Source organism: Nothoprocta perdicaria, unplaced genomic scaffold (assembly GCF_003342845.1).
Source record: "Nothoprocta perdicaria isolate Ctin4 unplaced genomic scaffold, notPer1 scaffold_31, whole genome shotgun sequence".
Taxonomy (NCBI): Eukaryota; Metazoa; Chordata; class Aves; order Tinamiformes; family Tinamidae; genus Nothoprocta; species Nothoprocta perdicaria.
In genome coordinates, this window is record NW_020455544.1 from 2,273,457 (window position 1) to 2,339,241 (window position 65,785).

The 65,785-nt window shown below is 42.3% G+C and overlaps 1 long non-coding RNA gene across 2 annotated transcripts; it reads left to right on the forward strand.

Moving 5' to 3' along the window:
- The first annotated feature begins 4,227 nt into the window (after positions 1-4,227).
- Positions 4,228-47,548, forward strand: LOC112950128. 2 transcript variants are annotated; one of them, XR_003249961.1, is made up of 5 exons: positions 4,228-4,415; positions 24,494-24,552; positions 41,338-41,404; positions 44,455-44,609; positions 47,357-47,548. It is a non-coding gene; the product is annotated as an uncharacterized LOC112950128 (long non-coding RNA). The 2 variants fall into 2 exon arrangements; XR_003249962.1 differs by lacking the exon at positions 41,338-41,404.
- The last annotated feature ends 18,237 nt before the right edge of the window (positions 47,549-65,785 follow it).

Here is a 65,785-nt window from a genome sequence, read left to right on the forward strand (position 1 = left end):
GGGAAGTGATTGTGATTTTCAACAGCCATAAGGGGATGTGTTCTTAGCTAAGTAACCGTAACCTGTAAAGTACCACTGATTCCTCCTCCTGCTGGGGCAGAATGGTTGATTACAAGGCATTAGTGTAGCAGTGCATTTATTAGTTGAGGACAACTTTACCTGCTCATTTTGATCATTGTAGGCTGGCAGAAAACTTGGAAATATAGGTTGTAGTAGGGCTTGAAATAAAAGTCAATAAATAATCGTGCTTTTACTTTTTCTTCTTGCATAAGTTTATAGAATAGCCAATCTAAGGCAAGTCACAAACTTAGGATTCTCTGCTGAAGTCAGTAGCTTCTTAGATGAAGGTTGATTGCTCACCCTAGTCTGGATCCATTCATCCAGTGCCATGAGGACCAGGTGATAGCAAGTTCTTAATGGCGATAATTTATTTTCCTTTGTCACTTAGCAGTGAAAGACAAACGTGCAAAGCCTTTCCGGGTAGTAGTGACTTCCATCATGCCAACTGGAAGAGTGATAGCAGATTTGTATTAACATCTGCTACAAGACAGTGGTGCGTTTACGGTATGGGATGACATGCTCCCCAGTMCATGTCACAGTATGCGTACCTTAAATACACGTGTAAAAATATATGTGCATCTGTAGTAAACTATTATCCGCGTGCTCACGTGAGCAGCCTGTGGAGGAGCTGGCGCTCGGCTCCGGCCAAGGACAGGGCAGAGCCAGCACCCGAATCACACWAAAAGGGGCAGACTGTCCCTTTCCAGGCCAGGGGGCTAGGGACCAAAGCTAACTGTCGTATTTTCCAACCACTTTTTAGTGTGGTTGCTTCTTTTAGTTTTAATATGCAAATTAGCAGTCAAATCTAGTAATTGCTTTATCGGCGTCCATGGAAATGAAATTAAATGGGAGAGAATGCAGCTGTCAGTGGGAGCGATGCTCAGTTAATGACTGTACAATTTGGCCCCAAGCTAGGACTCCTTTTATTTTATTTTGTATGAATAAGGGATTTGATGGAAGCATTTTGATATGGTAACATTTCAGAATTTTGACATATATTTAAATAGATACAGACTGCATGCTTGAATCTGTACTTAGCCTTTCACTTAACCTGAAGACTTATGAATGCAAACAAAATAAATGAACAAAGCATTCACTAAAATCATCTTGAGTGATGTCTGCTGTGTAAGAAAAACAGCAAACTGAAGGGCATAGCCCTGGCAGACACTGGCAGACCCGCAGGAGACATCCTCAGCCCTGCCAGATAGGGCGAGGAGCTGTTGCAGTAAAACATGGCCACTGCAAAGTGAGTATTGGCATTAAGTTCTCTTTTAGTATTTTTATATTGCAAGTGCTTTGCTTTGGAGCTGATAAACAGCAGTAAATAGTGCTGTAATGTCCTATAATAATTTCCCCCAGCCTCTGTTTGACGGGTGGCAGCTGTTGGCACAGCTGTATTTTGTGGCAAGTCGGGCCAGCCGCGCTGCAGACAGAGCGAGGTTATTCAGAAACCTGAGACACGCGTTCTCTTCAGGGCTCTTCTTCTGTTAGCTAAATAGATGTCCCAGTGCTGAGCTGCTTCCAACACATGAAATCCAGCGGCGGCACTTGGGAATGCACCAAGGCACAAACGGTTACGTTGCTCTCCTCAGGCTCAGTTGGGATTGCTCTAATTTATGTCCATTCCGAGCTGCTGCCTTCCAGCCTCTGTGCTGCCCAGATTAGCCCGAGCGTAAGGTGCTTTGGGTAAAYTGCTCCTGTGGTGCCCAGATTGGCTTCCAGCCCCGCTCTGCGGCGTAAAGCGGGATGTGGATGAGTGTCTTGCTGAGGAAAGCTCGTGATAGTTTGCGACCAGCCATGGTACCTACAGCTCCTTGTTAGGATAAGCCCTGAAGAGAGGAGATGTTTTCACCTAGACATTGTTTTCCTTCTTCTTCGCTTCAAAATGGTTCCACTGCACGTGAGCTAGATGTAGGCTTGAAATCTGTTGTTGGATTTATTTTTAGTTATTTATTTTTACTATGTTGAGGTGAAATGCAGCAGCCATATAACAGAACTAACAGCATCAAGGGCAGAAGTTGAGAATAACATTCGTCTGAAACTGCCTATGGAATTYTACATATATAGCTCATAGTCAGACTGCATTTTGACCAGGATGCTACAATTAACACAGCTAATAACGAATAAATCTTATCTGCTGAGGCTTTTAATGCAAGCTGTCATGCATGTGTTCATCTCTGTGTCAAAGAGTACCATGCCAGTTGTGAAAGCATTTGTTTTTCTTTTATTTTTCATTTTTTTTGAGCTTTTTTTTTGAGTGGGTAGCCAGAAACCCTAGCTATCTCTCACAGGGATGCTACCACGGAAGCGCCTAGACTGCTGCAATGTGTGTATGCATTTTTGGCACTCTTGCTGGAGAGTACATAATAGTACAGTTAGCTGTGCCCCACAGATTTTGCTTCAGCAATGAAAAATACTGAACTTGCAATTTGGTTTTGAGTTATTTTTTCAAATATAAATGAAGCTGCAGCTCACCTGAGCATGAAGGATGCTATTAAGAATATGAACGTAATTAAGAAATTTCCTCAAAGTGGCAATCCAACTTTTTCTTTAAACAGACTCTTTTAATAATCTAATRGATTCCTTAAAGTGATGTTATGTTTTCTGTCAGTAATACTTAGATGTAAGGGTTCATTTGAAAAAAAATCAGCAAGTTGATCAGTTGTTGCTTTCTGTTCCRTTATCCGTTCACCTCAGCATCATTTGAGTTGGTGGAGGCAGTGGGATGTGAGGAGCAGGAAAAATAAGTTGCTTGGTCCTCTCTTGCCTCCAAACCAGGCATGTTAGCTAGTAGCTAAGTAGCTAGTGGTAGCTACTCTTCCTACCACTCTTCCTACCCTTCCAGGGAGGCAGTCTCGGCACAAAAGGATTGCTCCATCAAAGTGAGAGGATGTACAGTACTTAGAGTATCATTTTCTTGCTAGAAGTGAAAAATTACTTTTTCCTCAGTAAAGGAACAGCATGTGGATGCATCCAATGTCTTTGCAGCTCTTCAAGAAAATGAATGGATGAACCTGCTAAGTCTGTAAGCTCTGCCCAAGAACTCTGTGACTGGATCCCCAACATGGGGATCCAGAGTTTTGTCCCTTCAAAATGAAGTCCTGCGAGGAAGCAGAGGTCACTCTTTCATGAACTGTTAGCTATATCACTGACCTTGTCAATGTATTCTAAGCGTATGCTCTACAGATTTGTTGTGTATTGACTGATCTAATGAAAATACTGAGATAAGATACAGGCTTCTTTTCCTTTTTCCTCTTTTCTTTTTTCCCTTTTAACTCAAATGCATACAGCCGAGAACTATGGTGTAGGAGGAGTAAGAGTGGATGGAAGTCGTACAGCTGTTGGTGAGCCGTTTGCGGGGTAAAGCAGTGCCGGTGCACAAGCCTCCCTCTGTCTGTAATCTCCAGGGCCTGTTTTATTTACCATGGTTTTGAGGAATACAGGACCACCTTGCAAAGGCCTCAGCCGAGGAATATGATTTATTTTATTGCCTTTGAAGCGCAGGAGGGTGACAGCAGCCCATCGTTAGCCACGTCAAGCCTGTAATCGGACTCAGTGGGGTGGATTAGGTGCTCTCACATGACTAGAGAAGACTGGCAGGAGAAAACTACTGAAATTCAGGAGCAGCTGGATTTCCATTATTAGTGCTCTGAGTGAGCAGAGAGATGTTTTTGTTTCTGAAAGCTTTGCTTAAGTTTTAGGCTAAGGAATAACACAGTCTTCTCTAGATGTGGTACAGAGTCCTTTCAGAGTTTAGGAGCYGTCTTATTTGCATGCATTTATCTGCTTGATTAGGAGGCTTTTATTTGTTTAATGGTGGTGATTGGATATGCTATTATGAGAATTAATCCCACCAGGAACAGCCTTTCAAGTACAGAGAACCATAACCTTCAGGGATTATGATTCAGCTGTGTTTAAAAGATGAACCAGTCCAGCATTAATTCCAAGTTTTATTAGTGAGCATCCCAAGATCCTTGCCCTCTGGCTTTGTGCAAGGTAATGTGAAATGGCAGGGGAAAGCAGCCCAGGAGCTGTTCCCTTGTTTGGGGCAGGTGCCCTGTATCGTGCTGATCACCCAGGTGATTTGTGTTGATGCATCAGGTGCCCAGGTGATTTGTGTTGATATAACAGGTGCTGAGGTTAAACATAGGGTTTCTTTGGTGGGGGTGGAAGCGTTTGGAACGGATTAGGAAGAGTAGTGAACAGCAGGCAAACTCTCACCTGGTTCTGCTCAAACGGGCAGAGCCTGCTTTTGAGTGAGGAGCTTTGCAGAAATGTGAAAATTCAGAGGAGAAAGAAGGAAACTGAGGCAGCTCTCATTTCTTCAAGGCAKTCTCTTGAGGTGTGAAGCCCAGGTAAGGCAACTGTGTATTAATCTCTTTTTTGGTTTTTAGAAGTAGCACTTTCCTATTATGCCTTGAGTGGCCCTGCTGTGCTTTCATCCTGGCTCCGGAGGGGAAGCCTTGAGCTGTGCCTGGAAGCCATCTGGGCTTCTGGAGGAGTCAGGGCTGGAAACCAGGTTTGATTTGTGCAGGAGCCTCAAGAGAGCCATRAGGAACGTGCCCTGCGTGGTGCTGTTTGGGCTGCTGATGTGAGCTGGCTGCGGGCAGCTGAGGTCTGCTGTGTCCTTTGTGCCTTTAACTTGCTGGAGTTCTTGTGCTGACTCTCATTATCAGTGGGGTTTCCTACTGAGTGAGAAATCTCTTGCTTTCCTGGAAGCAGGCTCTGAATAGGCTGCTAATGGTGTTATTGTTAATACCTCATCAGGGTGAGTCTCAGCAAAGCAATTTTGGTTAGCAGCAGGTGTCTCCTGCAGCAGCTTGATGCATTTGCTAGGTGTTTGTGGCCATGTGGTGTCTGGCAGCTCTGCGTGTCCCACATGCCTTGCTCTCCCCTCCCTTGGTCTGAAAGGGGAAAACAGAGCTATGAACCCCACAGTATGCAGATCTGGGCCGGGCCCTTCCTGGCCCCTGTGCAGCTGTGGGGAGCAGAGCCCAGTCTGGGGTTGCTGGGCACAGGTGGGTTTTCTGAAATACAGGTTCCTTGCGCCTCTGAACAGGGCCCAGTACCTCCCAGTACCACTACACTTTGAGCTCTGTTTACAGTGCAGGAGACAGCAGCTTGATCAGCTGGGGCTTGTAACCTRCATTGGAGGGAGAGCATTTCAGTTGCGAGCTCTGTGTTATAGCAGAGCTCTATATTAAGTTAGAGTAAGTCAAGCCTCTATTTGTGGCTGCAGCAGGGAAAAGTATGTGCTGGGATGCTCACATATTCGTTTACCCTCTGTATCGTAACCAGGTGGGGATGGTGTGGAGGGAGCCATGCATATGAAGCTGTTTTTCTTGGTTTTGTTTTTATATAGTGCTGGCTTGCTTACTATTTTGTGTTCAGCTTTTACTGCTGTTTGGAGAAAAGAAGATACTTGAAAGGGTAGTAATTCCTTTCCACTCACTGTGAAATGGCCTGGCTATTACAGCAGCTTGAAGACCCCATTAATAGTTTTCAGGTGTCTCCATTTAAGGGCAAAGGTTCATTGCAGAATATCAGAGGGTCACTTGAGCAACTCTGTGTCAGCATCTAAGAACGTGCTGGAAAGAATTGTCAATACTTCTGCCTGCTAGAGATCATTGCCAGCTGGTCTTGATGGGCATGGAGGTGGCCAGCTCTTAAGTCAGATGGAGGGGGGGAGGGAAGACCTTCCTTCCTTTTTTTTTTTTTTTTTTTTAAAATTTCATTTTTTAAGTTCATGTTCATTTTTAACTTTTTCCCTTTTGGTGATTATGACTGAGTACCAAACAAGTTGTGTCTGGTTGTATTTATGCACACTTCTCAGCAGAGATGCTGGTGCGACTCTGGAGCTAGGGTAACTGCAGCAGCAGCAGAAATGCAAAAGTGATTTTAATTAAGACCTTGTTATTTAACAGGTTTTAGGTTGTGGCTTCATGATTAAAAAAAAAAAAAACAATTCTTTCTTGTCCTCCAGTTTTTCTGTAACTTATTTTGTTTTCACCATGGTTGTCTAAAACATGTAAAGTCTCTGTGGTATGCAAAATTTGTGATATTGTATCAAGTCCCTTATGGCAGGGGATTTGAGAGAAATTCATAAAGCAACTTTTCTTCTCGTCCTAATGCTGTGTTCATTTCCTAATACGTCTAACAATTTTGTTCCATAGGAAAGGCAACAATTTGCTAACCTTTTATTAGTATTTATTTACAGTGTGGTATTTGAATAACATGATTCACTTAAAAATGGAAAAAAAAAGTTTCAACAGCTTTATATTTCTAAAGATTCAGTAATCTCACATCTGGTTTGCTACTTCCTGATTATCTTAATTTCATTTTGTATCCTAGGTCTGAATAAGAAAAACTGCTTGGTACTTTGCTAATAGAGCATCACTTGTCATTATACAGTGACACATAGCTGTAAAAATATAAAAAGACCACTCTGCCCACCCCCATGGGCTCCCTGGGCGCAGACTGCAGTGGTGATGTTTCTAACGGGCGGGAGGCGGCTGGTGCAAGGCCGGATGCTGGTGTTGGCATCCAGCCAGCGTGCTGCTCTGCAGGAAGCCTGGCAAGGGCCATGGAAAGGCGGCTGGGCCTCGGAGTGAAGGGGCTGGCGCTCCGAGRCTTGCTGTGAGCGGCTTGGCCATCCTGAGCAGTGTGTTTACCTTGGATATGGAATACTCTCAACACTTAGAAATTGTGAATTTACACAAATAACCTCTGTTATCTCTATGTCCTTAGGTTGCTTAAGAGCTCTTCTGGCTCTGTGTGTGTGTGGGCCACTAAAGCTCTGAACTGGTCTCTTATCTCCTAACTTACTGTTTGATGTGGCTTGTTTCTTTTCTCCTCCTTAGCTTGATGCTTTAGTACTGTCTGTTCTGTTAAGAATTTGTTGTTCTGTGCTCTACAGGCTGCATTATTTGGTGTAATACACACAAATCCCACTAAAGTCCTTAGGAAGTCTTAAAAGTTTGGTAAGTAACCCTTGTTAGCTTCCATTTAAGGATAAGCACCTAGGCTCCAGATTTTCTCCCTTTGGCACATGAATAGCTTGATCAATATTTAAAGAGAGATATATATATATACACAAACATATATGCATGTATATATGTTCATAAGGAGCAAATTTAAGTTGGTGCAAATAACTTCCTATTGTGACTGGGAGGGGTAATGTAGAAATGCAGTCAAGGAACCAGTGTGTTACCCACTGTCTAATCCCAGACTAAATCACAGGAGTGTATTTTTTCCCCCAATGTGATACTATCCAGAGTTCCTGCCTGCGGTTTGAGTTCTCTTAGCAGCTCTTGGCTTCCTTACCCCTACTGCTTTTGCTGAATGCTCACAGGGGCCAAGTTTATCTTCAAAGTAATCTCAGTCTCAACTAGATGATGATTTAAAAAATATTAAATATTTAAATAATAAATATTAAATATTATAAAAAGTAAATATTTCATTAAATATTAATGAAAAGAGATTAATAATAAAAAGTCAGGGCTAATACTTGGTTGGCTTATGTATTATAAGTATAGCCAGTATGTGTCAGGCATGTGTGTTTAAGTGAGTATGCCAAGTCTAACTTCAGCTTAAGACCTATCAGTTGCTCAGAGAAACTTGAATCCAGATGTAAATTCCATGCAGTAGAATTCCTGGTTTGGCCTTCAAGAAAAGGCTAGTGTGCATCAGAGCAGCTCTTTGGGTTTTGCCACATATGTGTCTGACTGCATGTTATAGCCAACTTATTCAGCGTTTGTGTTTGAGTGAAAACGTACATCCCAAATTCTGCCTGAATTTAAGTTGTCGCGCTAGGCTGGGCTGAGGGCTGAGCAGCCGAGAACTGGGGTGGGCTAGTGCTTGCAGTGGGGCCCACTGCCTGTGGAGTGAGCTCATGGCACGGAAAGGCCCTGCAAAGAGTTTGCTGTGCGGAGTCAGCAGCGGGGTAGGAGCTGGTTCCTCTTGCCCTGTTTGTAGCAATAGATGCAGTTCTGTCTTGCTGGCTGCTAGGGCTGTGACCGAGCTTCGTTTCATACATAAAGATGTCCCTCTCTTCCACTCCTGTTCAGCAGGTGAGATTCTGTTCCAAGAAGTGATGGATAGMACCTAAATTGTGTGAAGGAAGCTGGTGGACATTGGCACGTTTAATACTTTGAAAGGTGCAGTTGTAACCTTAGCGTTAAGGTTTTGAGCTTTGGTGGTATGGCTTGAGCCCAAAAACAACAGACTATTTTCAACAACATGMCTTGAAGCTTAGTGGTAAAGGTATCTGCATATGCATGTCTTTACATCCCCAGTGTGGGGGTTGATCTGAAGAAATGAAGTTATTCAGAGTAGGTAAACATTATATATGTGTGTATCTATTTGATGTGGATTGCACATAATGTTTTGGTAGTGCACTGGTTGGATCTTCCCTGGATGTAAAGTCAGTTATTGATAAGTCTATCCTTGCACTTAGCTATGTGCTACCTCTCCTCACTTGCTGCTCCTCTTCTCCTTCCCTGCCCCCCCTTCTCTTATAAAGAGATCATATTGAAGTATAAAGAAAACTGCCAGCAATTGTTCTGTCAGTTCTCCTGCAATGATAAGAAGTGCATGGAAGGAGTGTGCTTTTCACCTTTTCAACTAATGATWGAATTTTTAAACGGAGACTAAATTGAGGGTGAAATATTCATGTAGACTTGAAGTATGTGTGCAAAACATCATATTTTGCTAATAAAAACATAAAAGGAATAGGACATTATTAACCTATACTTTTAGGAGCTATTTCTTCTTTATGGGGAACTTGTTTTATCTCAAAAATAATCCTAATAGAATGAGTATTTCATCCAAACATACTGAATATCATACTGAATTTCATCCAAACTTACAAAAGTAGCCAATCTCCAAGAATTTACAAGTGCCACATGAGCTGGTTAAAATTTCTGAAATGTGTGTCCGCTTCTGTTATCTCCTGTGCAAGCAACCAAGATGTTCTCCACTGCTGCTGCGCGGGTTTGCGCCTACCATGTTCTCTTTTAGTAAGCTGAGTTTCTTTCAGAGCCAAAATCTAGTGACAGAGACAGCACAAGCTATTGTTTCTTGCTCTAAATTGCTTCTGACTTCATTTTACATGTGGGGAGTGCTGGAGTATTGATTTGTGGCTGCTGCTTTCACACTCTGTCATGATTTTCTTTCTTATTGCTTAAGAAAAGTGACAAGCCACCGTTTGGGATTGGGAGCTTTCTTATTACAGTAGTGTTCTTGCAGCGCTGTAGGTTAGGGCTGTGTTGTTTTGCTGTGAATAGAGAATGAAAATCTTTCACACTTCTTGGTGACTATGCTCAGCTTCCAGCTTGAAGTGTTTTCTCACTTCAGTTTCTAATAGGACAGTTGGATTCTCTGTATCTAGCAGTGTTTATGCTAACTTTTCAAAGGAGAATATTTAGAAATTAACTTTTTTCCCCATGGAAACTTTTTCCAGCTATTAATGGTTAGGAAAGCAAATAGAAACTGCAGGCAATGCATGATGCTTAGGCCAGTAACCTATATGAAGCTGCAGAGAAAAGATGGATGAAGGGGGAAATTCCAGGGAGCCTCTTGAAAACTGCTAACCTGTTTTGTGCTCAGAAACCTATGGGGCAGGGATGTGGAGAACTGCCGGAGGAAAACTGCATGGGAAAGCACAGTGGGAGAGGAGTAGAAGGCTTGAAGTTTGTGGGAACTCACCTAATGGGATTCAGAGCTTGGGGCTGCCTCTTCAATCTGCTCTTGCTCTGAGCAGCAGCCTAAAAGGGAGAGCTGTGGAAAAGATCTAACGGGGATGTGTGTGTGCTCTTGAGGTTGTGTGGATGTAAAGCTGAAACACTTGTACATAAATAGCAGGAACCTGGGCTATAGAATTGAGACACATTTACTGCAGAGTGTTAAATAGGACAGCACAGTCAAACAACAGGCCAGCAGTCATGGCAGAAGATGCCTTTTAGAGCATTTGACCTTTTCAGGAGAACTAGGAGTAGAGATTATCAAGTGGAGATTAGTGAATTATAATAGGGGATGAACCCTGCTGTAACTTAGGGACAGCCAAAATGAACCAAAGCTGCTTAGATTGAAATCTACTCGCTGAAAWTGGTAAGAGATTCTCCTGAGATGCTGCTGAATTTTTATAGTAGGTATAAGGCTGGATTTGAGTAGGGTTAATTGGTGTAAAGATTAAAGTTATTGGTAATGTTATTGTGATGCAAGAGCTTTCTACAACTTGGATGGGGATGCAGGTGTTTCCAATTATGGGTAGTATGGCCAAGATAYAGTGGTTGGCATCTATTTAAAAAATAAATTGAGGCAAGTACATGGGAAGCTGACCTTAGATATTGTTATTTCAGCTCAGGTTTGTGTGTTTTTTTTAAATATTCTGTATGTTTTTTCACCTGCATTTTTTTGAGATGAATTTAACTGAAATTGGCTCAATGAAAGATTGGTAAGAATGCAAAGCCTTCCCTGTAGAGGAAGGCTTAAAAAGACTAAAAAAGAAAATACAAAACTTGGCTGACTTTGTACTCTACCATATATCTAAGTCATCTCCTTTTTTGCTTTGCTGGAAAAGGTCAACGTTGGATAACATTGTGGATAATTGGGACATAAAAGATACTTAGGCTGGAAATCATCGGGGGCTGTTGCCATTAAAGCTGTCGGGTGCTGGAACAGCAGCCCTTTGGGGATACAGAGACGCAGAAATCCAGCAGCTTTCAGTTTAGCTCCATAGTRCAAATGGACCAAGGATTTGAGTCCCTTGTTGCTTGTAGTAGGAGGAGCTCAAGGCCTGATAACCCAAGGGTCTCTTGCAGCTTTCAAGTTCTACTGTGATTGGAGTCATCTGGTCCGTGGACTGTTGGTTGCTTGGCAAGAACAAGTAGGTGGCCATGGTCTGCTTGTACCATGAGCTGGGGAGGGCAGCTAATTTGAGGGCTGGGGTTGCTAATTTGAGAATTAAGTTCTTTTAGGTTGAAATAGTGCTCATAAGAGTGGCCTTAAATCTGTCATCTCATATCAAGAGAAAGGTCTTGCAGGGCTTCAGGCCTTTCGAGTGGCTGCTCTTGTAGCTGATTTGCCTCTGACCCCGATCACCTTTCTGTCCTTGAAAGGCCATCAGAGAGTGTTTCCTTCCTGTGCAACCCTTCAAAGCCAGCACAAAGGTGGGAAAGCTGGAATAACATCTCCCTCCCCCCCCCCCTCAGACTTTGCCCCTATGCTGTCCATCTGCTGGATAAGTCTGGTGTGGCTGGGCTGGGTGCTTGTGCAGATGGCAAGGGTGTTGCTTCTCCTGTGCTCTTCCTGGGACTAAACTCTTTGCAAAGTTTTTTAAAACGGTATTTTTGTTACTTTTGCTTTGGGGTGTTGTTTGTTTTTTGGGGTGTGTGTGTGTATGCATGTCTGCTAGAGCAGGAGAAATCAGGTGACAGCCTAACTTACTGAAAAGGTACAAAGGAACTGCCAACTCTGTGGCTTTCTAGACAAAATACYGATGTTCCTTTTTTCCTTTTATAAATATATTTTAAGCCTGCRCGTTGAGAGGCGGGGAGGGTTATGGAGGAGTATGGAGGGAASAAGCAGAACAACCTGACATTGCATATCCTCCAACTAATGCTCCTAATTGCCTGGCTGCTTTGAGGAAATTAGGGGAGAAAGTAGTTTTCAAGATTTTTACACATTTGTTTTTGTCTCTCTTGGAAGGTGCTGAGGCACTATAGTGACTTAAAAAAGCACCCTGGGTAAAGGAGTGAAGATGCCTGTAAGATCCTGCCCCATGAGGGCTGTGACCTGTGTGCCTGAAGYTTCCTCCTTGGGCTGAGGCAGCAGCTGTTGAGCAGCAGAATTTAAAGCCTTGATTTCTTCAGCATCTTTGTTTAAACTTGTGTGCTGGTTCTGAAGAGCACTTCTGCCTTCAGCAAGGTGGTCAAAAGAGTCTCTGTTCCCAAGGTAATTTAGTCTAATGTCAGAAAACTTGATGAGGGGTGGAGGGAAGGAGAAAAGCCCAAGACCTTGGTTATGTAGCCACTAGACTCTATGGCTGTGGTGTTTATATCCTTTTCCAGTACTTGTCACTGGTAAGTGTTCGCAGTAACAGCTCTGAAGCAGGCTGCTGTTGAGCATAGTCACTAGGTCTTCGAAGGCCTCTTTCTGAGAGCCTGTTTCTTGCTTGAAGCCCCTCCATGAAGCCCTGGGAGCAGCGAGGTGCTCTCGCCTTGTTGTCTTACGCTGCAAGCGAAAGTCAAGGGCACCTTCCTTGAGTTGTAAACAGGGCCTGTGGGCCCTCTGCTGAGGTGGTGGGTGCTCTGCTGTGATGGTGCAGCAAGTGGGGCCAGAGAAGAGTAGCCTGTCTGTARCCACAGGGATTTGCCTTTTAAACTCTCACATGACAGTGATTTAAAAGATGAAGCTCTGAGGGATTTCTTTCTGATCTGTGTTTACACTTCTGTGAGTTGGACTCTCTTTTGGTGTTTCAGGTTTGTTGGTCTCCTAAGTGGTGCTCYTCTCCTTCAGGCTGACTTTCCTCATTAGTTCTTGCCAGAGGGTCTTGTAGAAGCTGAGAAGCCTTCAAAGCATGTAGGTCTGATTAAGATGGAAATGATAATYGTTCTATTAGCTGTTGAGCTGCTTTTCTGGCTTGGGTACTCAGGTGTGATTTTACTAGGGATGGAAAAGAGGCAGAAAACCCAATTGTTTTGCGCTCAGGCCTCATCTGTTTCTATGCCAAAAGGTCTGGGCTTGTGCTCCTGGGCACCTCCTTTGCTTGGGCCTGGCCAAGAGCACTTCTTCCACTAAAAAGGTGGTGTTTAATGTCTAATAAACCACTCATTCAGTTCTGTCACACCTGATTTAAAAAAACCCTGCACCATRTCACTGAAGTCTCTACCCAAATATTTCAGTGCTTTACAAGCATGAATTTCTTGAGACCAACTCTTGGCTTTTCTGAACTGTTTTGCCTGATTGCCACAGCCTTGCTTTGCTCTAAGTTGTGGCAGGGTGTTTTGTCTTGACATGAGATTTTTATGTTGAAGAAAAATATTTTTGGTGCTCTGTTTAGCAGAGCTATTTATCACTGTTTCAATATGGTCTAAGGTCATTAGATATTCTTGCAAAGCCTGTGACCCCTGTGAATCTTGGTAGCTAAAGAAGGTAGGATATTGTATGTTACAGAGTGGGTAACTCTAGCTAACCATATGGATCTATTATCCAGCCCACAAGTGAAGAAATACAAGTTCTTTTTTCCTCCGTAGTATTTCTGGCTAGTGAAAACTGACATAYGAGGTAGCGTAACTATCATTCAAGAGGATCGATTTTAAGGCAACTTTGGGGGTGAAGTGTTACGCTTGCTGTACTGTCTGTGTGGGAAGGGCGAAGCAGCTTTGGCCTTTGCACAAATGGTGTTTCCGTGTTGATTACACGTCATAGCGGGGCAGTTCTGAAGCCAGGAAGCCCACTGTCAGGTCCATTGCTSTGGGTATGCTGAGAAAAAAGCACTYCTGTGGGTAGGAATATGGGGCTGAGTAGCACCAGCCCTCTCTGAAATGGGCATYTGGGGAGCACTTGCTGGTGTCCTGCCTTCCTGCTTCGGCTCCTGGCCACTGCTCTGGTCCCYTCCTAGTGCTCCCTGGCTCTGTCTTTTCCCTTTGGATGAGTTTAAGGAGATCTGCTCTCAGTTACTTGGCTTGAAAAAAAAAAAAACACAAAGCATGTCAAGTAGTCTTGAGTATATTCAATTATTCCTTAAAATACCTAACCCTCATTATTTGTATCTTGTGAGTCTTGCTGATCTTGAGGCAAAAGTCAGTAAATTGCTGGTTGTTGTTGAAGTTGTCAAATAGAAACCAGCAACTTCCTCTAGTCACTTGTGTGTTCTGTAATTTTGTTGTTCTTGTTGCAGTTCTCTTTTTCCTGATGGCTCGTACTCTGGCATCTCTRCCTGATTATGCCCTTCCCTAGGTGACACAGTAGCGTCTGCTGAATTGAGACCATGGTTGCCTGTTGAAATTGAGTTGTTATTACTGAGCTACTGTTAAAATAAGGTATCGCTTCTCTTTAATATAACAACACTAAAACCCCATTTTCTAGATTTATTTATTCAGTAAATGCTTTCTCAAATGTGAGATCTCTTTAATTAGATAGGTATCCAGATATTCCTGAAAATTCAGGAGCTGTTCTTTAAGCAGAGAATATACTTAAAGTTTTTTTCTGTTATTTTAGTAGACTTTTAGTTATCTAAACCAAGTAGTACCTTAAAATACTAATTTCCTTTTTTTTGCTTTCCTTCTATCAGTATAGATGTGGTTAAGGAAAATGCAGTTTCGTTAGAAAATGCACAAGTGAGGTCTTAGTTTCTGCCTACCTGTGGGATGGTCAAGCTGAGGCCTCTGCTAACCTCTGACAGACACCAAAAGGATTTATTTAAAGAAAAATGTTCTTCTCCCCCCCCCCCCTTGAGGCCTATCTGAGAACTAAAGTGGAATCAATACCCTTTCTCTAAAAGGTCAGAGTTAACTCCAGAGCTGTTGGAAATTGAATGTATCAAGTTGGAATAATTCTTTGCTCATTATATCTGTATTTTTAAATGTTAAATTCTATTTTACTTCCTCTGGGTAACTTGAGTTGGACTGTGCAGTCTTGCAGTCTTAGAGCTCAGGTGAACTTGGAATCTCATGAATTTAGGGTAAGAGTGGAGAGCAGCTTTCTCAGCAATCTGGTCTCCCATCAGTGTTGGTCCTTTTTGCTATCAGTGTAGATGTCAAGTATGTGGAAGCTGTTTCCTTCTAGGATATGAAGCAAAGTAACAAAGGTTAAGAAATTTGAAATTGTTCAGTGTCTGCAAGTATTTCAAGACTTAAAACAAATCCTSTATGTTATGGAGAATAAGCTGCAGCTTTAGCCCAGTGATTTATGTCTGCCGCAGTAAAAAATGGCCTGTAAAATTGATGTCACAACAATGTTGTATTTTAAGGTCGCCTCTACTTTGTTTATCTGGATAGATATTGGAAGAGACAGGGAGCAAGTCTTCCAGAGGCAAATGCCCCAGCTGCTCTGATTCCCCATGAAGCACTGGAGGTGGCTGAGGAGCCTGCTGCTGTTTTTAAGGTACTGCCCAAACTCCTTGGAGTTGGTCAGTGTCTGCCCCCTTCTCTGGGGGTCACTGGCTGTAGTGCATGGCTGCCTCTGGGCTTGTTTGCTTCCACGTACGTAGCACCTCATACCTCACTGGCTTTATTTCTGTTGCTCAAAATGAGAGGTCACAGGGCTTGTGTGTCTGGAGACAGAGAAAGGCAACTTTCCACCACAAACTTGGTTGTTGTGAATGAAATCCTGATACTTGGCTTGAGTCAGACTGTTCTGAAAGTGCCTTCCTGGAGTTGTGGTTGCATCTGGGTTAACAAGGTGCTTTGAGTGTAGGTGAAGTTTTTGAAACAAGAGACGAAGTCACAGGTGTTTGAGTAGAGGTCTGCAACACTGGCTTTAGTTTGGTTTAATAACTTGGATCGTTTGGCTTTGCTGCTAGCCCCACAGAGACAGGGCAGCTGAGGGGCTCGCTCTGGAGCCCCTGCTGCTGAATGGGCTCATTGAGGCCCCGTGAGGGCTGGGGGAAACGGGAGCTTAGGACAGTGCTGCTTTAAACTGTCTTCAGATATGTGAAGAAGGACCATGTAGGAATTCAGACATATGAGATGACTGTTGAAAGGACTGTGCAGAAGTTGTTTGTGTGTGGATCTTGCCCTGTGGCTGTGCCTGCCTCATTGCATTAAGCTGTCTCGGTGCTTGATTTCTGCAGCAGGGTTGCGTGTGGGTGCATGTTTCTGTCCTTGGTGTTGGACTGAGGCCCTAGTGTATCTTCAGCCAAGTAGCCAGGGTGACTGGGGACAGCTTGGTGGGTTTCATCATGCTCAGTGCCTTGAGCTGCCCTTGTGGCTCCATGGTATTCCCTTTGCACAGGAGCCTGGTCTGCACCCAGGCCAGGTCAGGGGCTCAAGCCCAGAGGAAGTTGTGGTTGTGAGTGCTTTGAGTTGCTCGAATTTGGCAGTGCTCAGTAAATCTTSCTCCTGTGCAACCGTTGGCCTTGCACAGTGTTGTTGACTGTGCTGGGAACGTAGTAGGGCCCCTCATACAGCTGTAAAATGCTGTTTATGTGCYGAGCTCTTTCTCAGTTGGATCAGTATGGGTGCAGTGGGTGTGCCAGGCTGCGGCTGCCCGTAGTGCAACTCCTTCCAGGGGAAGCCAAGTGCAGGATCATCTGTGTCTGTGAACGGCTGCCTCTGAGCTCTGGGCAGCTGCCTGAGCTGGGGGGCTGCTGGCTGCACTGGGGTGGATGTCAGCCRCTCAGAGCTGCGGAGGTGGTGGCTTTTCAGCTAACGGGAATTCCATCTAGCCAAGCCTACATTTTTGTTATTTTTACTCTTCAAATATAATAGCTGATCTCAACTGTGATTTTATTAATATCTTATTTTCAAAGTCTGGTTGGTATTAGACTTTTATTGGAGCTTGCCTGCTACAGTCAGCATCTCTGCTGGCTGGTTTGTGGGGTGCTCCAAAAGGCCATGCCCCAGCCTCSAATCTCTTGGTGTGGGGCTGGCTCTGGCTGGGGAGAGTCGAGAGGGCTGGAGTATAGTTTTTGGGGCAGGCAGATCTGAGAACCAGCGCAGGACAAAGATAAGAGCATCAGAACAACAGTGTGTGYGCCCTCCGCTGTAGAATGCAACTGGAATGACCACTGTGTGATGGAAAAAAGGGGGAACTATTCATTGCTTCTGTTACCCCTTTTCTATGCACAAGACTCTGCTAAAATAACTGTGCTTAATTATCATTGCTCTAGGTTACTGTTGCTTTGTCCAAAGTGGAAAATCTCAGTAAAAGGGTGTCCTGGCACACATGGCATGACTTGCTTGCTTGCTATTGTAGGCTTGTCACCTTGAATTCTTTTTTTCTTTTTTTTTAAGGCCACAATGGTTGGCAAGTGAATAAATGGTAGGAAGTAACAGAGATAACATGTGAAATAGGGATGTCTGTTTAAATTACAATGGCAGTGGCAGCTTACCAAGATATAAGTGAAAAATATGGACAATATATGACCAGACCAGCTTTGGCCTTGCTGGTGGGAAATAAGATAAGCAGGAAACAGAAATGAGATGATGCTTAAGTTAGAAATAAACTGGAACTTTCCATGGCCAAAGACATGCACAGCTGCATGCAACCAATGGAAATTTTTATTATACAGAAAGGAATAACTTAAATGTCTTTTGTAGATAATTAAACAGTTAATAAAACCTGATATGTAGAGTAAGACCCATACTGCTTTGGTGAAGAAAATATTAAAAGGAGACATCTGCTGCAAGAAAATCTTAGTGTTGAGTTGCTTTATATTGAAGTTGCCACCTGGCAATTTCCCTGCAACCTTATTTGCAGGCCCTGAGTATATGTAAGCCGTGGCAGTTTTCTCCTTTATAGACCAGTCAACTGTCAATATTTTTTAAGATAAAATTTAAATACAGGTTAAGATGTACAGACTTTTAGATTTTCCCATGCATCTGCAAATTCAAAGCTTGCCTCACTTTAATTTTTGTTGTCTCTGTATTGACTGTGTTCAGGAATCGGTCCTGGACAGGGAATTTTAATGGGGGAGGGAGTAATGTCTTATCTATATTTTATGGCCCAATTACTTTAAAGGTGAAATATAGAGGCAGTATGTGGAATTAACAACAACTCTCCTTTGCTGGGAGGGATAAATACCATTTTTGCAGACAAAATAATGGGCTAATTTTGAAGCTTTCTTACCAAATGCTACTTCCCGCCCTGTGTGTTTCAAAGATTAAAGAAGTTCTTAATATAAAATGATGTGAACTAAAAATATTGCCTCTTCAAAGSAAGAAAAGGGAGCTTTAAAATATATTTGGCAGGGTCTCTGAGGACTTGCAGAAGTAAGTTACAGTGCTTTTTCSTCTTTGAAATTGCTAAACTAGTAAAATCAGGTAGCCGATTTTATTGACTGTTTTAAAGGCTTAGAAGATTGCATCATTGGAAAGCCTGTGTTTTAACACTTAGCTCACTGCACAAGTTTTTAACCTAAATACCCGGCATTAAATGGGACGCTGATGAAAGCTGTGTAGTCTTATGCTCTAATTTCTTTAGTGCTGAGCTGTGCTGTATGTTATGCTAGAGCATAAGAGAAGTTGGAGCCTGAAAGATGATGCTCCAAGTGTTGTTTCAGGGTGACAGTTTCAGCCATGGAGCACCATGGGCACTGGTGACCTGTAGCCACAGCTTGGCACAGTTATAGCCTGGCACTGTTCCAGTCTAGGAAGTCCTGTCTTAGTAGCTGTTCTGCAGGGTGCAACAGGGAAAGATCAGTTGCAGCTTCCATGTGTAGCTCTTTTCACGTTAGTCAKCTGTGCTAAATTCAAATCTTAACTCAAGACAAATCTTATTTTTTTTTGAACCATGCAAGTCAGTTCTGATTACTTGCACATACTGTTAGTTTTGGTTCCCTTGTAGTTTTTATGAACATGGAAAGAGATGGGTTTATCTGGAATGGTTAAAATGGTTGCCTCTCTTATGGTGAGCAGGATGTGCAACTAGAAGCCTAGCGCTTAGCAGTCATGATGGCTCTCAGCTCCTGTTTTGCCTCATGTGAGTAAGATGGTTCTGGCTCTTCCTTCCCTTAGAAAGTAATCGTGTGAGCTATAACTGCAAATAACCTTTTGGGAGATTTTATTTCTATGTTTTGTCGGCTGTTGAAACTATCCTCTRTACTGAAGTGGTTATTTCTGAAGACTTGGCTTCCTCTGTCTCTTTCATTCCTGGTCACTCGCTCAGTAATTGCCTGCTCTGGTTTGCCTCTGAGTGCAGTAATGGGCTGCTGTGGGCAAAAAATGGTCAGATTTCTGGTTTCAGTGGAGCCGTTGCTCTAACCATGAGCATTAAATAATACTTGTCCTTCAAACCATGGGTATTAAATAACTGAACATAGTATCTTTACTTAGCAGAGGTCAGCACAGGAAGAGATTAGCTGGGAGAGATATTTAAAGGCAATATATGACTAAGTAGTTTCCCTGACTGACGGCTTTATTATGAAATGCAGCCAACAAAAGTGAGGTATTGAGCCAAAAATCCTTCCTGCCTCTCAAAGGAGGGGAGCCAATACTGCAGATGAAAACAGAATGATTTTGAGRTTGTTACCCTTAATTTTTAGTGTTGTTGCTATGTTGGCTGCGGTTGACTTGGAATGGTCATCAGGTTGCAAAGGTCAACACAGCCCTGAATCTCAYGATGCTTTTATGCCTTTCAGGTTTGAATACTGTGCAGATAGTGCTGGCTTAGCTTAGCTTCTCTGGTGAGCTGCTTGGGATRGATGTGGTGGTGGCTGCAGCCTTGTGAAGCCCTTGGCCTGGCTGGCTTGCAGCTACTCTGTGCAGTAAGCAGGTGGTTGCAAAGGTTTTCACTGCCCTATGGGATTCACCTGYTGTAGCTCCTGTGCAGGGCAATAGATGCACAGATAAAATAGTTTTCTGCACTGTTACTGCTTTATTAAAACCTCAGCAAGTGCAAGGGGTATACCAGTTGCTCTGAAAAATAATTACCAAATCAGTATGTGTATCTCTTCCTGGAGCTTCTTAATGTTCCTTCTAATAGCCTTTTCAGGTGCCCAAAAGGTTGTTCTGCTGCTCTGTTTTTCCCTTTGCTGGAAAACCAAAGCTTTCTAAGATGCAGCTGGGAACTTTTTGTGTCTTCCCATGCTCTTCTGTGCCTGGCCTCAGGTCTATGTGGAGCACAGGTGCCYGTGTGTTGCACCAATTACTGCATGTAAGCAGCACCAGACTGGAGTGAATAGAGTTGTCTTAGCATTGAGAGCATAAGTTTTATTCTGTTGATGTCCCAGATGGAAGATTTATTGAACAAGTTTGACAAGGTCTGACTTCCTTCAGGCAGTATGAAAGGGCTGAAGCAACCTAATGTACTGGTCTAGTGGGAGACCCTGTAAGGGTAGATTTCTAAAGGGTTTATAAAGTAAACTGCAATCCATTGGTGCACAAASCAAAACTATGCATGTTCCTTATGTATTCTGTAAAACATGCAGGCTTCCAGAGAGGTCAGTGGCAGGTTTCTAAATTGCTTGAGAGAGGTTGGCATGTTACAAATGTGCGACTGAAATTCATGCAAACCTGCCTTGCTGAACTTCTGTATTTAAAAGCATATAGGTCTATTGCAAACGCTGAGCTCTGCTGTTAATTTTTTTTAATAAAAAGAACTACAGACTCTGGGATTGCTTGTGAGTAACCTATGTGTTGTAGGCTGCTTGTTGCAAGGATAGTTATGACTCTGTCTCGGGTATCGGGTGGCCGGCGTGGCTTCCCCCTTGCTGCTGCTGGACGTTGCTGCAGCAGGGCCTGCCTCTGCAGTATGCGGTTACGGCTCGGGCCAGGTCTCTGGCCGCTGTGCGAGTCGCCTCTCCCTGCTGTTGTGGTCCTTGAGTTTAGGAAACACGGGCCAGCAGCTGCACCTGCGTGGTGGCTTGTTTGGGGCACAGCAGCCTGTTCGTACTCCTGGCCATTCCACCCTGATCAGTGCAAGTGGGTATGAAGTGGGGCAGGGATCAAGGAGCCCACAGGTCATGYAACTTGTCCTTCAGCTCGTGGTGGAACAAGTGAAGTGCACCCAGATGTGGGCCTGCTGACTGCTGTGGGTGTGAAAGCAGGCGTGGTGCTGCCCTCTGAGCACCAGAGGCTTCTGCGTGGGATGGAAAGATGCACGTGGGGGAGACGTGGGGCTCTGAATGCCCCAGGTGCTGAAGACTTTGCCCTGTGGCTTTGGATGTACAGGACAYTGAAAAGCCATCTCGGACACCTTGCTTGCATGAGGGTGGTATTGAGAAGAGAACCCTTTGCAGTAGGGTTGGGCATGAATGAATACCTTTGTTGATTAAAAAGAACTATTTAAAATTATTTTTCTAACTGTATTTTCTYCTCCTTGCAGCAGTGTGAAATTGTAGCATAGTAATTGCAAATTAGAGAAAAATCTGTCCTCCAAATCCCAAACAGCTTCCACTCACTTGCCAAAACTGCAACTACTGAATTTACCTCTAACTGAAGTTTTAAAAGTAAGGCTGTGAATCTGAGAGAATTAGTTGTCAGATCTGATGCTTTCTTCCCCACACTCCCTTTTTTTTTTAAACACTCACTATGAAACCTAATGGAAAAATTGACAAGTGAAAACGGATTTTTTGGGCGGGGGGGACGGGGAGAGAGTTTTCTTTGGAAATARCAGAAGTGTTCCATAAGAATTGTTCTTGTTTTCAAAAGGTCAACACTTAGTGTTCTGATCAGTGACCATATAGCAAAACATGACTCCTGAAGTATGTATATGAAGAAGATGTAATAACTAATGCTTTGTATTTGATTGGAGATATAGTTTTGGTACAGGTATGAGAGGGTAACCTGTTGCTGCCTCCTGTCCCTMCTGGTGAAGACTGCCTGAGCTCCTTAGACATTTGGCTGCCTCGAGCCAAAATATGGTATCAGTATTGGTAAATCATGTGGAGAAACTGCATAAAATTACAACTTGTTTGTAAAGTTAATGTGCTGAAAGCTAGATCACATTTTTCTTCACAATTTAAAACTTACCTATAACTCTTTCCTCTATTACATTGTTTCYGTGCAGTGTTTGATGTGCCCAACAGACTGGCAGTCACATTAAACAGCAGCATTTTTTATTTTCTTTCTGTTTTTAATTTTTCAGTTGACGGTCCTATTGGCTGCATAGACTTTGCTAAGCTTCAGCAGGCTAATTAGCATCGTTATTGCCCTCCTCCATCTCCTACTTGCCCTCATCCTCTTCCCTGGCAATCCAATGCGATTCAATGCTAAAGATCTGGCTTTGCTGGCCAGGCAGCCACCAGGTTGTTTTGACAAGGAAGGAAAACTGAAGATTTGCAGAGTGGTTGGAGCTGAAAAATTAATAGGTAAAAGTGATTTGCAGTGACAACTACCCGTGGCTGATGTGCATGTCTGACTGCTGCTACGTTTTCCTGTTTCACTAAGTGTGTGTTTCTGCCTGCTTTTCCTTTTCCTATTTGCTGAGTCTTGAGTGGTGCTGAGTAGCTTGGAGTAGCTGCTYGCACAGCCCAGCACTGGATGAGGCTGCCCTCACAGGTGGGAAAGGAAGGTGAGTGGTGGCCCTTTGGTCGCCAGCCAGCTGTGTTTGCCTCGGAAGAGCTGGGGCTCATAGGGATTCCCTCAATGCTCAGTGGCCAGGGGAGTGGGGAAGGGTGTTATGTCAAACTCCTGAATCAACTGGTATGAGCTGAGCAGTAACAAAAGACCTTTTGATAAGCAAATGTTCAGTGTTTTTTGAAAAGTGGTRAGTAAACTGAAAGCCTTAACTTCATGAGGTTTTTCAGCTGTAGCTGAGAAACAGCTGCAGATGACCAGAACTAGGCATGTGCTGTGAGGGACTGTTAGTCACCAGTCATTAGTTATAGATATCCAGGTTTTTGTCAGGAGAAAAAAACAAAACAAAACAAAAAACCCTTTGCATTCTGTTTTAGCGTTGCAGGTTTTTTTATGTCCTTTGCCAGCTCTTTTGCAGACCACTTCTGGTTTTTACAATCCTGTATTAAATGTGCCTCTCTGTTTCCAGTATGCCTGAGTAAATGACCTTTTCCCTAGGTAGCTGTTGGTGAACAAATATTGCTTAGATGTAGAAATCATTTCTAATRCATTCTCAAAAATAGCAAATTGTCATTTTTGATAGTCAAAATTTTTCAGTTGCTAGCTAGTTACACAGACATATATATGCTTTTTTAAAAAAGAAAAACAAGCGTGGTTGGACTTGATTATGCTGAAGGATTTAAACCAATTGTGGCACATATGGGGCATAAATGTCTTTTCCAAGGAAGATGTGGGCTGAAGAGCAGGGTTTGCTCTTGTGGCCCCAGCAGGGTTTCTAGTGGGAGGACATTCCTCTGGCTTCCAGTCCCCTGCAGGCCGTGTGCCTTGGGAGGAGGCCTTGGTGGTGGTGAGCTCTGTTCCTGATGGACGTGGCATGGGTGAGCTGGGCCAGCCCCTGGGCTACCCTGTTTTCGATGTTTAGGAGATGCCTGAGCATCCTATGCAGGTGCCTTTGGCTAGCGAGCGTGGTGGATGTGGCAGGATCCCTAGTCCTGCTGCCACAGGCAGGCTGAGCAGTGACCCAYGCTGTCGGCCAGGCCTGGTTAGGCTCGGTGCTGGCGACATCAGGATTAGGTTCTAGCTGGTRAACGTGGCAGTTCTTAAAGTGGTCCTTTCTCTGTTGCTTTATGCTTACATCTGGGAAGATCCAGGAGCATCTCTTCTAATTACAAAGAAGCAAACCAACTCRCATGTAGCAAATTGCTGTCTGTACATGCATGTGCTTGTGAGTGGAAGCCTTCTAGCACTGATGGAAGACWATTTTTCAAACAGTGCCCACCAAAGTAACCAAGAGGAAAAGAGTTTCTTCTTACTTTTAGTGTAATCAGACATCCCTCTGGTCACTCTTGTGTGTCAGGTGGTGGCTGGCTGCAAGGGAGCAACGTGGCCAAAGGGTGCAGCTGCCTGGGGTCTCCCTGTTAGTGGATAGAGGCTGCCACTGCTCTCTGGAGCCTGGGCAGTTTCATGAGTCCTCTCAAAAATAGAAAAGAAGGAAGGTTGTTCCTTTTCTTTTGGAAGTAATGTTAAGCTTTGTGTATGGAAATTGCTTTTGACTTTCTCTATTAATATTTCACAGAGGAATGGATGTAATTTTAAAATACTGGCTAGTTTAGCAAGAAACTTTTCATTTTGGAGTATCTCTTGGTTTGTTTCTTCTGCCCACCGCAGAGCTCTGAAGCATCCTCTTTGCAGCCTGTGGCTGCTTACCTGTGTGTGCGCAAGTGCATGTGCCCTTCCTGGTAGGTAAGGATCTCCATGAAGAGTGAAATAACAATAGCAAAGCTGCTATAGATATCTAAGCCTTATTTGCTCCCTCTTTATTTTCTGGGAATTGTCAATTTGGATCAGTGTCTTCTGATCCGAATAACATAGTACATCTCCCAATAAGATAGTACATGTTTTAGATTTTTTTTGTCCTAACAAGGATTATATTTTATCTCCTGAAATGACGGGAGCAAAAGCAGTTCCGTGCTGAAGGGGCTGTTATGCTGCTACGCGAGGAGAGGGAGAAGCGGGCGGAAGGCAGCCGGGGAGATGCTGCAGCCGCCAGTTCCCTCGGCTGCCGGGTGACAAGCTCTTCTGGGGCAGTTAGCTGGCGCGGAGCAGCGTGTTGCACACGCAGYGCCTGAGCGGGGCTGCCTCACTGCTGCTCTTAATGGTTTTCTCTTCTGACCTTTATTACTAATGCATCTGCTTGAAGAAGCATTTAATGGGCAAAGGCAAAATTTTATTATTCTCTTACTTTTTGCATACAGAACCGAGGGAGAGATGGTGCCGACTGAAAGGAAATCTGCTTTTTCTAATGAAAAATAAGGTAACTCGTTTTTCTACTGCTTTACTTGATGTGTTATTCTAATCTCTATGAACTTGAGTAATCCTTTTTCATGATGGCTATTGGCATAGTGCTTTGAGGGACATAATCACTAGTATTAGAAGAGTGGAGAGGAGAAATCTGTTGTTTGCCTTTTCATAGCRTTAGACATTCTTCATGATATCAGCCGTGTTCTGTAGCTGAATCATAAGTAGTTTAGGTCTGAATTCTGATCAAAATATCCTGATGCAAATCCAGAATTGCTGCATGGGATATACTGGAACAATGAATGCAGAACTTGAGCTGAGTAAAATATTTAATGTTTAAGATGCACTTTCAGACTAATGCTGCAGTTTTGTGTCACTTTGTAATTAGATCTATTGTGAAGAGTGGGGTTATTTTTGCTTCCTTTATGCACAAACAGTTTGTTTCAAAATAAACTGCCCAGAGTCAAGGCCTGTTAAAAGGGTGTCTGATGATGCCCTGTAGTAAAATCTTACTAGAGGTGCCAAGTGTCCTTGCTCCCAACTGACTTGACTAGGAGTTGGGGCCCATCCTTCATTGGAAGGAGTGAACGTGAGGTTTGGGATTGCCCCTTTTCCCACCCCCTTTGGGCTGGTGTGATGAAAACAGCTTCTGTAGTGGGCTGAAAATAAGAATTCTTGCACTGGTTTGAGGAAGGCAGTGAATATGAGGCTTGAGAAGATAATCTGATATTGAATGTTTTATAGCTTGCTCCTAGAACACTTTCATATTATATGGGCCAGTGCTTTAGCAGAAATGTTAGTAGTGCTTTACAGTTTGTATGTTCTATTGGAAAGTTTCAGCATCATGTAGTGGCTTATTTAAATGTGGTGATAAATGTGCGTATATGATGKACTTCTAATGGTGTTTACTCTCAAAGCAGTGCTCAGGAGGATGTGTATAACAGACAAGCACCAGTGCATGTGAACACAGTGATACAGCATGACAAGGTCGCCTGGGTGCCTTGGGGTGATAAAATGAGGAATAAATCTTTAGTGCATGAAAGCAAGGTCAGGACAAAGACACCATTTTGTCACACCACTGTATACTGTGGTCTTGCCATGTGACTTGTAGAAACCCGTTTTTGCAGAGGGGCTTAAGGGAGTCCCAAACAGCTCTTCCTGCCTGCTCATTCCTCCAAGCATCTCTGCTTTTTTTGGCTTCTTGAGCTCCTAATGCTAAAGCTGTTCCTCATGCTGTCTGGAGAGCTCACAGGGACTCGAGGAAGGGTACCCTTGTTTTTCCTCCAGCCATGTCCCGCTCTTGCTGGCTGAGCATGGATCAGAGATGACATCTCATGTGAGCAGGCAGCCAGTCTCTATGGTGTGGTCCCCATCTATGATCCTATGGTTTCCCCCTATGGTTGTCATGGTAATGCTGGCACTGAGCCAGGTCTGCAGATTAGTTTGCAAACTAGAGATGAACCAAAAGTTAGTTAAGTTTCCTGGTTCTCAGTAATGGCTCTGGGGCCTGCATGTCCTGTTGAATAAGCAAGTATTTTGGCATTTCTACTTGGGTTTGGATGTGTAATTAGGAATTTATTTAAAATGGGATTTTTGAACAGTAGACTCTGGTAGACTTCTAAGGAGAGTCTTCTGAGTCTATGTAAATCCTTCTTACTTTGCAGTTTAATGATCCAGAGAAGGAACCATTCCAGTCTGTTAGGTCCATTTGTGCACATGCTTGCACAATAAGCTTGGGCTTCTTTTCTGATGTCTCAAGTGTCTGGTGTGTGGAAGCTTTTAATTATTGTATTGAGCTGTTTAAAAACTTCTATGATGTATTGACTTTTTAAAATTACTRTGTGGGAAGGGACTTGATTATATGGATGGCAGTATTTGAAATGAAAGCTCTTTTGAGTGCTCAGAGTGCTTAGAATTGGCAGTCTTGTAATTGCATAGGTGATTGTAAAATTGTTATCCTTTTTCCCCACTCACCCAGTCTTAGGGAAAAGAAGTAGTAACAAACTTGCGACAGAGTTGTGCTATTTTGAATTTGTATGCAACTTTTCCTGTCCCCATCAGCTCCCTTTGTAAACAAGGGGCATCAATTCTTTACATTGATTACATGGACAGATGGATTAATGAAGTTTAGAGCAGCCTAGTTCTAYGCAAAATGTCTAAAGGTTTTAAGTAAAACATGGTGAACATTGAGACTGCTTTTTTAGTGGATTACTGTTTTTAACTGTTTTGAGCATAGGCTTGCAGACAAGATTAATGAGCAAATCTAAATGTTTGTGCTGTCAATCTCAAGCTTCTTGCAATGTTTGTGAAAGATTAGCATAAATTATATTGTTACAGCATTTGTCACAAGTCTAATGTGTTATTAACAGTTGACAGAAGCTTCAAAGTGAGATTATGGATTGACTTGTTAATAACCACGGAATCATGCGCAAGGTAGAAATAATAGAATAATGGCACTTCTGAGGGTCTGATGTGAACTGCATTGCAATGCAGCTGTGCAAGTGTTGGGTTTTCATGGCACAGGATATGTCAGCTCTGTCAGAAGTGTGCAGATACATCAGTGAGGCTTCTCTGCATTCAAGTAGATCAGCACTGTGTGGTCTCTGGTGTTTCAGCAAGGATTGCAAGGATTTTTCATAAGTGAATTGGTATTTTTAAATATCCTTAGAGTAAGATTGCTCTGCTGCAATTGTGGAGCATTTTCTGTTCAGTTTGAGTTTTCTTTGCATATATTTGTGTGTGGTTTAACATTCTGCAAGTCACTGATCTCTTTGGGGCACCTTGTAAATAAAAGCATCTCCTCTGGCTAAGGATGTACTTAGAAATCATTTTTCAGCAATATTTTCACTTTTTCTAGAGCATGCTCTCTACCAGTTCAGGGCCTGAGCAGCCAGAGTCAGTGTTGGTACAAGTACAGTTTTGCTTTGAGTTTGAGCATCTTTGCCAGACGTGATGATGTTTTCACAAAAAATATCCTGTGTGCATGTAAACACAATGTATTAGTGTGAACAATGTTTTGTAATGTCTGTAAACTGAAAAGCTAGGAAAATGAGCTGGCATCTGAAATATAATAATCCCTCAGTTGGAGTGAAACATGTTGCTGTGTTGATAAGGCTTTGATTTCCTGTAGGAAGTAGGCTAAATTAGAAAGCAAGAGCCTTGGCACAGGAGGAAGTGAAAGTTGCACACAACTTGCCTTCCCGTATGCTTTGTGTGTATCTATAAAGTGAAGCACTGCAGGAGCAACCGATACAATGTTGGCCAGGGTCTGGTCAAGAAGTGAAATGAATTTTTCTGCTGAGAGGAATGTTTCTACATAGGTTGGTCCTAGCCTAGTGCATCAGTGAATATAACTCTGGTTTCTYGTGCAGTTTGGCAAGAGGGTGTTTCAGCAACTCTGCTGAAACTCTGCTCTGTTGACTCCAAGTCCAGGGAGCCCCAAACTTTGCATGTTTTTGGCAGGACAAGCTCAGGCCAGACTTTTGCTACCAAGAGCCTTTGTACAACCAAGATGCCCATGCTGACTGTCATTGCAGTCTTGCTTTCCAGAAGTACTTGAAAACACAATTTATAACCACTAAGCTATGAGAATAGCTGTTTGCTTGCTCCACTTTTTACTATGAATTGAAAGATTGTATCTCTTTCCAATTAATTGGATCCTGGCAAGCCTGCTGCCTTTTTTTTGCCATCTCTGATTTCTGCATTTATCTTCTTTCTTGCCTCTGGGTGTTCCTGACTTGCTCTCCAGATAGTGAAAACTTCCCTTCTGCTTCTATCATGATGCAGACTGCTGTGGTTACCCCTGCTTGCTTTGATAACTCTTTACTATCTCCTGTTCATCTTCTGCATCTACTTTAATCTGCTAACTTTATTCTTTAATCTGTTGCTTTTCTCTGGCTCTTTCATGGAACAAGTGTGATTTAATCTTGCCTTTTTGCACCTCTGTTCATGGCTCTCCTGCTTCCCTAGCTGTGTCCATTGCTCTCTTTGATATCTGTGTTCTTAGGGCTCTCTTTACAGCTGCACCTACTACAAATCTATCCCAGTGTCCTTTCCATTTCTGGTCCCACTTCTGTCCCTTGTGTGCTACAGACCCTGCTTGTCTCCTGAATGACCCCTCTGAGCAAAAGCTGAGGAGCAGGTCTGTGTGTCTCTGTCTTCTGGTCCCGCTGCTAGCTCATCTCTGGCTTCCTGCGGTCCATTCCCTCCCAGTCATTCTTGGCTTATTTCTTCTACCATATCTTTCTGGTGGCCATCCATGGGGTGCTGCATCCAGAGCTGAAGCATACATGGAGAAAATACAACTTAAATGTGCATTCCTCAGTGCAAATGAATACATGTGCCTCTGTACCTGTTTACRCAATTTCATTGCTTTTTCAGTGATCCCTTTGTGTACTTCTAGCCATGAATTCAGTTTCAGCATGAATCAGAGCTCTGTAATCTTTCTTGTCAAGCTCTTCCACTTACCACCTTTGACAGTTAAGGTAGTTCATTGCTTCTGTTCATACTGCTTATATTGTTGACTTTAATACCATGTTCAATAGGGATGTGTTTCTAAGCACTTACATTTCAGTTGTATGCCTATCTTGCAAGTTGCTTTTAAGACAGTCTTCTCTTGGTGTCTCTGCTACCACACAACTCRGGGCTGGGATCAACTTAAGTCACATGGTCAAGTACAAAACATCTTGCTCTTGGTCATGGTAAAATATTTGATGCTACCCATTAGAGCGCGCTTACGAAAATAACTTTTCTGGGGGCATTTTGGCTCTGTTACTGTCCTTTGCATCTGTCTGACCTTTCCTTTGGTAAGCCTTGCTTTCACTTCTGAGACCTTTACCAGTCTCCACTGCCCTGTCTACCCTACTGAAAGGATGATTCAAATCTGTGACCAGGACACGATATAATAAGTCTATAACCTATGAGGAGGCCCTAAAGAATAGCTCTTGCTAAAAAATGGACAAGTAATCTCTATCTTCTCCTATATTCTAGGAGAATCCCTTGCTATGATGCTTACAGAAAGTTGATGGTAATGCTCTGTATTCCTGTTCATTGCCTCTTGTGCAGGCTGATATTGCTTGGATTAGTTTGTAGCCTGTGTTTGTTTTTTTGTTTGTCTTTTTTGACCTAGACCTTGTTTTTTGTCCCTAGATCCCTCGCCTTCTTGTGCATTAATGTCTCTGTTCAGTATTTGTACAGGGGATAATATCACAGGCTCTTCTGGTCCTTGACCTGCATTTGTAAATGCTCTGCTTGGGTAATATACATAATCACTTAATCTCAGCAAATCGGAATCACTGCAAATTTGAAAGTATTATCTAATAAAATTAGGTAGACTTCTACTTTGCATGGTTAATGTACTGAAATATTTGCATCCTCACAGTTCATGGYTTCCAGTATTCCTGTGGTACTTGATGTAACTGTGTAATGGTGGGAAGACAGCACCTGTCTTGGAAGTAGATGGCTCTGTGGATGAGTGCGCTTGGCCAGAGCTCGTTGCTGTTCGTGTGGGGTCTGACAGTGTGTCGGCTCTTGCTGTGGTGACGCTGCTGCAGCCCCGATGGTGACAGTCCTGGCGGTGCCGTGTTCTTAGGGGTGTGCGCGGCTGCGGACAGGCTCCTGCATGTCTGCAGGCTTGGGCTTTGGAGCAAGTCCACGAGATCAGGATGTTGGTAGGTGCTTCAGTAGCAGCTGTAGGCTTTTTGGTGGAACTCAAGTGACAATTTTGAGAAGCCAGCTACAGGTTTTGTTTTTTTAAACAAGACTCAGGCAGCTGCTTGGTTTTGGTGGAAAGACTTGCCGGGTGTGCTGCTGAAAGCAAGAGAGGCTCTGAAGCTTTGTATATGAGAGCTGGATAGATAATATATAGCCCTCTGAGTAGATGGGAATTAAATTACTTTGCAATTATCTCATTGTGTGCTATCTTTCAGTGTACGGAAGAAACCTTGCGCTGGCGAGACAAACACCAGCACGTTAAGCTTAACATGCTGCAGTTCCTCTTAGAGCCCATGAATCTGCTCAGAAGAGAATCATGGTGGTACTTTGTGTTATGATTTGGAGCACAAATTATCATATTGCTGGTCACAACTGTAGCTCGAGGAGCTGCGTGGTGTGCAATGCTCTTTCCCTTGGTGATGCATTCCCAACTCAGCCCCTTGGGAAGACAGCGCTGCAGCAAGCAGAGCAGAGAGTTGGCATTCTTGATGAAGTTACTCAAAACTGGGGTATTACTTCTAAGAGGGAATGTTATGTAACATAACATTAATAAAGTTTAAAATGAAATCCCTACATTTCTTTAGTATTGAGTGTCTAAGTGTTAAAAAGGAAGGAGCAACCCCCTCAAAATACCAGAATATTTTATTTTGGTAAATAAGTTAGGCTAACTTGTCTGTGCAAGGCAGTAAACCAGGCCCTGGTTTGTCACAGTGCAGTTGTGCCTTATATGAAAAGAGTAAGTCCCTGTGGCCCCCCATCCAGAGGGACACACTGTGTAGCCTGGCTGCCTGTTGCTGTGGGCTGGGTTCTGCTGCTTAATTTTCTTGTCAGAGTGTGAACCCTGCTTAAGTGACTGTTTTATGTCGTGTACTTTGTTCATAGTGGAAGTTGTCAGTAGATGGCAGCAGCCATCTCCTCAGCTAATAGCTTTTGGGTACCAATCGAAATGTGAGTAAACATCTTAAGCTAATGTTAACTAATCCTGAGAGAACCCGTTCTACTGAAATAATACACTGAGGGCAAAAGTTGCTTTTATTTATAGCCTAACCCAGGTTTTTGAGGCCAGGGACTGCTGATTAGCCCCGGGTAGGCTTTTATGAGCAGGATGATGCGAGAAGGACGCTGGGGAGTGTGCGGTGGTGACGCTGCTGCTGCCCTCGAGTCATCCTGTGGCTGCCAAGTCATCGATAGCAGCCAGGCAAGGCACTCGCGAGGGGCTGCTCCTTGTTTGCACCAGCAATACAGGAGATCTGCTGCCTAGTGCCTGCTTGCTCCATTACTTATTAGTGAAGTGTCTATGTAGCAGAAAGGAGATATCTCCTTTCTCTGTATGTTTAGATATTTATGTATCTAAATTTAGATATCTAAATAAATATATATTTAGATATTTATGTATCTCTATATAAATATCTATTTAGATATAGATATATATTTAGATATCTATCTCTATGTATATCTAGAGAGCTCTTAAATGTGCATATAACATACATGTGTATGCATTTCATATAAATATACACATACCCTATATGCTCTTTTGAATCACATTACAGGTGGTCCTAACTTCTGTGTTGTTTTTTTTCCCTTTCTTCCTAGTGCTCACTCCTGCTGTGGCTCTCCAGTTTGAGAGAGAACTTGCTCTGCAATATCTATTAAGTATTCAGCCTCCCATCAAATTGTTTTTCAACTTCTTTCTCTTATTCTATTTTATAATTTTATATCTGTTTCTCTGGAAGAAGAGTTTTGTGCTAGTACCAGATCTCAAGACTTTCTATGTGCCTGCTTGTAGAACTCCAGCAATGCTTATAGCTGAATGGATTTTGAGCAAATTGAAGACATAACCTGGAAAGGTTATGCAGACTATTCAAAACCTGCTAAAGCTTCAAACCTGTTCAGGAAGGGGACATCATGCCTGGTCTGCCTCCTTGGAAAGGAGGAAACAGTTGCAGATCTTGCTTATCAAAAAGAATTGGTAGGTTGGGGAGAGTTGTTTAATTTTCTCATGAACTTGCAATAAAAATTCCAGGTGGCACCTTGGGTGTGTAGCATATGTCAGTTGAGTGTTCATGGTTTTGTTTCATTTTTATCATCGTGCATCTCTGGGCTTTTGTCTGTTCCTGGCTGCTCAGGTGCTCTGGCTTGAGCTGCTCATGGTTTATAGCCGAGTCGCCTTGATAAATGTCCGTAGATTCTTCCACTGACCTTTTCTCTAAGGCAATATTTATAAAGAGCAGAAGAGATGTGGAGCACAGAGTCATGTGAAACAAATGTCTATGCTGCTTGAAAAGGATGTAAAAGTTTCCTAATACAAAAATGGTCTCAAGTGTTCCCATGGGAGAAGATAAGTTTCAGCATTGCCAACTGTGTCTCMTTTATATCACAGCACTAGTAGCTGATGCAAAGAGATCAGCTCTGTAGAGAGTGGAGGTTCCTTGTGTGCCTGCTAAGTGCTTAGGAGACGGTGCCAGTGCGGTGCCTGAGAGGAGCCCCGTGTCCCGGCATCTCCAGCTGGTCTGTCCTGGCCTGTGAGGGGGTTATGGGATGCAGTGCGCCGGCCTTGTGGAGCAGGTTGCCCTGTGCCTGTGGAGACTTGGCAGCTGTTGGTGAGGTCTKTCTTCTGTGCTTCATATTGGTGATTGCCGCTTGCTTGCTGCTTCTGGGTGGGAGGAGGGAAAGAGGAGGGAGGGAGCCTGACTGTTGATAGGAAGGGTCAGGAACACACAGTTGCCTTACAGCCATAAGGTGAAACTGCTTTGGACTGTCACAGCCTTAAATTCTTGTGAGTAACTCTAGTGAGCAGGAGGCTCAATAGCCCCAAATTTTAATGGGATGTTTGGGAGATCAGTCTGCAGGTAGTGCAGGGGTCCAGGGGCCTTGGGAGTTTCAGTAAGAGGCCAGCAGGCTGGCATTTTACAAGGGGCTTTTGGAGAATTACGGATAGAATCTGTGCTCAGTTTTGCTGTGTATGTTTGGTGGTTGTTTTTTCTTCCCTTTAGCTTTCTTTCCAAGGTGTTATGAGGCAGGCCTTGGCCATTACTGTATTGTTCTTAGGGAAAGTGTTTCATGTTTTGAGTGGGGGGGGGGGGGGGGGGAGAACTTTTATGTGGAAAATGTTTGAAGAGAGGGCATGGAAAGGGGAGGAGGGAATGTTTGGAGTTTGTGTGTGTTTATTTTCTTTTCCTGGATGTGTCCTTCCCACTTTCCCATGCCTCCACCCTGACTCTTTCCCCTCTTAGAAAGTCTTATATAAACTTCAAGGCATATGGAGACATTTCTGGTAGCTGCTGCCGGCTGTCCAGCATTCCAGACGTCGAGTTATTGTTGGGAATATTTCAGACTTCCTGTGTGTTTCTATGTAATGACTAGCAACCTTTGTCAAGTTCATGGAAGCACTTATGTACCTGAAGCTTTTCCACCAGTCACTTTTTCCTCCTTTGGAGCTGACCACAGTGATGTAGACATACATCAAGGCTTCCTGCTGTACCATTACAATAGTGCTTCTTTCTGCATGTCTTGGTGAAACCTTTTAAGATCTGACTTGTTTTTTCATAATGGTTTTTAGAAACTGCTGCTTGTTATGTTTTGTTTTGGAATTTGTTTGCAATCAGTAGCAATCACAGTATGGTGGTATTAAAATGTCAGGATCTGGAACTCTTTTTGGTGCTGGATGAATGTTCATCATGATATTGGTTAACGTGCATATGGTGAAAAATCTGTCTAGAACTTGCCATTGCTATAATTATTTTGAAATAATGTTGAGAATAGTGCTGTTGTTGARAATAGTGTGAGAATAGTGCTAACTAGGACACAGACAGAATTTGTATGGTGCGAAAGTAACTAAGACCTGAACAGGGGTGGTTAAAATATAGGTATTTATCTACTTTTCTGGGTGATGTGAGTTGAGGAGGAAAAAGAAAAAGAAAACAGGAAAACAATGTAAAAGAGGTCTTGTCAGCTGTTACAATGTGTTTTGTTATCCTTGAAATTAGATGGTAGAGGAAAATTTTCATGCATGGCTCATCCCTGACTTGCTGGCAGTTCAACGTGARCAGATCCACTGCTCTGGACAACACGATTCATGTCCCTGCTCCCTGATCCAACAGACTCTTTGGGGTTTCACAGTGAAGCTTGCTTGCCTTAGTGTACTCATAGATCCGTTCATGTAGCTCAGATCACTTTAAGTCTATGCTGAACAGCTGCTTTTTGATTTTTTTCTGAAGAGAATTTTATTCATTTCAGGGAGGGGTCAGATCTATAAATAGCAATATTAAAAATAACAGAATAGTAGTTTTATTATAACATAAGAGAATGAAAGTTTTTGGTCCTTGGAGACAACAGTCTAAAAAAAGTACCTGTTCGTGCATACATGTCATAAAAACAAGTGTGTGAGGATCTCCAGAAAACTAATGAGGCCTCTTGGTGAGCAAACATTGCCAGAACTGGTGCCAAAAAAATCTCAAATCCATATCTGAATTTATATTAAAACATGTATTTGTCCAAGATGGACACAAGCTTTATATTTCATCTGAACAGGTTTACCTTGATTTGAAGATACAGGCAGGTGTCAATGTTTTTAGACTAAACTGTTACATACATTGATATTAAGGTTATGCCTTAAAGATTGCATAGACTAATTCTAAAACATAGGCTGCACAGCTGGTTTTCCATGGCTCATATTTTAGGTTTGTGAAACCTAGTGAAACTGCAGGAATTCTGTTACTATTCCCTAAACTGTGTTTTTCTTATGAAGGTGCCTTTAATCACAGAGCACTGAGGACTTTCCTTAATGATGGTTTCAGTCTAACTCATCTGTGATGCATCAGGGCCATATGTTGGTTGCATAAGTAACTCTGCCCCTAAGACTTTCAAAATTATTTTCTTATCAAGAAAAACTTCTGATTCTCCTGGTTTTCTTCATAATCTGTAGCAGATGCAAACTTCTTGTCTACACTTGCAAACTATATTTCTGCTTTTAGCCTCCGTAGCGGTATTTATGCCTTTTTAAAGCAGTTGAGACAGCTGTTGGAAGAGAAATGTCTTCTCTCTGCTTGATGCTAGAAATAAGTTGGGTATATAAATATATATAGATGATCCGCTAGTGTTAGCATTTCTGTCATGTTCCAAAACGTGAAATAATTTGAGAATGCTCCTCAGTGAGGGCTCTTTTGTTTTTGTTGTTCTCCCCCATCCCTCAAGCTGTCATTTTAAATAATGGAAAATTTGAATCTCCTTTGCAAAAACGTAAGCTATTCTTTTATAGAATAGAGGAATATTTTTCTAACTCGTTGTAAGAAGAAGAGGTTCTGATAAATTAGAATAGGTTATACATATTAGGTAAACTGAAGATGAGGTGTAGCTGTTAACTAGTTCTTTATTTCTTAAGTCCTTACTTTGTTTTTGATTATATACCTTCTTCCCCATCCTCCTCCTAGAAAGCCTTTATCTCTGGATGTGAAGCCAGAAGTTTAAAGATGCCATGCAGGGACAGCTTCACCTCTCTTTGCACTAGCACCCAAGTAGACACCCACAAGCAGACACCCACAGCTGTATATTTTAACTGTTCCTTCCTCTTGGCTGTATAGAAAATGTAATCTGAAAGCAGGGTCTGGCCATTGCTGAGTGAAGCATCATGGTGCTTCTGTGACCTTGAGAGGGTAAAATAAGTCATCAAGGGGAAGGAGCTTCTGTCCTGGAGAAAGCCTGCGAGGACAAGGCTGTCCGTGTGCCCATGAGCTCCTAGGAGCTGCCTTCTGCCCTTYGTCCCTCATTGCTCATCTTGCACTGAGGTGCTCTGAGCAACCCTGCTGTGATGGATTTAWGGTTTCATGGGTCTCCTGTCCCATCCAGTTTGTGCCCCTTTATGAAAGGGAAGGAAACAGGTCCCTAAAGAGAAAGCACCTTCGGACAGAATTATGTGCTGTGCTCCATTGAGGCTGTTACTCCTACCCGTGCCCTTATTGCTGCTTGTCATGGAGCAATTTCCATCCCTGGAAGAGGGCTGTAGTTTTTTTCTGAGCTCTAGACACCATGTAGCTACCTAAATCATGACTGCTGTCCTCTAGCACAGTCTTCAAGATAGATCAGGAGCCTTGCTGACAACAGTGAAATATTCCTCTGATGGAATGATGTGGTCTCATCACAGCTGAAAGTTATCTAGTTTTTGACTTTTAACACCTCTCCCTTCATATGGCAAGTTAAAATGGGCTCTTCCACTCTATGGAAGTACCATAAAAATATGCCTCTCAAATGAGTGTATTCAATCAAAATTCTGTGTGATTCTTAGAGGTGCATGGTTGGCGAAGGGGGAAACCTGCTGTCAGGTCTTGTGCATGGTCTTGCTTATGGGRTAAAGTTTTTGCCCCTCAGGATTCCCTAAATACTTAACTCCTTTTCACGGTATTTCTCTCTTTAGAATTGCCAATGAAATTGTGCACAGTGTAAAATGGCTGCTTGATGAAGTATTGATTTAAAACGTTGCTGGTTCTTTCTCCTTTCTTTCCAGTCAGGYAGGAGTTCCAAAACTGTAGATATTCAAATGTTCTGCTCTTGAARGAGTATATTTTTCCTCTCTGAAATGAATAGGAGACTGACGAAGGAAGGCAGCTCTTGCTTGTTAAGTAATATTACTGAGGCTTGTAAAAGAGAGAAATGGAATATCTGAGGTTCCAGCTTTTGTTTTGATATATTGCCAACTGTTATGCCTTTCAGAATTATAAAAGATGTACTTAAGTATGAATCAGAATAATGTCAGGGGGAAAAAATGCAACTTTCTGGCAGCAGTTTAAAATAAATTAAGTTTTAGGAATGTTCAAAATCAGGTGCTCTGCTTTTGATTTATTCCTTTGCATTAATATATTGCTTGCATTCTGTGTTGAGTGACCTTTTCCATTTTAAATTCAAAAAAAAAAGGGAAGAAAACGTAAGGCAGAGGAGCTAACCTGGTTTCTTGCCCAGAAGCAGGAATGTTTGTGTGAGCAGTAGGTAGGGCAATATTTTACCAAYAGTGTAAATGAGCGGTAGAAACTTTACGGAGAGCAAAATGTTGGTGAAACTGGAGTTGCCAGGTAATAKTCAGTGAGCCAGTGACAGAAGGACAGACTTGGAGTTTCCTGGCGAGAGTCTTCCCAGGGTTTTCTTCTTGGAGGCTATGGGTGCTGCAGGCTCTGGGCAGGCCCCACAGCTCCCACAGAAGCCCTGCGTGGGAGGCTGGGGGCTGCGGCTGGAGCTGCCAGGCTGCTGTGGGGCAGCTTCTGCTTTCCCTAGATAAGCAGGTGGTGACATGTCCATAATTGCTATTAGATCTACTGACAAACCCTCTTGCCATCCTAATGACGAAGAGAAGCTTGTGGCTAGCGTCCAAGTGCACCCTCCCTGTGCGAGGGTAGCAGGGAGCAGCGGGTGCCTGAGCGTGGCCATGTGAGCGCGCATCCCACCCTGGCCGCGGGGACTGTGGTCGAGGCGGGGAGCCCTACAAGTTGTGTTAAAGCGACTGGGCCTTGGGATTCCTGGTCTCCATCCCGTGGGAAGCAGAGCAGCTCCAGTAGTGCAGTACTAGCACAGCCCTTGAGCACTGGAGTGCTGCTGCTGGCTGTGGTTGCAGCAAAGATGCACAGAAAGCTGAGTGAATGGTGTGGGTGTAACGCTTCCCTTTGTGTTAAAATAAACCAACTGGCTGCTCCCTTTGGTCAGTTCTAATGAAAATCAAAGGGTGCCTGTGAAAACCATGGGCTGCTTGTGGARAAAAGTGTGCTCATTCTAGAAGGACTGTTTTTATTCTTGCCTTTTTAAGAAGGCTGCTTGAGTTATGTAAAGTGACACTGATGTGGGTTGTGACCACTGTGTGCCTAAAAGCCCTTCCCCTTCTTTCCTTTTCATTTCTAATCACTGATTCCCTMAGTGACCTTCTACCACTTTGCATACAGAAATTAATTGTGAAGAGTGATAGAAACATAATTCTACTGCTAAAGAGCGAACTGGCTTCTAGTAGGATCCATTAGCATTATTTTGTGCACCTTCTGATCAAAATAACAGCTCCTCCAGGTTTGTGTGGCCTCCAGCAATCCTGGGGCAGGATCTTCTTTGCCTATTTACTTACTATTAAAAGCTAAGGGAGAGTTTTAGTCCAGGCTTGTGATAGCCATGGCAAATCTGTAGAAGAGCTCATGATACTGCTGTTGAYCTTAGCTCAGTGTGTTGATACAGGAGTGTGGATGAGTTTGGGTCCCAAGATGKGAGTTTTTAGACTAGATGTGCTACTGGAGAGATTAGATGCAGATTCAAACTTAGTCTTAATTATTTTTTATTTGTCACAAGGACAAACCATTCATTTAAATGTGATTTAGTAATTTGTGTTGGTGGGAGTATTAGTATTAAGAACTGTTTTAGCTAGCTAGTTTCAGCTAGGTTGATGACTCCTGATTGTACCCCTTGAATGTACAGATTTGTGAAGGACTCATGAAGGACTCAACTGTCTAATGTAATTTAAAAGTGCCTTTCCCATATGCAGTTTTATCAGGTAGAATTACTCTGTAATTACCTCCACTTGAAACTATGTATTATGCTTGTATCTAAAATTGCACTGAAGCAAGTCTGGGTTTATTTGTTATCATTAAAATTTATTAGTAAACAGCCTGGCTTTCTTGCATTCTCCTGTCCCTCTTCCCTTGTTCTTTCTTTGTTGTATTAACTTGAATTTCTGTGTTTTAACATCACCTCTTCCCTCTTCCAATGCAAATTCCTCAGATTCCTCCCTTTGGCTCATTGAGGCCAAGGTGTGATGGAGTCCATGTCTGGGCACTTCTTTCTGCCTGTCTCCCATCTCCTGTCTCTGAAACCTTGAATGAGGGGCTGCCTCCTTGTGCAGGTGAGGAGGTAGGAGAGAGGGGTCAGGGGCAGGAGGGTGAAAGGATGCGTGTTGGTCCCTGCCTCACTGCCTGACCAGCCTCCTTAGCACTGCACTTGGCYTGACCTACAGAGCTGCAGATTGTGTTTATCAAATACTGTCTAGCCTAGCAAATTGACTTGCTCTTCTTTTAAAGCTTAATGACTTACAGTGAGTTTCCAACCAGATTCCAGTTTATGCTCCAGAGTGGATACCTTAGTAAATCTTATTGTGTTCATTCAGGTCCTCAGCGAATCAAGACGTGGCTGCTCTTTAAGGCCAGGAACCATCTTATGAAACTTCCTTGTAATTGGTAAAAACCTTTACAGGCTGAGAATGAGTAGACTCAAGAAAGTAATTTTACTGTAGTAGCTGAATATTCTATTAAAATGTATCTTTTCTCATTTTTTTTGAGAAAATGATCACTACTTGTATTATTTAAATAGTACACTTAGAGAATTTCATAATACRGAGTGCTTGGTAGGATCTATTATACATCATGTTCTAATTAAAAGTTAATGTAGGGTAGACAAACTTTATATTCAGTTGAGTTCTATTAAGTGTAAATGTTTGCTAAATGGCCACAATAGAGTCTCTTCCAAGATGTAATTTTGGCATCTTTATCTCATGATCAGTGTTACTCCTGTTTGAAATTCTAAATGGACTATTATATGCTAGCAATACTATTTTAAAATATAGAGCTAAATTAGATACATGTGAGGTATAYCTGCTGTGAGGGTGCCAGAGCCCTGGCACAGGCTGCCCAGGGAGGCTGTGGAGTTTTCTTCTCTGGAGATCTTCCAAACCTGTCTGGATGCTGCCCTGTGCTCTGGTGTCTCTGCTGGAGCAGGGGTTTGGACTAGATGATCTCTAGAGGTCCCTCCCAACCTCAAGTGTTCTGTGATTCTGTGTGGAAGTGTCACATGCTTCAGTGTACTTTGTCCTTGAATTTTTTCATTCAGATGGGTGTTAATGTGCAGTTGTGTTTCCTTGTATGTGATGGAAGATGAAAGTTTTATAGTGCAGACCATCTTGCATGATTAGTTAAAACTCTCTATCAAGGGAAATATATCCCTTGAATTGGATAACTTGGTGTCAACTGTAAGTTTTTACTTGGTGCATAGCTTTATATTTGTTTATCAGGGATGATAAATGACAGAGATGGAGTTAAGGCTCTGTAAACTGTTTCCTTGTGTGCGATTCCCTTTGGCTTGACTAAGCCTTGGAGTTACTGTGTTTAGGGTTTTGTCTTCTAGTGTGTGAAACACTTGAGACAGACAGTTCAAGCTTGGTGGTGTTGTACAGATGTTACAGTGATTTCTTTGGTGCACCTACTGTATGCCAACTGATTTCATTAAATCATTTTTTCTAGGGGGAAGTGTCCAAATACTACAAAACATGTAAAATGATAATCTGGCTTAACAAAATGAAAGACCATTTTCCACATCATTAAATCATTTATTTTCAAATGTCATAAAACTGGAAAAAAGTTATTTCTTCAAGGATAAGACTAAATTATTAATCAGTAGAAAAGGGAGAATGTACTGAATATATGTATTAACATTAAAAATATGCCCTGAATAGGAAGATAAAATGCACTATCCTTTATTACTTTGAATATATTGAGGATAAATGAGAAATATGACTAGTCAAAACAAGCCAGGACATGAATACTGAAATTTTAAAAAAGGTGTTTCTTGTATCTGAGCCTAAGCATTTGATATTCTTCTTGGGATAAACTAGAAACATCTTAAAGGAATGCTGATAGACCTAAATGCTTTTTCCAGCTTATCAGTATTAATGGTATCAGTAGTAAACTAATGTCTCTTATAGTTTTACTTCTGTTTTTGCCTTTTGGGATTTTTTTTGAGGGRAGACTAACTTATGAAATCATTGAAACACTACTGCTTGTTTTAAACCAGCAATTTCATGTACTGACCTGCAAAAAGATTGTGTTGCAGTCTACCATTTGGCAAGGTAGTCTGTCATCAGGAAGAACAATGAARTGTAGCAGAGAAGTAACTACTCTGAAATTGCTTCATTTGAAGGTTACAAGCCACTTAGCATATAAACAACTATCAAAATATGGATTATGGATTAGTAATGGAAAGGTAATAGCAGTTCAATTTATGCCTATACGTGGCAGACTTTAGGATGTATTAATTTGAATTAATGTCTCAATTATCTTCTCTTGATGTTCTTCCTTCTTAGGTATAGGCTCTGCTGAATGATGCAAACTGATTTTCAGGGAGATATGATAGCAAAGTATGGCAACGAGGTAAAGTGGTTCTCTTTCCATGATTTTTTTTGATAAGCTGATACTGAGAGGTTCTTACAGTAGAAGCAGTTTGAGAAGACCCTGCTTCAGTGCCTGAGATCCTCAAATGGGAGGTGAATATATTGTTAAATTGTGCTCCAGCAACCGGGACTCCCGGCTTCCTTGGAAATGCCTTGTCTTGTGGATGGAGTGAATGTTGACTACTGAGAGATGTAGGCTAACAGGATCAGCAAGATTCAGTGAAGGAGGACAACTAAAGAAACAGCACCTTGAGTGATGGTGGGAGAGGCCGCTCAAGCGCWGTGATTCAGGACTGCTGTGTCCAAGGCTCCAGCCTTCTTGCGGGAAGAAGCCTTTTATGCGCTGGGCACTTGGCCGTGGGGGCAGCACCTGGCTGGTGTTCCCCAAGTGCTTTAAAAAGGGGTTCGTCCACCGTCGGGTATGAAGCTGTTCTCCTTGGGCTCCCTTCTCATCAAATTGGAGCACGGCCGTTGTTTCAGTTTCTCTTCTCATCTTCTTGCCTCCCCTTGGAGTTGGTGCTTTTCTTGTGCTTTCATGCAATCTTGTGTCAAGACAACAGTTATCCACCTTCCTAGTTTTGTTTTCACCTTAGTTTTTATTTCCTGCCCTTCCATCTGYGTACCAGCTTTTGTGGTGTGTGTTTCAGCTGCTACATAATCTCAATGTGGTGTTAAGCACACATCACATTCTTAAGGCATTAAACTTGACATGCTTCATGACTTTTATGTGCTATAATTATCCCTCACTATTAATCAAGACAAAAATAATAATTATCCTGAGGCAAGAATTTTGATTACCCATCTAACATGTATTCAGTGCAAGGAATACYATGAGAAATGTTATAAGAAAAAACCTGTATTTAAAAAAAAACGTCAGTTGAACTGCTTTGGCTTTTCCATCTACCATGGAGCTCAGTTGTTTAAGGGTTTGCATGACTTAAACACCTCCCCATTATTTGCATGCAATGGGAAGTACTCTGGGAATCCTAAATCAAATTTTAACAAATTGCACCCAGTTAACACCCATTTAACCTTCTGAGCCTAATCATTTTTCAGTAAAGCAACTAAATTGGTAGTCTGCCTTAGCACACCAGCTGTTTTTCACCTCTGATGTACTGCATTTAATGAAATTTGGAATTGAGGATGGATTGGACCACAGCTGCAAGACTAYTGGGCTTTTTCTTCATGCTAAAGGAATGTAAATGTGATGCATGTGATTCCGAGTGCCTTGGCACTTGTGAGCTTAATATAAGTCACAGCAATTCCTGTGGTGCCTTACTGTCAGTGAGCTCTCTAAATGCCTTTAAATATGGGYTATAGATTTAAATCTGTGCTGCTTAATAACTGAAAGGTTGATGGACTCCAAATGTAGTGGACTCCTAAATTTAATTTTTCAAAGGAAATTTATTAATCAAGAAATATTTGAAGCCATTGCTCTGTCAGAACAGCCTCCTGCTAAATTTTCTGTTTGTGTTAGGTGCCCTGTTGAAGGTGCTTAGGTTTCCCACCCTGCAGGTGCAGCTGTGAGGTGCTTGTCATGCTGTGTGTCACAGCCCTGCTGCTGGAAGCTGCACAGGCCTTGCCAAGAGCCTGGTAGCTCGGTGGTGCTTGTGAGACAGGAGGATTGTGGACAGAAGGGACAGCAGGGGTGTCTTCCAAAAGAAGAATCAAGTCATGTTTCTAACATCAGGGCTTGCCCATCTTGCTCAACCAGCCCAATCTAAGTGTTTGAGAAGTGTTATGTGAAAGATGTTTGGGGCCGAGGTGCAGGCAGTGCAGGAGGAGCCCTGTCTGCCTTGAGATCCTGGGGGGAGAGGCAGCTTTGCGTGATCCTTGGGCTGCCCCTGGCGCTGGGTAGGCAGCCCTGTGTCACCAGTGGCTCTGGGAGGGCTCCGTGCTGACCTGCTCTCCTCGCTCTGCACAGAGCCGCCCTTGTCCTGCTCCCCAGAGCTTTGGCCCGGGTTGCGACTGGAGCTTCATGTTCTGCAAGCACCTTCAGCGCTCTGGAAGAAACCCTGTAAAGAGCTCTCACTTGAGCAGCAGATTAGGAGCACCGTGGTGCAACTTGGTCATATAACTACCTGTCAAAATAAATCATTTTTTAAAATGGTGTATACATAGAAATGTGTTTTCAAAAGCAATTAATTGATCTGCTATAAGAGGTGACATCTTCTAAAGAAGGCCTTTGGTGCAGAGGGCAAGAATTTAAGTGTAGAATAAATCAAAAGTAAGAGAAGCAAGTCCTGGGCCCAGGATTTGCAGGCTCTTAGTGCTGGACTGTGGTGAGACTGGACTTACCCCAGCTGGATGGCAGGGAATATGTGGAGATGCTACTGTGTCTTTGGTCACCCTACTGTCCTTTATGTGAGGTGTTAGACCAGGTGGAGACTGTTTGTAAGTCGGGCCTTCCTTGCGCTTTAGCGTGGTGTTGGTGTTGCTTGGTGGCCCCTTGGTGGAGAGGCGCTGGGTGCTGCCAGGGCTCAGAGGCCGCTACTGCGGCATGGAGCGYGTGCCATGGCCTGCAGAGAAGCAGCCTAGAGAGGCTGAGAACGTGGGAGATGGCTAGCTGTCTTAAGCGCTAGGGAACCTTTTTGTCCATGCTTCTTAATGTAGTTATAACTTATGTTTGATCATCTTGATGATGATGCTAATAGAAAAATCAGTGTTACTTGTTCCAAAAATCTGAAAAAAGTACTTGAGGTTTTTTCTCACAACTCAGTTACTTGCTGTATAGAAGACTGTTTTAATTTAAAACAAAAAGATGATATGGATAAGTGCTACTTGATCTGGTTTGTCTGTTCTCCCACCAGGGCTTCAGTGGGCTCGTGCTGCAGGCAGGCTGCGACTACACTGCCTGCATTGGAGGAGCTCTTGTTTGCTCTGCTCTTGGGAATATAAAATTGCCATGATAGATGCCTGAGARGGCGTCTCAGTTTAGGGAGAGGAGAATAATATGTAGTATGTAGTGCATAAGGTGCTTCCATCCTCTTTTGCTGACATGAGAAATCCCTGTTGCTCCCTACTCCACAGCTGCAGGACAGAAGTAGGCTGCAGGCTGAAGGTGCCAGCCCAGCAAGTACAGCTTCCTGTGCCAGCCACGGTTGCACTCCTTCAAACATTCCCAGAAGAAATGGGCTGTTTGTTCTCTTCAATTCTGCAGATCTTGAGAGACTAAAATGATTAAGGTCAGGGCTGTTAATGTGTAATATTTTTGCTTTGTTCTCCACTGAATTTAAGCTTTTCTATTTATGCTTTTCTTACAGGGCTGTGGCATTTAACTATGGTCCATATTTTGGGTTTTTTTGGAGCATTTTGAAATTTGAGGCCTTTAATGGTGATAATTTTTAAAGCATCTCTAAGCAGTACTGATTATTACATGTAATCAATTGATGTCAAAGCAGTGGTTTTTAACACTTTGAGGTTGTCCTCTTTCTCAGTACACATAATCTACTGTGCTGTATGTGTGTGATTTTTTTTAATAGTTACCCTGCATCATCATCTTGAAGTCACCTGAAAGTCTCAAATGGAACTTATGYTGAAAAATCTGTGTGTTAATTGGAATGCTTTTTCCCCAGTCAGCTACAAGAATTRCACATTAACAAGTGCCAAAAAGTTGGGGCCACGCTGGGTGCTAGTGGTGGGTGCAGTTGAAGGAGTTGCTCCACCCTTGGAGCAGTGCCTTCCCGCTGTGCCCTTCCTCCCAAAAGAGGACACCGAGGCTCTCATCACAGCAGCCAGGATTTTCTGTTGTGCCAAGGAAAAATCTGGATATGAGAAGATAGTTGTCTCAAACTGTACTAGCTTATCCTTGTGCTCTTGACTCAAGGTGGTGTCCCTGGGATTAAGAGAGTGATTTGTGTCAAGGGCTGGTCTTTGGGTATGTGTCGTTACCTGTGTTTCCCTGTAAGGCATAAAGGCTGTATGGTGAACGAGTCCTAGCAAAGACTYTTACTGTGTCTACCTTGGTTTGAAACCTGCTCAATTTGACTTTTCAGAGGTGGTTCCCTTCCCGATCTCATAGGGGATGATCTATTTCAGGATTAAAACAAGATTCTAAGAGGGACCAGATAGAAATGGAAAAATTGCCCAGGGAGCAGTTGCCCGGGTGCAGATTAGGAGTTGCAGTGTGTTTTTGAGGAAGACTTTTCTCCAATCTTTCAGCGAATGCTGGAATCAGAGGGCTGGGTTTAAATTATCCCTTAGTTGCCTTATTTGGTTATGGCTGAGCATGCTTGTATCTTTTTTCCTGCGTCTTGAAAAGAGTAATGAGTAATTATGTCTGTAGCTGTGAGCTTCCTATATTAATTTWAAAAAGTATATATTGGAGAAGAGCTGCAAAGTAGGAATAGAGCATAGTCCTTGTGGTTCTTCTACAGATCTAATTAGGATGTGGTAAGACTTATTTTTTTCCCCTCTCCCCTCTTTGTAAAGAGATAACAAATAATAGAGCTCGTGCTAGGAACCAGCTCTTCACATGATTTGGTTGTCTGAATTTATATGAAAATTTCCATGCTAATASACCTAGACAACAGGGAAGAAAGATAGTTTCTAATGGCCTTGACAATAGCTGGGAAATCACCCCTGAAAATCKACATATACAAATCAAACAATAGTCTGAGCATATGGAAATGAATCGATTGCTGATCCCAGGACCAGTTCTTTCAGGCTGAATAATAAACTGGCTGGACATGGTATAGGGGAAAGACTTGGGCCTGGGGTGATGACAGGGCTGCCTCCCCCCTGCCCCAYGGCTGGACACAGCTCTGCCCTTTTGGAGCTTTGGATGGGAGTAAGACCAATAATTCTGGGCTCAGTGAAGATGAGCGGTGACCCAAACTCTTATGAYAAGTTGCAGCCAAGTCTCCAGTATATGCAGTAATCTCTGAGTGCTACTTCTGTGTCTATTATGTACTTGACTTTAAGTCCCCAAAATAACAACAAAAAAAAAATCCCTTCTAGTGCTGCAATTAAGCTCACTCACTAAAGTGAGCAAATAAAAGCTGTCAGCTATGAGCTGAAGCAAGGCTGCAAGGGGCAAAAGCCTGCATTTCCAAGTGGCTTCTGAAGGGTCATCTGACTTGCACTTCTGTTTGTGTCTGTGGCCAGAGAAGAAGGTGCTTTTTCTTCTGACCTACTGTGAATTATTGTTTTAAATTAGATTGCTGCTGATCTTAATTTCAAGGGGCAAGTGCTGTTTCTTTTTGCTTGTGCTTGACAATCCTGTGTTGGTGGATAAAGACCCTTCCAAAGTTTGGAACTGCAGTTCTGATTTCCTGAGCTGCTTAGACTGGGGMAGGGAAATGTCTGTCCTTTCTGCTTGGGCCCTGTAGTTGCTGACCTTCTGTGTGGGGCTCTTGCAGACCAGTGTCATCGCTCCAGACGGTCTGCTCTTTGCAAGCACAAAAAATGCCTCTCTGGGAAAGAGCTGTGGAGCTTCTCATATGGATGAGGAATTTGCACAGCAGTGTTGCTTCTGCTAGTTTTGTGCATGTTCTGTATAAAATCGGTATCGAAGTTCATATAGGACCCAGCAGCAAGCACCATCACTTGGACAGTTCATGGAATGAATTGGGGACCTTAGCCAGTGTCAAGCTGAAAAGAAGGGGCCAGATTCGGGTCTCACTCTTGTGCTTTATAACGCCATTTTTAACTGAAGCRGAAGACTTCTACCTCCTTTACTTGAGCCCTGAAAACTGATTTGAGGCACTGACACTTCCCGCTGGAGGAAGATGTATTCAAGTTCAATTTTAACTTTTTGAGAGCTCTATAGAATCATCTGGTTTGAGACAGTGTCTAAAGTGATATGATATTATGCAGTCTTTTATCCTGGGACCTGGGGTGGGGTGGTCCTCAGTACTCTCACAATTTTTAAACAGTAACCTGCTGAATTATTGCTCCTAGACTTTTAAAATTTTTTTACTTCTTTTTTCAGAAGCCTGAGGAGCTGCTGCTGCTGCTACCRCTAACTGAACAGCAACGAAGCAGCCTTTCATTTTGTGGTTTAAAAAGCAGCAACTATGTGGAATTGCTTACTTAAAAGTTCCTTTTCATTTTCAGCCTCAGTTAATTAAATATGTAGTTGCCTAATGTGACCGAAGTATTGCTTGGGGGGATGATAGAATATGACTGTGATCTAAACAGCAAGGTCCTGATGGCAGGCAGTGATGACTGATATTTTGGCTTTTCTGTAATACAGTTCTATGCAACACTTAAGCTGTGGTATAATAATGAAGAGTGCAAGAGTGATATGTAGTTGGGAAAAGTAACCATTTCTTCATTTTCCTTTCTCTTTCCATTTATGCATATGATATACACACACCTTTCCATTTATGCATATGATATACACACATGTGATGGTATGTGCATGCACAGAGGGAGAGAAATACTTATAAAATCTAGCAGTTTGGAGAGAAATGATGACCCTTGCTTTAAAATGTATCTCTTTGCACACTCCTCTGTTCTTAGGCTGTTTGTTAAGGTTGGATTTCGCATAACTTGAAGTACAAGATTCACCTATTAGGAGCAATAGTACAGCCCGTGAGAGGAATAAGTCTTTTCCTTTTGCTGCATAGCCTAAAGTTCCCTGAGAAGTGGCACATGGTCACCTTGCCCATTCAACATGGGCAAGACCAGTCAAAAACCTGCTGATTCACCAGTGTGCCCAGACATCTGCTGCCCTGCCCATGGCTTCAGTGCAGGCAGAAGCTGTGTGCTGGCGTTGAGGAGGAGCGAGCACCTTGGTGCCCCTTGGAAGGGAGGACATCTGACAGTGGGGCCTCTTCTGGGAACCTTTTCCCTGAGGCAGTCAGATGTGTTTTGGYTGCAGATTCTTTTTCGCAGCTGGAAACACTTAATGATCAAGTAATATATGGAAATGTTCTGTGCTGCAAGTTGCAGCAGCTTTAAAATTTTTGAATATCAAGTACATTTTTAGTCTTTAATTTCTATTTAGCCTTATATATTTAAATATTTACTGCAGATGAGTTTTTAGTATTGCTAGTAGTCCTTTATTGATGCTTTCATTGGTTCTTTTTGACCATGACAGGGGTAATTAAACTGAAACAACCATAGAATGAGCAGTTATGTGAATTAAACATTCCCATATGAGGTGATTACAGAAATTTTTTGTTTGTATGTGATGTTGGCCAGCTTAGTTGGATAGCTAATAGCAATTGCTCCTGTTGAAAGCAGAAGTTCTAAAATGTGGTTATGGTTGTGTATGTGAAAGGATGAATTAGAGAGATCCTTTAAAAAGCAATTCTTTAAGAAGACAGGATCTGGTGATATATAAGAATATATATAAGAATATATATAAGAATATAATATTATATATAATATATACGTGTATATGTAAGTTGCATGCAGCTTGGTGAACCATGTGCCTTGATACTCAAGCAGTGAGTGCAGCATCTGTGCAGCATGGACATGAAGACTCATGGTCATTCTTTTCTTGACGAGCGTTTTAAGCTGAAATGGATCCTTAGAGCTAAAATTGTTTTATGTCTTGGGATAGCAGTTATCCCACATAGTTAACCCAAGTACTACATTATTCCCCTAGMGTTTGTTTTACTGTTAGGAGTCGCACCAGTAAAATCTTAGAGGTGTTTAAAGTTCTTAATGGCCCTATTTTGAAAGGTGCAAAAGAAGAGAGGAAAAAACCTAAGCTGTAATGTAGCATATTCAGAGTGGAATTAATGGGAAATTGGAAAACCCAAGTTCAGTATCAATGCAGAGGTAGAAGTACAGCTATCCCGATTTGTTCTGGTAGCCTGCACCAAGCAAGATGCTGCTTTGTGCCTTGGTGTTCTAGCAAGGGGATATATCAAAAATAGCTTTAAGAAAGGAACAGTCAATAATGAAATAGCTTAAGACTTTCAGTCCAGTTGGGATGTATGTTCTGCTGCTGTTTTAGCCTTTCCATGTTTATTAAAAAAAAAACTTGTGTTTATATAAGAACTCAAGATCTATGAAGGTCTGCTGTTCAAATGCCATCTGGAAGGCTGTGCACAAGTCTCCCGATTGGACTTGTTCAAGCACTGCTGCAGGATTACTGGGCTACGGCGTGTGGCCTTCTTCCAACTGGACTTGGAGAGCAGCCAAGTCCAGAAGTYTCCTGTCTTGGGAAGTGGGAGGATTCCTAGTCATGGCAAGAGGCTGCTGTGCTGCTCTTGTGCTCGGTTGGTGCTAGGCAGTCAGCAGATGTAGGGACATATCTGGCAGGGCCCTTGCGTGGTGCAGTGTCTTGTTTCAGTCCGTAACCTTTTATCTCGCAGACTTGGTTCTCTCCTCAGCACCTCATGAGTGGTTAACTCGGCAGAAGGCCTTGCTGCCAAAAGAGGGGCTCTGCTGGTAGTTACTATGTTGTATCAGCTGACATTATACAGGGTACAAAATGACTTTACCAATTTTCAAGTGTAGACTACCTTGGCAGTATTTTGAGACTCTTGCAGGTGTTTTTATCCTAGGCTGCTGGTTTGTTGTGAGAATTTAATTCTATGGTAGTGACTTGGCCAAGCATCCAGGTTGTAGCTTATCTAACATTTAAACTTTGAAATAAAATTGGTTATTAGTATAATTCTTAAATCATTGTAGCAATGTGAGGGATGTTTGGCTTCTAGATGTTAGTACACTGTGTAATCTACTGGAGTCTTGTGACAAAGCTGACTAGAGAATCATCAACTGAAAAATGGCTAGTTTGAGGCAAAAACAGTAGTATTTTTGGTATAACATGTTTCACTGATCCCTAAGAATTCAGAASAGGTTACATTATTTTTATAAAACTGTCAGTTTAAGGCCTAGTAGGTAGTATTTACCACTTTATTCTTTCTTTTGTAGGTAGTACAAACAAACGCTCTAAATGCTTCAGATKATTTTTATGCTCAAGTAAATGTGATTCATTTGGAACAAGTCTTTGCAGAAGCTTCGAAACAGTTCTCCTTTGAACTTGCTCCTTATGAAAGATGAAAAATGAAGACATTGTTTTTTCTGTTCCCTCTGTTTTTGTTTACTTAAGTAGAGTTGCATGGGTGTCCAATGCATTTAAGCAGAGAAGCAGGAGATGTCCTGTTAGAGACACCAAGGAAGAGTACAGGAGAAAAACCATTCTGACCTTCTGCTTCAAAGCTACTTTGAAAAACATGAAGCTTTCTAATGGATATTGTTTTAASCTGGCAAAATCAAAAAGCTGGGGAGTGGGGGAAGCAATGAGATGCCATCCTCAGAAAAATGAGGAAGACTTCAAGATGGCTCCTTCCTCTGTGGTCATATGTTCTAGTCGTCTATAGTCTTCAAGCATTTTCTGCTTGGGGTCTTTGAGTCAGATATGGTCTCTTTTTTCTGTTTCTTGATCTCAAGCTTTGGGTTCTTCTGTCTTGTGAGCTGTGTGAGTTTCAGAACAAGTATTTGGCCTAGTGTTTGATTGCAGGTGTCATGTTGTATATCTCAATGTGTATATATCTCATTTTGCCCTTCAAAGTGGGGGAGAAGACAAGCCTACTCAGATGGAACTTGGGGCTGATTTTTTTTCCAATTACATCCTCACTGGATAAGTAAACTTGTTTGATGTAGCAATCCATTTTAAAAGATACTGTGATGAAACTAGAGGCCTCATAGCCTTATGTTGCTTAATTGTAAGTTTTCTGTGTTAAGAGGGGGTTTTTAAGGACAAAAATAGAACCTCAGACAAATACCTTAAAATTGACTATCTAAAGATAACGTGTATATTCCTCAGAGGCTGTGTAGTCTAGAATGGAAAAGATCCAGTAGCTGTAAAAATCACAAAATATTCCTTCCCCAAACAAATCAAATGGGTCTAGCAACTTAATATTTATGTATATATGAATAGTAGTCATGTATTTACTAATGCGTGGTGATGTTGAACAAGCARAAGGAGTTTCTTCTTGGCCCTGTCRTTCTTAGATAGCAGTGGAAGCCTTTAATGTTGTAGACAAAGCTCTATYATGTGGGGGGGAAGGCAGGTGTTGCTTTAGCTGGGAGAAGTAAGGAGAGGTCAGGGCTGCTTAAGGAGTGTGGCTTCATGAAGAGTTTCTCAGAACTAGTTTGGGAAAGATGAGCAGTGAAGCAAGGCTGTGTGACCAAAACCCAGCAGTCTCGGAGATATGGGTGGTGACTTGGAAAGCTGATCAGTGGAAAGCACAAGGAACTTGGTCAAATAACCAACCATCAGGTRGAAGTGAGCAGTGTGTTTGTTATATTATAGCAGTGTGTTTGTTARGAGGAACCACTCAGTGAAGAGTGAGGGGGAACCACTCCATGGCAAATATTTGGAGCCCCCTTTATTTTCAGGCAGAGCTGAGTTCTGCTATCCTTGCAAACTAATGCATATGTATAATCAGAAAATCTGTTTGGCATGCAGTGAAATCTTTGGACTGTAACTGAGCTGTAACAGTGCTGTTTTTCACTGTTTATCTACCCTGGAACTGCTGAAGCCTGAAGCAATTGCTGCCTGGGGGGCTTTTGCTGTACAAGTATTTGAGAAGAAAGCCAGTAGGAAATGGGGAGTTTGGCCAGCATCTAACAGCCATCCAGGAAGGGAGAGCCTTGATGCCTTCTGTGAACTAAGCTAACAACTACTTAGCACCTTTTCAGACTCCAGAGATGGTAATTCCTGGTCTTAGTAGCTGCTTGGGAAGCTATACAAAGCACCCGGAATATGCTGCTGATTTGGGTCCGGGCTCCCACAAGTGCTTGTGGCACTCGTTGTGTGCCTGGTCGAGCTTGGCTTGGAAAGGTTCCCCATGACCCTGCAGAGGGTCAAGCAAATGAAGAGTGATGTTGACTTGCAGAAACATAGAAACTTCCCGCAAAAGATAACTCGACTCCTAGAAGAGTAAAGAGCCAAGTAGCTCTTGGAGCAGCAGGAAAGCTAATTCAAGTTAAGCTGGAAGATTTTTCAGGAGTTGGAAGTTTATTCCAGGTAAGATGTGGCACCTGTATTTAGTTTAAACAACTATGAAATTGAAGTGCTTTACTCCTGTCTTTCAGTGTGTTGCCTGGGATTTAGTCCTACAGCTAGTGATGTTCTTGTGATCTTTAGTCATATGTGCCTTTTTTCATGTCTTAATCAAAGACTCCTCACTGCAGCAAGGTGGAACCTTGTAATGGCCGGGTTGACTATTGCTGTGGAATTGCTGTGTGTGTCGATAAAGGAGACTSTTGCTTTCTGCAAATGTTTAGGCAATTTATAAATGCTAATATGGTGACTACTTCCTGAAGAACAGGTGAAGCCAAAAGCAGATTGAGGGCTCACATTACCTTGCACAAAAATGAAACCTTATATCTGACCAGCAAGCCTGGAGGCAGATGTTCTTTGGATTTACAATGACATCTTGCAGCAATTAGGATTAAGTGCTTATTTTTTCKGCAGAACCTCAAATGTCAATGGAACAGCTGACAGTGGCGGGTGTGTGTATAGGACTTCAGAAGCTGGTGGCAGCTGGGCTGGAGCACAGAGCTGCTGACTATTSCAGTCACGGGCCCAAGGCAGTTGGTCAAGGGCATGAAGTCATTACTGGGCTGCTCTTTCTCCTTTCTTTTTCCCTCTGTTTTTTTTCTTTTCCACTTGTCCAGAAAAGTTTGTTGAAACTACTTCAAAGGCATCAGTTAATTGATGGTGACCTTTTAATAGAGTGTTTTGATCTTTGAGGCTATGCATTTCAAGTTCAGCAAAGTCCATCGTACCTAATTTCAAGAGACATGTTTTACTGGAATGCCAAATGAAAATTTTATTGGGAAGCMAGCCAGGAAATTAAGAATTGACATTTGAACATGTGCATTAAATGCAAGATCCTGTGTAATTTAGGTATGAGCAGTGCTTTTCTTTAAGCAATCCTCCATGTTTATCTCATCCTAGAAAATCACTCTCCTGAGGTATTTAAAAAAAAAAAATCAATAAATCCACTTTGGATCTGAGAAACCATTAAAGTGCGAGCAGATGGTGAACTGATATTTTTATTTTTTAACGCTACAATAAATTTGATTATTTCAATTTAATAATTTAAATTTTTTGGTTTATCTGAACAACAGCTATTCAATCATTTTAGCAAGTTGTTCAAACCTGTGGGTGAAGCTGGGCCATGCGGCTGTGTGAAATGACCAGGTGCTGGTGTTGGAGGGCAGGGCAGGTTGCCTTGGGCCTCAGGCCAGCCTTGGTCCCTGCAGTGAGGTGCTRTGCCCGTGGCACGTGTGTCCTGCGGTGCTCCAGGGCGTTGCTGGTGGATGGAGCCACAGCTGCATGGAGAGGAGCTGGRCTGGAGGGAACCTGAGTGCTTCATGGTGCTGCTTGCACCCATGGTGGTCAAGCAGAGCAACCTCTGAATGGGAACTGAAGCTGTGCTGGAAATAGAAAATTAAATCTTACCTTCCATGTAACATTTACAACTTTTTGGAATAATTGGTTTTAATACTTGACAGTGGCCAAATCTGTCTTAAACTTTTGATTCAAAAAATTTTTTTTCCTAGTCGACTTGTATTAGCCTGCAAGACTAATGAAAATATTAAGCACTAGCATACATATTTTCAGTTGGTTTTTCTCCTGCCCTCTCGTGTTAGTGTTACTACCTATAACACTTTGGACACAGGGGAGAAGGAGGGAGGTTGGCACCATTGTGTTTCTGCCTGCTACAGTGGTTCTCCTGGGGGAAGAAAAGATTCAGTGATTGTTATACTATGTTATGATGTTAGTGAGGATTATACTGAATTTATGGTGTTTTTCCCTTCATCTTCTGGAGGGAAAACAAACAGAAAAAACACAGGAAATAAAGGAAGAGACAGGGAGGTTTAATTGACCCTTTAGTTCTTCAAAATATTATATCAAGCTACTGTGTTAATGTGACTTGTATCTGGAGGTACTCTTGTTTTTAGAATGTGTGCAGCTTGGGGGCAATCCTGAGCTCCTGAGCCCACTGGAGTGAGCAAGGGGCTGGAGGAGCCCCTTGGCACCCCTGCTGCTGGCACCTCCGGCTGGGCTTGGCTCCAGTCACCTCAAAAGGAGATGGAGCAAAGAGCATCCAGAGAGACGGTGGCTGCAAGTGCCTGGAAGCCCAGGGGCTGTGTGAGCTGCTGCTTTATACGGTGCCTCTTGGGGTGGCAGCCAAGACAAAACTTTCACAAGCTGGAATATAATGTTTGAAGGTTGCTTGAAAATAATAAGCCAACCAGAACAAATGCCTGGAGTGGGAGGAGGCAGAATTAAAGTACAGGATAAAGTTTAATTACAGATAATATATCTTTAAAGAATGATGCAAGGAGTTTTAAAGTGGCACAAGAAACATGGTGTTTTCACTTGGGATTAATGTATTTGGGTTAATTATTATAGCCTAGCCAGCAACTACTAACAAAATATATCTGGAAATGTAYACAAGAAAGTAATTGCTTTTGAGGGACCAATTAAGAGAGAAAATAAAGGCAATTCATAACACTGACTATTGGAAAGTTCATATATGTATGCCTTTTRCAGCTATGGAAATGAGAAGTGTCTTAGAGGGAGAAGTGCCTCTAAATCTCGTTCCTGTATCCTGAAGTGGTGCTCCTTTCCCTTGTGTGGTGCTACCTCTGCAGCTGCTGTGCTCATAGAATCCTTAAGGTTGGAAGGGGCCTTTGGAGAGCATCTAGTCCAACCCTTTGCACACACARGAACACCGAGAGCATGCAGCGCAGGATGGTGTCCAAGTGGGTTTGGAAGATATCCAGAGAAGGAGACTCCCCAGCCTCTCTTCTAGAGAAGAATTTGGCAACTGTGATGAAACCAAGTTTGATATCGGAGCAGAAGCTTCTGCTCAGACTGTATTCTTATTTTATTCAATGCAGTGATGAAATAGAGGCCTTGAAAGTCTGTGTGGTTCTTAAACTCAGAGAAACTCGGCTGTCTATTTCAGTGGTGGGGTACCAGCACTGTATCTCACTGCTGACACRAGCACACAGAGGAGTCAGTAGGCTTGGAAGTAGAGATTTTTTTAAATGTCTTGAAAACATATGGATAGGCTAGGGCTGTTTAATATTCAAAGCTGCCGTTAAACTCCAGCTGCATTTCAAGAAATTGCTTAGTATGGGTCAATTTAGAAATGGCACAAGAGATTAAATGTTAGTTGTAGTTCTCTTAAATACTGYATGGTATAAGCTGTACTGGAGAGCTGAATCTGTTTTTCTGTAACTTTTTTGCTTAAATAAGAAATGAATTTTAAGCAATGTTCTCTGGTAAAGAATTAACCAAGAGCAATTGTGCATATTTCTGAGGATGAGATGATATGAAATGAGTCTATTTTTTTCCTTTCTCTAAAATTATGGTAGGTACATAGGATGCTGCCTACAGTCTTAAGGAAAAGAACAAGGCGTAAAACTAAATTGGTGGTTCCTTCCCATCAAGTTGTTCTCTCCAGARATATCTCTGCCCTGCTTGTCTCCTGGGCTCCCCTGTGTGGAGGTAGCCAAAGCCTGGCCTCGTTGCTTGGTCATGTCACCTCATCTCTCTTGAGGWCTGCAGCACTTGGTATCTCAGTTTGTGCTTCCTGTGCAGTTGTCCACAGTGATGCTGGGTTCCTTTTCCTTGTAGGAGAAGTGGACTTGCCTGGAGTTTAGGTTTTGTTCTTTTGTTTGTTTCAGGCAATAAGCACTAATGGCAAGATGCATGCAGGAGGAAAGCTGCTAGAGATGAAAACATTCAGTTATCTCTCTCTTTTTCTTCTCTCCAGAGGTTGTTTCTGGCTTACAAGCATGGTTATCTAATTATCTGGTGATTTAGCTTGCAGTCGAGTGCATGGCAACCTGACAAGGACAAGAATTGGCTCCAAGGTGCTGTTTGCAACAGAATCTTTGAGTTGAGGACATGGGGGTGGGGAAGCTCTTGGCCTTGCCTGGCCAGAGGAATTGAGAGCGTGTTGGCAGCAGCGTTGCTCTGGGTACTGTATTATTTTACCAAGCTGTTTCAAGCCTGTAATGTAATAAAGTGTAGGTAGAGGGGGAAAAAAATATAACAGTTTCATTAATTGCTTATGTTCCCTTTTGTGAAGAGCAAATGTTTGGCTTGTACATTCTCCTCCTTCCCTATCAAATGTGATTACAGCTTCTTAGTATGATAAGCGTGCATCTTCTGTAATGCTTTAAAAGGCACTGYTAGCTCCTTTGGCATTTACAGCAGCAGTAGTAATGATGATGGACACTTYGGGTACAGAAGCCAATATTTTTAGTACTTTGATTGGGTTTCTATGCAACAGACTATAAACTGTGTACTGTTCTTTAATGTGTTATTTTATTATACTCTTGATTGTTGGCTGCCCTTTACATGTTTTTTCCATCCATTTTATGGGAAATGTGTTAGACTTCCTTAAGTGTTTAAGGCACAGTAATTACAGAGAGAAGATGCRTGAATCAGTAAATAGCTTTTGAAGGTGATTGTGAGGGCTGCTTGTCATATGTTTTTAGGAACCCTTTTCTGTTTTGCTTTAGATGGTGCCAACATGAAAAATAAATGTGAGCTTATTTTGCATCAAGAGTGTTTGCACACATTGTGTGTGTGCTTTGCAGGTGGGCTATTGATGAAAATGCTTAGAAGGATTTGGCAGTATGGAAAAGGAATGGAATGATGTGATGAAAAGCACAAAGGGGTAAATACCTATACATTTCATTGCTGTAAGTGTCTACCCTTGCAGTTGGGTAACTTTGTGCAGTTGTAGTATTTTGTGGGTAGTGTTACTTGTGTTTGCATGGAGTTGAATGCTTTATATAGACAAATAAGCATTGACTTTTTGAAATGATAGCTATTTATTTTGGTGTCCACATGCCTGTGGCTTTATTCTGGGGGGCTATAGCGGTGAAACTGAACTTAAGCACTTCTAATGCATACCAGAAAATATTTAATGATTGGTATGTTAAAGGCATCTCTTTCCCCTGCCCAGCTTGTTGACATCAGCGCATACAGCTTCAAAGCTGAATGCGAAGACCAGATGAAGGTTGAACTTGTCTCTGAACAGAGTTTCTAGGCTGCTACATTCCAGTAAGTGTTGACATTTCCAGAGCCCTGTACAATTTCATCAYGTTTAGTCCTGTTTTCAGCCTTTCTTTTGGTAATAGCCATGAATGTGAGTTCTGTTCTGAAAATACTTTGGGGGAAGCTAATTACAGTTGTCTGTAGTTGAGTATTTAAAATAATTGTTTCAGGAATTTGAAACCGTCTTTGAGAGGGATGAAAATGTAAAAGGGCGAGGTAAAGGTTATTATATTGTATGTCTGTTCAATGAGYATGAAGCCAAAGCATTTTGGGATGCCAGTGAACTTTTAAAATACATTGTGTAAAGACCTGCAAGTGTACCATGAAAAATAAAAATGAAAAAAAAAAGGTGCCAAAAGGAAAGGGAATTTCTTCCTTTTTAGCAAACCTGCTGTGCCATAGTGCGAAAACCATTGCCTCTTTAGTCCACCCTCAGTGTAGTCTTCATTACTTTTGGAAGCAGTTCTCATTGATGAGAATTTTGACCTACTTCTACCTAGTAGAACATCAAATTTGCAAAAAAAGTTTATATGTATATGTGAGCACAACATCTTTAAGCGATGATTTTTTTTTCTCTTGGGCTGCTTAAGTGAGAGATGCTTTGCAAGTGTTTACATATCAAGATTTTGGAGTTAGTTAAGCTTTTCCTGATGCTAGTCCTTGAAGTTTCTTAGAATGAATTTCTTCAAATCAGATTGCGCCATGGTATGGTTTGAATACATAGTTCTAATACTCACTACATATTAGAGTGGGATTATTGTAATAGTCCAATTTGTGGTTTTTATCTAAGCTCAAATTGTCAGMGGTAAAAATGAAAGGGATCTCTGATTCCTCTCTAAGCACTTTTGTTGTCTATACTGTACTACTTCATATATCAATTGTATGTGTCTTGTTTACTTCCTATGTGTTACCAGGTGTCTCTGTGGTTTTACTAGGAATTTGGTCTTTATTTCTACAGGAGTGGAGGGAATAGAGCACAGAAGAATGTCTTCTGTAGAAGATCATTTAAAATGAAATAAAACAGTGTCAGGAAAATGGAAGAAATCATTATGAAGCTCAGAATGAGTGGACGCATTGAATGTAATATGCTGAAAGAATCAATACAAATGGATTTAACTGAGCTGCACATTTGTTCAGAAAAGTCCCAGAAAAGTTTGTTTTCCTTAGCATTACATGATGAGCTGCAGKTTTAGTTTGGGAAAAGCAATAGTTCTTTGCAGTTTGCAGCTCAAACTTGTTTGTGTCCCTGTAAAATTACCATTGGATGACCTTGCATGGGAATTGTGTCATTTTTATAATAATCATTTATAGCACTRTGTACTTAAGAGTAATCTCTTACAAGTAAAATTACTAATCTAGCTGTCTCTTCCCAGTGAGGATAAATCCTTGAACTACTTTAATTAGTAGATGGTTTTGAACAAAGCTTGTATGTGRAACTAAAAGCTTGAAGAATAATTTCACTTGCTCGGAGTATGATTACTTCTGTTTTAAATTGATGATTTGAATATTTGTATTATAGTTCTGTGGAAGGATTTTTGTTTCAAGGTGTATTTCAGCTTGTCATCTACAGTTAATCTGAGCAAACCATTTTATGCTTGTTCTCTATAGTCAGCGTGCAGTACCATAGACCCTAATTTCTTTATCAAAGTGAGATATGTAAAATGTACGGAAAATAGTATTAGATGTATTTGGTACTCATTCTTTTAATCAACAGATAGTTTTTAGATGATTGCATTGTTCATACAAGGCMTGTGTTGGTTCCTGCTTTGCATATTGATAGTGGGTGTAATACAGAAATACAGAAATAAGCATGAATACAGAAATSAGCATCCGGATGGCTGGTAGAAGGCGCTGTTAGCTGCACCTCTGGTCGCCTCCCTGACTTCAAGATGGCATTTGCCCAGCTACAATTCACAAGCATGGGCTGCAAGCACTATGGTTTCATGGTAGGCTTTTATTGTTGTCAAATGTTAGGATTTTTATCAACACGTTATTGCAGAGGAAGTGTAGCTATGTGTAAGTACAGATGAAATCTTGGTTGAATGCAGATCCTTGTGGCAAAAATAATCTGAGGTAGATAGTCTACAAAATCTTAGTGCCCCTCTTGAGGTGTGTTTGAAAACRTGGTTTATTTTGTAGCTTTAGCACTCAAGGTGCTAAACTTCCTTGGAACATGCAGTGGGGTGCCTGCTTCAACCGCTAAGTAGCRACATGGCCGACAGGTGACAAAATGCTGATTTTATAGGTGTTTAAAGGAATCTGCTTAAATATTTATTGCAGAACAGGTTTAGCATCTCTAAAAGCCAAAATCTCAGGTGGTTCCTGGAGAGGTGGTGGAGAGAAGGGTTCAGCAACCAGCTTGCGGGGTGAGAGCTGGGCAGCTGAGCGCCACTGGTACCATAGGAGCTGGTTGTGGAGCTGGGGGCAGTTGTGAGCTGGTGGTTTTCATATTATGGCTCGTTACATGTTCTGGGTGCCTAGCAGGGTAAGGRGTTTAAGCTGCCATGTCAGTTTAGTAGCCTGTAAAACTTGGTTCACAAGCTCATATTAGGAGCCTGGTTTGTAGGCCTCACTGGAGGAGGCCTGAGAGATTGGAGTGACTGTTTGGAGAAGTTAGACTGATAGCAGGTAGTTTTGTCCTAAATCTATTGGCTGCCTGTGTGTACTTTTTGTCTCTGTCCCTTTGCCTCCATGATTCTCTGAAATATTGCTAATATTCTCAAATGSAAATGTGTGATATTCTGGTCAAAGTATATTGCAATTTTGAGGTGGTGGTTTTTCCAGCTTTGGTGAAGAGGTTGTTATTAACTAATAAAGTGGAATTAGGTTAGTGTTTGTAATACCACCACTTATTTTGGCATTTAAAAAAAAAATTACTGTCTTTAAATAGTGAGAACCTTGCTCTTGTGATTTTGCATCATTGCTTTAGACCCTGTTAAAGGAGAACTCCTGAGACATAATCCTAGAGAATAGGAAGTCAATGCTACATTCATGTTAGAATCCAGTTTTTAACTGGGAGGACAAGTAGGGATTCTTTTTTTGAGCTAAAGTGGATAAGGTTTAGAAAGCCCCTCTTGGCTGGTGCTGTGTGATGTAGGAGCTCATGGAGTTGAGGAGGCTTTGCCTCAGCCCATGTGCAAGTCGCTTTCGGTGCCTCGTATATACCAGGATGATATTGGTTATAAGGAAAGGTTAGAAGAAAAWTTGTTTTTCTTTTTTTGGAGGGCAGGGGATATATTATTCATCCCATGCCCCTCAGAGTTCAATATCTGTGGAGCATGTGTGTTAGTTGGCTGTGTGTTGAGGACTCTGGCAGCCCTCATGGTGTCCCTGTGCTTGGGGGCCCTGGAGGGCTGCACTGCTTCCAACTGCTGCAGGAAAGGGAGGACAGGGAGAAAAGCCTGGGGGAGCAGGAGGGGATTGCAGATGAAGACACCTAGAAGGAAAAAAAATATATATWWTATATATTTGGTTGTCTGAATAGGATTGATGGAGTTTGGGTAAGGGCTCCCTGGAGACAGTTTGGGAAGCTTATTTATAGCTCTGCTTAGGATCTTCTTAGAGCCTGCAGCTGTTTGCACAAGACTGTCCCTTAGCACTCTGCCTTGAGCATTTTGAGTAGTGGTCTGGTTTTTGTCCTCCAAAAAGAGTGTGGAGAGATTTAAAGCTTGTGTGGAAAATCATAGTATGCCTTCAAAATAAGTCAGCACCACTGTGGGTCCATGCATCAAAAGAACAGATATTTTTACAATGTGTATATGGGATATATTACCAGTTGTAGTCTGTGATTCAAGATTCACTTTGTTTTCAAAATTGATTTTATTTCAGACCTTTCATTTAGAAGCATATAGTCAATTTGGAATTGCTTTTGCTTTGGAAAAACCTTCAGGAACATGTGGAACTAACTTGGCGGGGGAAAAAGGAACTGGGATGAAGGATATTTGGGGGAGCTAAAGGCGGKAGCCTAGCATCATGCAATTTTATGAACTGTGATATTGGATCTTGAAAAAGAACATTTTTCTGTGAAGGTAATATGAGCAACATACTGCTAGTTAGAAGCAAAGAAGTGGAATTAATTCTGTTTTGTTTTTGTCTGAACTTGAAATGTTTTTAAATACCTTGTTTTTGCAGCACTGTGGTGTCATTCAAGATGTTCATGTTTTAAATATTTGAATAACTATATGCAGTTTGTGTACCATTTAAATCTGGGAATAATCTGCATGATCTCTGAAAAAATCTTTCAAGGCTGCATGAGAAATTATATATGCAAGTATATTGGTTTACTTCATGTGCACCTACATCCTTCATTTGTCYCTCAGCATCATCTTCACCTAGTGCAAACTGGATTTCCAAGGATTGCTGCCTTGGAAAGATGACTAGTTGAGGATAAATTGGGGGATTAGAAGCTGTGTTTGAGGCAGTTGTAGTGGAGCATCTCAGCAGGGCAATGTCGTGTGTGTGTGTAAATGGAGAAGRAAGGAAGGTAAGGTAGTGAGCTGATCAAGTTTGCAGCTGCTAAGTTACTGGGTATTTAGGGTAGAGAGAAAGTGTGGATAACTTTAGGATAAACTTAGAAGTGTAAGCCCTAGACCATGAAACAGCAGATGAAATTTGGCATGTGAAGTGATGCATGTGGGGAGAAATTATTATAGTCGTCTTTAGAAACGATAGACTTGGGGATGAAATCTAGAGGGATTGGTAGTGATCATCAACTTATCTGATGGAGTGATCAGTTGAGGCCAAAAAGCAAATTCAACATTTGGAGCCCTTGACAAGGGAAAAGGGAACAAAACAGAGAACTTAGTCACTCAAAGAAACTCTGCAGATCTGTTCTCCCTCTATTAAAAATACGTATAGGAAATGGACAAGCTTGAGAATGGCTTTGCAAGTTGTCAGTGGAAGGAATGATGAAGAATAAGACTCTTTGGCTTTGAAAAAAGATGAGGGCTAAGGTGGGCTCTGGAAAAAGTCTTACATGATGATGTAAGGCCTTGAAGAAGGTGGGAACTGATGTTCTGCTGTCTCTTCCAATGCAAGATCTTGGTATGTTAAATGAAACCAGTGGGAACTGGGTCCCAAGTAAACAGAAGGTGTTTGTATGGGTGTACTGGAGTTGCTTGCAATTGGAGCTTTGGGCACTGCAAGTGGAAATGGGAATTTGAAAAGACAGTGGGGGCTTTCAGGGTAGAGAAGCTGCTTTGAGAGTTAGSAAGTGGAATGCAAATTTGAATAAAAAGCCTCTGTGAAAGGAGATGGGGGCTGACAATTCTGCATGAGGTGGCCCTGTTTGTCTTCCYTGGGGGATTGCTTATGGCTCTTGTGGCCAGAAAAAATGGTCCGGTGGTTTAATACAGCTGTTCCGTGCATGTAGATTTGATGCAAGGCCTCAAATGCACCCAATGTGTAGCGTTACCATGACCTTATTGAGGCAGACCTGTAGTCAGAGCCTCTTTATAACAGAATCTCCCTTCCAGTATTGTGCTGTTCCCTTTCAGTAACTAGTTGCTATCTTCTAAGGTTTTGATAGAGAGATTGCATTGAGAAAGGTAGGTGGTAGCCTTATACTCAAAATAGTGTTTTACTGTAAATTGTGTTATGAAGCACAATCTAAAAACCAAGGAACCTTTATCTAAAAATCCAGCAAGTGGTATATGTAACACTGCTGGTAGTTCAGTCATTAGCAATACTGAAAGCTCCTGCATAAACCAGAAGGAGATCGTACTAGTCATACAAGTCATTAAAATCATTGAAACCTCAAGATTGCTATAATATTAAAAGAAAGACRCCCTACTGTAATGGCTTACAAAGAGATATGTGGCCATTTTGTTTGGGTTTTTGCAATTTGGTTTTCAGATGTGGAGAATTTATTGTAGAAAAAGCTATAATCCCTAATTTATTTTCCATAATCAGGATAAGCTGTTAGAGATTGCTGAACTCAACWGGAAGGTCTGTTTATCTCTGTGCCTTGGTGACACATTATCTAAAAGCAGGAAGCTTTCATTAGAACTAGTGACAGCTGAAGCCACTTACAGTGTTATGTCCTCATAAAGTTCTTGATGGTTTATTTTTGTCTTGATGTATTATGACTGTCAAAGACTGGCAGAAGGAGCAGTCTTTGGTCTAAATCTTGAAACATGAATTATGAATTATATTACCAAATGTTCCTTGCTGTTCCTGTGAAACATGAACCTTAAAGCCGCACAGGTAAGAAGGTCGGGATGGACATTCATGTGACCAAAATTCAGAACTAAGGACAGGTAATGATGTGATAAAACTACTCCTATGAATAATCTAGTTAAATTATGGCCATTGAGAGATGATTGCTTTACAAGGAGGGATGACTACCAAATAATTTTTTTGAGGACATGTTTCCTAATTCTGCCCTACTTCCTTTGTTTTTGTCTATCCATTTGGGCCATCTTTTGTTGAAGAGCCTCCAATCAGATAGTCATCTCATTTGGAATTGATTTGGAATTAAATGAGTGACTCATGGGTTTGGAAACCTTTTTCTAGGGAACTAGCTTAGATGCATGAAGCTGTTGGCAGTTGGCACTGACCAAGATCTCTCTCTCTCTTTTTTTTKGGGCCTGAGCAGAGCACTGTGTGGATTCCCTGGAGCTGGAGGTGGGCTCTCCCCAGGCCCCYGCCAGCTTCTGCGCTGGTTCCCTCGAGATACACAGGGAGTGTGTCACTGTCACTCTGCCTGCTTGGGTCTGGCACGAAGCATCCCTTGTCCTCTTCAGCAAGCAGTTTCAAAAGCATCGAGACTTTGCACTCCYCTAACTTGGGCTGGAACCGATAGGGAGCCCATGGGGTTGGGGTAGCCGTGGGTTGAATGTGTTTTATCTGATATAGACTTATTTCTTTTTCTTCCTTGTTCACAGTCTATGTCTCAGTCTTTCTATTTCGAAGCCTGGCAGCAGACATGGTTTCTGCTGGCTAGCAGCATGTTTGGACACTGCCCTGGCTAAGTTGTTCATCGTGGGTATATTCTGCACCGCACTGTACATCGTGGTTCTTGCCTCAATGTACAGAGCAGGTTTCTTGCTTTGCTCTCTTGCTTGCAGGGGCTGCACAGTCTGTGCTCCTCAGGGACAGGGCACCCTGGTTCCTGGCTGTCTCTTAGGTTTTGGGCATCTTCTTGCCCTTGTACTGAACTGTGCTCATGACAGAGCTGTCTGGGTGTTTCAACTTTTTGAAACAAAGATAATGCAGGTGTCTTTCCTGCATTGTGAGAGGGTCTGCTAGCCATTCCTCCCATACCAGCAGCTCCCTGCTGCCTCTGCCCTGAGGATCCCGTGTCACATTTTTGTCTTCGTATGGAGGGGATGTGGTGACAATGGGACACAATGGTGGATGTTGTTGGGACCCTATGGTCTTTTSACAGTCCCAGTTGGTCTCTATCTTGTACTGTGGGCTTCTCTACCAAAGCTACAAAGCTGACAAATAGCTACCAATCCTTGAAACATTCCCAGTTTGTGCACTTTATCACAGTATAGGCAAATGGCCAGAATTGCCATAGGACTAAATAYGTTCCTTCGTTCCTTTTAACCAAGCCTTGTCAGCCAGGTATTGCTTGGATTGGAATTGCAACTGAAATAGAAGTGACAAAGCTTGGGAAGCTGCTCAGGTCGGACTTSTGGTTTCAGGAGACAATGAATATATCCACCCATTGACTTGTTTGGTTTTGTTTATTCAGGGCTGGAATGGTTGCTTAAGGATATAATGATTGTGGAATGACTACCAAAACGTTTGATGTTTTCCACATGTCAAATTAGGAAACATACTTGAGGCATCCCAAGTACCAAGAGAAACTCCTTGTYTCCTGTTGTAGCCAAGTGTACCAAAATGAATAAAATATCTGTTTCCCTGATGCCTTAGTGAAGTCCTCTTTCTTCCTCTAGCAGAAAATRGAACTGTGTTCTTCTTGAGTATCTCTGCAGTAGCTTGTACCCTACAGGAGTATGTGTACCTCAGCCTCAATGAGATGTGATGAACTATGCRGAGGAATTGCCCCTGAGGAGCAATTGATGCCCTTTTCATCATCCTCCTATTTCCTACAGGAAAAAAAAAGTAATTTTTGATCACCTGTTTTGCGTGTATACTCTTATTTTCATGGGAGCAGTATAGGCCCTTGTGACTTGTCTTCAGCAGACAAGCTTTAGTTGATTCTTTGGCAAGTGCTTTATTATGCAACTCTACTTGAAGCTATGACCCTGAAAATTTAGGAGTTTTTCTTAGTGTTATCATAGAATCATAGAATGCCCAAGGCTGGAAGGGACCTCAGAGGTCATCGAGTCCAACCCCCCTGCACACACAGGGTCACCTAGAGCACGTGGCACAGGGCTGCATCCAAGC